Genomic DNA, 69,353 nt, shown 5'->3' on the forward strand with positions numbered 1-69,353 from the left:
ACCATCCTAAGTTTTTGGGTTGTTCTTAACTTTTTGAGTTTTAAGTTTAAAACTGTTCTTAAAAACTGTTGAAAATGTCCTTAATTTCATTACTTTGTGAGTATTATTGCGCAAACCCTGAGAAATTGGGTGTTTTAGAGTCCATAAAGCCAGTAACGTGGTGGCAGCCGACTTTTTTTCGGTGGGGGGGGGGAGGCGAAATAAAAGGGCGCAAAAAAGACGCATCTGATTACTAATTTCAGCGCCCCTTTGCTCTCTTACACCTTAGATATGTCAGTTTGCGGACATAAAGAGAGAAAATACCCCAAAATTTTCGTGCTCACTCCCTGGCGTAATTTTTCAGATATTTACTTTTCAAGGGGCGCTAAAATCAAAATTTTCTAAAATTGCATCCCCAGTTTGCCAAATTTTTTGTCACCACGCTACTGCATGAAGCCTAAATGTTCTAACTACTTGTTCTTAATATTTTGGCCATCGAAGCCTTAGATTCTTATAGTTTGTTTGTTCTTGTATACTTGCACTCACTTTTTTAAGGACAAATTATTCAAAGTAGACCAGAACCTTTAAACACATTAATAATACAGACGTAATTAATGGAACCAATCAAACTATATTTTTAATCGAACTTAATCGAATTTTGTTGTCCGATTGATGTTCGACTAAGTTCGGTCGTCGAACTTTAATTTAATACTCACAAATTCTTCAAAATGTAAAGTTCCATTAAAGAACATTTCCTGTTGTCGAACTTGATCGAATACTCACAATTTTAGCAAGCGATTTGTGAAAAGTTCGATCAAGTTCGACAAAGTTTGATCCTCATCAGTAATCGAACTGTTCTATTTTTTATTTGATTCTGTTTAATCATGTCTGGCATCTGTCTGTTAAGTTCAGTGTAGAGGTTTTCGAATAGTTGTTGGGTTATTATTTGTACAAACAAAGCATACTGATTGGCGCAAAATGGAGATTATAATATACATAAGTTAAAAACTGATATGATATATACCCCTGCACAATATTCAAACTTCTGTATCCTGCAAAAAATCAATATAACTATCACAAGCAAAAATTTAACTAAACTAAAAAAGAACTAACTGACTTAGTCAGCTTTTTCAAAAACAGACAAAAACACACCCATTACAGCTGCAACTTCGAATTATCAATATCCAAGGCCTTTTTATTTGTTGTTTCTGAATATCTTCTTTTTAACACCTCACTTTTTATAAAAAAAGAATTTATCATTAATATTATATTATCAAGTTTTTCATGTAAGAATGGTCTTTCTTAATTCAAAATTAAATTTCGGTAAGAACTGATTCTATGGAGGCTAAAAACTTTTTAAAGGTCTAGAATACCCCAGTGGAGCATACCAGCCCAGTGTTTAGGACATTTGCTGCTCGCAGAGGAATCTTTAAAAAAATCTAAAAAATTCTGGGCCAAATAAAAAACATTGAGATGAGGATGATATTCATATTACATCCAGGATATTCCTATAAAAGATATTCTTGTTGAAAATAAAATTACTGTATTCTTTAAAAACAACAGAATAACATTTTCACACGATACAAAATCAACCAAATCCTTTTTAAAATTATTTTTCATAGATATTAATCTATTTTATCTTTCTTTATTTTTATAAAGTCTCGAGTCTAGTGGTGAAAAGACAAGAATACAGTCAAATAAAATCTGAAACAGAAAGAAATACCTTTATCAACTAGCTCATTAAGTGTTAAAAACCCCAGAAAAAAGGCTTCCAGTATGATAATAATCTTAAAAGAAAAGGTTCAAGAAATTTACATAGTATACTTTTAAACTAAAATAGGCATGCTTGCATTTAGAAAGCATTCTTAAAATTTCAAGGACCATAATAATAAAGCAACAAGGTACAATATTCTATTACAAGTTGAATTGGACTAAAACTTTCAATATTGGATATATCTAGTTTTTTTTAAACAGCGGATTTCAAAAAATCATGCTCTTAACCCAATCATTTCCACATCAAATGGCTTTCATTGAACAAGTATTGACAAAAATTTGTCACAACCAAAGCAAATTTCTAAACCTATAAACAGTTTCACAGAAAAAGAAACTAATGATGATAATGAAAGCATCATTTCAAAGTACTGGAAACAAAACCAGTTAATAAAATATTTACCAAAATATTAAAACACATAGAAGAAAGAAAAATTTTAACAGTAGATATGTCAATGTTATTCAAATCCAAAACAGTACTTTTCCATAATAGTTTTTACAGGACATTTATTACATATCAAAAGTTGTTTTTTTACAATAAAATACCATTAAAAATGACATTCCAAAAAAGACACATAAAAATGACACACAGAGTTCATAGTGATGCATCACCATGTGAATGTTGTTCGATGTCAATTACTAATACACTGTTATCTCATCTAATTAAAAATGATAATAGATAGAAACTAATGATAGGATTAATTACAAAATCTCTGCTGACAACCTTTTTTATTAAAGTTGATTGGCTAGGTTATAAAACATTGAAACAGTTAGATACATTCCCACCCACTTCTCTATTTTGCCAAACTTGAATATAGACAAGGGCTATAGTTTCAACTTGGCCATTCCCACCAATAATTCATCATTCTTAGCCCTTCAAACCCGAGTGACATGTCAACACGTTCTAAATTTGCCAATATACTGAGTACCAGACTTGAAAGGCTATAACTCCTGACCACTTGATTTAAAAGGGTATAAACCGAATGCTTTTAGAAACAAAGCAATACTTTTATGGACCTACCTGGTTATCAAACTAATCAAATGAACATTGAAACAATGAAACACATAAGACATAACTGGTCAAAATGCAAAAAAATAAAGAAAATTAAAGCATATCTATTGAGAGAAACTATCAACACTATTGAAAAAGATTTTTGAAAAAGAAATAAAAAAGCTATTAAGCGCTTTTCTTTATAAAAACCACTATCAGAAAAATGCACAGCTTAATAAATAAGGTTTCCAGAAAACTCAAACTGTCGCACTCTACCGTGACATTTTCTTCTGTTAGAAAAAATAATAATACAAAAACAATTTGGCTAATAACATTGATCTATGCTCATAAATAGTGATTCTTATAGATAAAGATTACGTTTTTCAGCCAAAAAAATAATAAGTGTTTACAGAAAACTCAAATCATTACCCTCCACCGTGACATTTTCATCGTAAAAAAAACTAATAAAAAAATAATAATAATATATGGCTAAGAACATTGATGTATTCTTATTAAAAGTGGTTCTTATAGATAAAAATGCGATTTTTGAGCCAAAACAATTTTTTTGCAAAAATCTGCTTGAGCCATCCTTTAACTATGATTGTACCCTACTTTCATGCTAAAAATCAGAAAAAATTAATGATCCAATTTTTCACAAAGTCCAAAAAACCTGTTTTTAAGCCGTTTTTTGGCCCAAATTTGCCCAAAAAATATTTTTTTGAAAATCGGGCTCCGTCACATTCGAGGGTTTATGGTCATGCACCTTTGTGCCAAAAATCAGAAAAAACTAATGAGCCAATCTCGAGAAAAGCTGGTAACTAACACACTAACTAACGAACATGGGTTAATTTATAGGACCTCCACCCAACCGGGGTAGGTCCAAAAAGTATGACGATACCTTTCTAATGGTACAAAAACCATTGTCTAACTTTCAGGTTGTTACAAGCTTTTGTGCTAGTTGGAAATATTGAATTTCAAAAATAAGTCTCACATTTTTCAGAAAAACGGTGCACGGTGGAAAGGTTGTCCATAACCAGCCTAGGTTTTCATATATAAATCGCTTGCTTATGAATATATAACATAATTTAATTGATTCCGAAATAGAAATCAAAACTCTCCAACCAGTCATAGATAGACAAGGTTTTTGGATAAAAATTTGGTGTTATGAAGAAAAATAATAGAAGAAATAGTCAGCCCCAAGCAGGTCCCCCAAAATATTTGGCTGCGTGTTTTAGCTCCCAGTTATCGTTTGCAATTTTTTGGGTTTAATCCCCCCCCCCAAATGTCAGGCTATGGCGATTACATGTTAATAATAATGGCTTTTTCAAGATTTCTACCAACCAATCAAAAATTCGACCACAGAAAACTACAGAAAACTGTGTTTGGTATGCCCTAAATGACTTAACCTGTTGCTGAAGCCATTACTTATCATACAAATCAAAAATTAGATTTTACATAGCAAACAAGTTTTCATCACCAGGCTCCCAGGTTACACTGGGTTGACAGTAAGCAGTGCTGCAAATAACGGCCGGTGACCGGTAATTACCGGTCATTTCGTAGTTTCTACCCCGGCCATTCTGAAGCTCAATCTTTCATTTTGTCCGGTTAAAATTTAAAGACATAAATACTTAATAACGTTTCCAATTAAAAGAGGAATACATTTTGAATTAATACAGGTGTTTAGCCAATCTAAAGGTCATTTCAGACTTTTCTAATGGGGCTCTGCCAGACCCCCTGCTCAAATTATTTTCGTTGCGCTCAAAAAATTACCGGCCAACTGAAATTTCCTTATTTGCAGCACTGCAGTAAGACAGAAAATTATAAAGATCCGTCAAATCTAATTCATTGTTCTACTGGCAGGGTATTTTTTAATCACCTTTTTTTAACCATTTTCAAATTTCAAATTTGAAATCGAGTTTTCAAACTCAATTTTGTGAAGAAAAAATATCAAAGTTTAATAATGCAAAGCAGTAGAGATATGAAACTACAAAAACCTTAAGAAGAATCAACTTGATGTTTATGTACACAAGAAAGTCTAACAAGTAATTCTTGGAGGTAAAAATTGAGTTTTAGAGATAGGTTGATTGAATTTTAAAATTCTTTGTTTCTCCTTTTATTCACTTGAATGTGTGATCAATTTTTTCTTGTTTATCACTTTTCCCTGTTTTTCCCTGTTGTTCGCATAACTTTTATTACAAGATTGTTTGTCTGATGAAGGAAGAAATCACGGAGACCCTGAGCAAAAAGATTTCCTCCATGGAGAATCATCTTCAACACCTTCAGCACCAGCAGACACTACCCACTCAAACATCCCAATTTCCGATGTAAACTGTACCATTGACCAGGCACTATCTAATCTCTAAACAAACAATTCAATAGACGATATCGGCTTTCGATAAATGCAATGCATTCTGGTTTCTAGGGACTCTCAAAGGAATTATAATAGATCAATTATAATAGATTATAGTCAGTTGGGGTAAAAACGGACCATTTTTAACAAACCTTTGGATTAAAAGCTCCCCGATCTTGTTTTCGCTTCCATGTTTTGGCTTTATTTGTTGCTGGCAAGATTAATTACCTAAAACAGCACTTCTCCCCACTATATCGTTAGCGCTTCCATCAAAATAAGAGAAAAACTGTGGTCCGTTTTTAACCAGTGAATTGGGGTAAATCGGACCCCGTCGTGAGGTAAACCGGACCGCCCTCGGAAAAAAACGGACCGAATAACCCCGCCAGGTTTTAGCTGAGATGGGGTAAGAAGGACCTGGAACAAATGGACATCATATTTTGACCTCTGGGTTTGTTCGTTTGTTTTGTATCATATCAAATGTTACAAGTTAAGTTTAAAAAGCTAGTTAACAATTTCCTTTGCAAGTTCGTTATAAATTTCTAACCTATTGACACGTTCTGCAAGTTTGAAATAACGGGTTAAATCTTCATAATTTTTTTCACTACCCATTTTTTTTTTGCCAATAAAAGTAACATCGAGACCGGTGGCGATTATGTCGTAGGCATCCACAGTCCCAATGTCAGGAGATTGCTTTGGGTGCTCCTCTAGTGTCGAGGCGAAACACGTGGTCGGAGGCTTTAAGCAGCTCACCTCAAGTGATGCAACGATCCCACCCTTATCAGAATCAAATCGCTTTGTCGCCTTCCCGATGTAAACCTTCCCATGCTTTCGAGTTGCGCCGTAAAATACAGCAGCAAACCACTTTCCAATCACATCTTTCTTGCTGGCTTCAGGTGAGGAAATCCTTAGCCACTGGCTTTTTAGGAAGTTCTTAACGCGGCTTTCAGTCAACGGGAAGGGGGATGTGGTGTCATCATCTTGGTCACTGCTGTCGTAGTAGTCAGAAAGGACAATTTCTTCTTCAGTCTCATATTCTACTGCCTCTAGATCTTTGTTGGATGGCTTCTTCGATTTACCATTCATTTTCGCCTTCTTTTCTTTTGCTGCTGATGCCTTTTCCGCCTTTTCCGCCTTTTTCTTTTCCGCGGCCTCCATTTCGTCAATTACGCGTTGGAAGGTTTTCATCCGAAGTCACGATTTCCGCTTGTGTATTTATTCCTCTCCTCTTTACTTGTGGTTTTTCATACGGTTTTCTTTTAAACTTTTGCAAAATCGCTCCCTGTAATAGATAAAAGAATGGAAGATTTAAGAGAACTGCCAAGCTATCTATCATGATTAAAGAGTAGGATAAGGTACTTTGCTAAGAATCGATTCATTACCCTTGATTACATTCATTAAAAAATGTCTTCTGTTTTTAGATGGAGGTGAAAGTTATCAATACCTGAAATCCTTGCCGCGCAACTTCTGCAACCAATCTGGCCCCTCTTCCGCGTATGGAGGTTGATGATGAAGATCCTTCTGTTGATGTTGTTGTAATTGGCGTAGGGGACGATGGTTGGACGCTGCCCGATGGTTGGACGCTGCCCGATGGCGTAGAGGACGATGGTTGAATGCTGCCAGATGGCGTAACGGAAGATGGTTGGACGCTGCCCGATGGCGTAATGGACGATGGTTGGACGCTGCCCGATGGTTGAACACTGCCCGATGGCGTAGTGGACGATGGTTGAACGCTGTCAGATGGCGTAACGGACGATGGTTGGACGCTGCCCGATGGCGTAACGGACGATGCTTGGACGCTGCCCGAAAACATAGCGGGCGATGGTTGGACGCTGCCCGATGGTGTATTTTGTCCAGATGACGGCGTTGTGAGGCAACTGGAAATTGGGACCAACTCGTCTGGGTTTTCATCAGGCATGAAAAACGATACAATTCGACCAGAACGACCTGAAAATAAATGCAATTGATTTACATTATCTAGCGATAACTTTATAAGGTTTTTAGTATAAAATTAATAACCACAGCGAAAGGAATTTGTAATCCATGTCTCTATTAAAAAAACTTACCTTCGTAGGTTGTGGCTGAAGAAAGATCGGGAACTGGTCTATCACTTTGGGGCTTACTCTGGGAAAGTTCAAACAGACGGTCAAGCTCTTCACTCGATAGTGGTTTTTTCCCTTCTGCAACCCAAGTGTCATAGCGATTTTTCAGGAGTGTGTTGAAGCGGTTGGTTGGATACTGCGAGCGATCGACTGGAGAAATACCGCACCTAAGAAACAAGGGGATCTTATATTGATTCTTCGTATTATTCATGCATAGAAAAGAAGCCACTTAAAATTAACTAGGACTTGTCATCAGTTTTACTTGTTAAAATCCAAACCCGAACCTTTTCGGTTGTTTCCGTATAAAAGATTGCGTCATAAATATCAATTACATCAAGAATAGTGAGAAGCTGTTGAAACCAAAAGCAAAAATAAATTCGAAAGTATATAAAATTTCCTACAAACGGTTTATAAAACCAAAATGTTACCGTCGAAAACCATTTTTGATCGATGCAATACTGAGTGAAGCTGCCCAGACTTCATCACTTGACAAGATTGTCGCAAACTCTGGCTTAGATAGTTGGTCGTTTGTCATTCGCAAACGTGAGAATAGGATTCGTCCCCAGTGCTCCTTCAACGACTTGAAGACCGATACGTCTAACGGTTGCAATAAATCTGTTGTGTGAGGTGGAAGTTTTAGGATAGTGATCTTATTCTCGCGCGAAAATTTGATCGTGTTGTAATTAACGTGAGATAAATGGCCATCGTAGATCATTAGACGTGGTTCGACCAATCCATCTTCGTCAGTGGTTCTAGTTACCTTCTCCCACTGGATGAACCATTTATGGAACGTGTCTCCAGTCATCCAACCTCTGTTGTTCGCGTAGATCCAGGGGAAGTACTCGCGATCTTGTCTAGAAGGCCGCCAAGTAGTTTGCACCTGCTGACCCTTGAAAAGGATGAGTGGTGGGAGTGCTTTTCCAGAGGCGGATACTGCAGCCAAGACGGTTGTGTTCTGCCTGTCAGAGCCGGTTACAATCTGGCATGTTTTTTGCCCCTTCAAGGAAACTACTTTGCATTTTCCTGGCTCACTAGGTAGGCCACTTTCATCGCAATTCCAAATAAGATCTGGACGTTCGGTGAGACCCATCTGCGTGATAGTTTGAGAAAGCACATCATAAAAGTTGTTTATGATGAAAGGATTCTCAGTTGCGTTTCTTCTTGCCCTAGACATCTTTGTTGCATTTTTTAGGCTCAGCTCTTGTCTCTCCATAAAGCCAGAAAGCCAATCTGGTCCCGGGTAACCTTTAACACCTTTGAACTTGAATGATTTGAGAGCTCGCGCATGTGCAGTACTTGTTACATAATTATACACGATGTCTTTGATGTCAGTAAGCGTTGGGGCGAATCCAATCTCAGCCATGTCAATTATGCAGTTTCGTAGTTCTCTCTCTTCTTCATCCAAGAATACTGTCTTCGTACCCCTTTTCCCAATCAGCTTGCCTTTTGTCTTGGCCTCATTATGTCTAAGTAGAACCGTTTTCGGTACATTGAACTTCTTTGCAAGCTTCCCCCAAGCCGTCCCTGAAATAAATAGACAAAAAAGCTAAATAAGTTTCAATGTAATACACCCCTGTCTTGCTGAAAGAAATGTTAGCATGTTTCCAGTCAGAAGCGAAAATATTGCGATGTTGTTCATACTTGTACATACCTTTTTCTTGGCGTTCAGCTAATGCCAAAACGATTGCATATTTTGTATAAGCAACTTTAGATTTGGATATATACGTACGACCCATGATTATTTATCTTATAACACGTGTTGCTTTCTTAACTCTCACAACGTAAAGACAGTTCATTTGGATTCTTTCAAATTACAATTTTAAGCTCTGCCCTTAAAAACCACTCATGCGTGAGCTTCTCTACCACGAGGCAGAACACTCGTGGTGAATTTTAGCATGGTCCGTTTCACCCGATGCAGTCAAAACTCGCTGGGGTAAAAACGGACCAATGGTCCGTATTACCCCAAGCCCGCTATTTTTTTAGGGGGTAAATCGGACCATCGATTTTCTGATAAACGACTCAATGAGGGTACAAAAACTTTCCGACAATGGGAAAGGCCGTTTTTTATGGTCTTGATAACCCAAACAAAAGTATTGAGTCGATTACTGAAATAATTTAATTAACAAGTCAATTTTCAATTTTTACAATGAACTTCTCCGTAGCGGTCACTAGGTTATTATCTTGTGTTATTGCTTGGCGCGTAGTGGTCGTATGATGCTGAAATTTGGAAGAGAGGAAGGTAAAACATTATTAAAGGTATTGAAACAAGTTTTGATACATTTCATTCTATATTTTTGGCATAATTGCCAGTGGTCCTCTTTACCCCAGATTTGTTGACGGTCCGTTTTTACCCCAACTGACTATACACACATTTAATGAGAGAAACTTTTAAAATTATCTGCCATTATGACTTTCTTGAAGCCGTTCTGAAATGAACCAATCGGGTTATGAATCGGAATTCCTATGGGAGTTCTTTTCCGAAATTTGTAAAATAGCTAAGTCGGCAAAAAAACTTTTCCCGGGGGTTTGAGGGAAAAACAGAACTGCTGTCATTTGTTTTTTATTTAACCAGATATTTAAATTTGGGCTCAAAAATATTTAAATAAATAAGTTAATAGTATTCAATTTACTATTTGTATCTATCAGAAAATAAAACACTTACCGAACGACATCGTTTATCATTTGGAATACCCCCGTATTTGGACCATTCTATGGTGGGCGCAAAATAGGGCGGAAACTAAGTAGCACCCTCAGTGCAAGATTGCCGCCTCATCTTTATTCGCCCGCGCGAGAATGCGAGCTAATCATTTTTTTCTCGCGCGCTCAAGGGGAAAAGGAAAGTGATCGATATTCTTTGAAGAAAAAACGTCAGAAACAAACCCAAAGACCAAAAGATGTATTTTGTTGTTGACAATCGATCCTGTGAAGATGAAAAAAATTCTGCTTTGCATTTTTTTCGGAACGCTGAAAAACTCTAATTTCGATCATGGTTTAAGATAAAGAGGTTGCGAGATTTGGGTTAGCGAGGCAAAAATCGCTAAAAAGCTGGTAAAATCATAATCCTCAAAAATCGATGTTCCAGCCTCACTGAAACAGACAAATCTTATTTTGTACTATTTTGTTTGACTGGACATGCTGAATCAATTTAAATATGGAATCTTCTGAACATGGCCGGAACATGGCTCGAATGACTCGGGTCATGTTCGGGCCATGTCCAGGGTCGTATCAAAGCAGCAAAATGAACTATGCAGCTCCGCACGCAGCTCTACTCTACCATTTTTGTTTTTATTTAACTTTGTATATATTTTAATAGACCTTTTCGCCTTTCCATCCGCCATTTATTGAATTATCCAGACGGTGTCAATCGAACAACTTTGAACAAAAATCGCAATCGAACGTAATCGAACGTGATCGAATAATTGCGATTTGATTGTCAGACGTAATCGAATCTCAATCGAACGGCCGATTCCTGGGTAATATTCGATTGTGTTCGATTGCGTTGGAGTAAGGTTAGATTGGTTTGATTGATAGGTTTGACTATGTTCGATTGGTTCGATTGATTGTCAATTACATTGGATTAATCTTCGATTTCGTTCGATTACGATTATGTTTGATTGCGATTAAATTAAATTGGATCACTCTGTTAGAGCTTTTTAGTGTGGGCGGCTGAGTGGTTGAAGTACCATACCAAAGCGAATGAAATCTAATACATACAATTGAATCAATCAAACGTAAACGAACAATCGAACGTAATCGAATACAATCGAACGTAATTAAAGCAATCGAACAGCAGATCCTGGGTAATATTCGATTGCAATTCAATTGCATTCGACAATCAAATTGCAATTATTCGATTGAGTTATTCGGCGTATTCGGCTTTCGATTCGTTCGATTGACACCGTCTGGAATTATATATATTAAAAAATTATGGTGGCCAAATTGCTGTGGGGAAATTCCCTTATAGAAAATATATGTAAAACATATGCAAAAAGCAAGTATTAATATAAAACTTACATGCATGATTGGCATTATATTACGGTGTAATCTTGTAGAAGAAAGATTAAATTTGCTTCTTTTGAAAACTAGAAATAATCTAATTCGCTCATCTCTTAGAACAAGCACTTCAAAAAACCATAACATTAGACGATTTGCGCTAAATCTATACTGTCCCGTCCGAAATCATTTTTCGCATATATCTCATTAAGGTTTTTAAGTGTTAATAATTTTTTCTTTTTTCATCAGATACAGGTTGGTAATGGTACACTTTCTGCAAAATTTCATGTTTTAACTGTCTATCATTAGTCTGCAATCATAAATTTTGTGTCAATTTTTCCTCGTTTTGGCAATTTTTAGCAAAAAAGTGATTCAGTTTTTGGTGGGTGGATGGAAAGGCGAAAAGGTCTATGACCAGCCAGGTCATTCATTTGAGGGCTATGCATGTTAGCCTCCCAGGACACTGTCAACAAGAAGGTACAAATCATGCACCATGCCAAAAATGGCTTAAAATAAGGTTTTTGTAATAACTTGCCCAAATTACATAAAAAATTAGGGAAAATCTCAGAAAACCTCTATATTAACATTAGAAAGGATAAGAGATGGTTTAAAATCACTCCAGGGGGTTAAATGCCCCAAATATGGCTTATTTGTCGTCCAGAAAAAAAGATTTTCCTAAAACGGGCCATTTAAGCTTAGTCTCTACCGAACCTTTAAACTAAAGCTGAATGGTTTTTTAACTCTCAAATAGTATAGTAAAATGGCACACTCTTTACGTTTTTGGGTGCTAAAATAGGACAATAAAGTCCTTAATTTTAACCTTGATATTTTACAAAAAGGACAATTTAGTGTCAAATCAAAGAAATATGGTTTCTATCCATAGGTGATTTTGACCCTAATATGATATAGAATTTTATTTCTATACTGCCAGGCTAGCTCTAAAGCTCTAAAACAGCATAATAACATGAAAACCAGAATATGATTCTTCAAAACGATTGAATGTGCTTTGTTTGATTTATGGTTTAGGTCTAAACACTCCACTAACCTACACACATCCCCTCTGTTATGTTTTGATATAGAGGATGCATATTGTGTATACGATTTTATTAATAGCAGTGAACGAAGGTATAAATTGACCATCATCACTGAGACCATCAACACAATGTAAACGATGCTCTCATTGAACAGCTCATCCTTCCTGAATCTCTGGTGACATAGATCTTACCCTTTGAAGTGATTCTTCACGTGACCCTCAAGACGACACGAGAAAACTTTGGGACATTTCTCACATTTGAAAACCTTTGGTGTATTTTGTTTGATACCAGGGCAAGTTTTTACATGACGTGCAATGTTTGATTGGTGATTGAATGTTTTATTGCATTTACGACATACAAATACACCATCTTTCAAAAAATAGCTTTTTAGTTCTTGGACAGCTGGCTTAAGGCATTTTTTTGTGTGTCTCGCAAGTTGCATTGGCCATTTGAAAATACTTCTGCACCCTATATTTTTACATTTGAATTGTTTGATTTCTTCTATTTCATTCATTATTTATATCTAAAGACAAAAAATAATTAACTAAATACAAGTCTGGTCAATATACAGGGATCGAATTAGCGTATCGCATTTCGCAATTCGCGATGCGTTTTTGGATTACTTACAAGCTAAAAATTGAAAATTGATCTATTTTAGGATACAAAATCATGCTTATCAAAAAATTGCAATGCACTTTCTATCCCTTATTTCGATGCCTGATATATCTTACACGGTGAACAACTTTCTTTGAGCTCATGGTTTTCTCAAAAACTTCTGACATATTTGAAATCTCAGTACGACCAGTACAGAAAATCCATATAAATGGGCCCTGAATCGCAGACCTGTACAAAACCGTTGGTAGTATATATTATCTACACAAAGCACAAATCCGTTAGAAGCCTAAAGACGGGGGTAACTCTCGGGCGGGAATTTTATACACAATATGCATCCTCTATATCAAAACATAACAGAGGGGACGTGTGCAGGCTAGTGTAGTTTTTAGACTTAAACCAAAGATCAAACAAAGCACATTCAAAACTCAAAGATAAGTAATTCTTCTCTCTGTAGTTCTACAATCGTTGTTTATGAAAACATGCAAGTGACTTTTTTTTTCAAGCTGGCTTCAAGCCAAAATCATGAGCTTCTGAAAAATCTACCACTACAAGTAGTTTTTCTTCGCTAAAATAGTAGATCAAACAAAGCATATTTTCAATTCGAAATTTGCTTGCAGACAAAAGTATCCAGAAGTATCCGGTGATTAGTGGAGTGCTTTTTATCTGATTTTACCTTCTCATTATATGCTATTTTACCTCCGTGCTCTGTGCTGGACATTATTATCGTTCTTTTCTAGTTCTATTTTCATCTGACTATCATCATCAGGTAGGTCCATTCAGCATGTGACTTGTTTCATGGCAATTTAGACCTCACTTTCTATACTGTCAATCTGGCTAAATTAAGTGATGCTGATTCAAAATCTTTAATCAATTTCTAGTTGGAAGAATAATCTTGGAATTGTTTGCTGATATTTGCCCAAAGACATGTGAAAATTTCCGCGCTTTATGCACAGGTATGCTGTTTACTTGTATTCAATATGAAGAAATCTGATTCGTAATAATAAAAGATTTTCAGATTTGAGTGTTCTTCTCAATCGATTCTTAGGAATTTCGTTTGTGACTTCACAATGTTCCCATACCCACACACCCCATCTTAACCAATACCTTTTAATCAAAAGCTCAAAATTGGTCTCTTGCTTACTGTATTTGAATTCTATCAAAAGTTCAAAACTCTTATGTTATGTATTCTTTAGGACAGCCTTAATCAAATTATATTGAATTAAAAAAAGAAAGAATAAATCAAATCTACTAATATTAATTCCAGGTGAAAAGGGTGATGGTAAGACAACATTGAAACCTCTGCATTATAAAAGAACAGTCTTTCATCGTATCGTAGCTGGCTTCATTATTCAAGGTGGAGACTTCAGTGCAGGTAAGTCTTTCATATTTTTCTGAAACAATCGTAAATTTGTTACTTTTTCCTAGCTTATGAAATCTATTGACTATTTTATCTGATATAACCAAATAAATTGTCCAACACTATATTATCTTATGCTAAATTAACAGAACTAGAGATGAAATAGCCCACTCGACATTTTTCCATAATGAAATTCTGTCTCTCATTCTAGTTTGAAAATGTGAACCAGTGAAATTCAGTTTTTATAATTCTAAAGTCTGTCTACAGTAAAAGTTTTTGTAATAGTAATGATATGAAATTTGGAACTAATACCCCAAGTTTCATTTTGAAATAGAATTTTGATTATCGCAAAGTGTCGTAAAATTCGAAGTTATTCAAAATTTTATCAAAAATCTCTTCAAAAAATCAAGTTTCTCGGACCTACAGATTACACAAATGAATTTAAGGTCATAAAACCTATACTTTTCATACATACATCGTACATACATACATCCACATTGTGGTAACATACATCAAAAATGAAGTAAATAAAAGTTTTGACCCTTAAAAGCTGTTTTTGACAAATAAACAAGGCGCAATTGCATTATGGGTATGAAATCCTGAAAAATACAAATATTGTTTTGGGAATGGATTTCTAGCAAGTATTTGATCAATTGAATCACGGTTCAGCACCTGAATTGCAATTTTACAGTTTCAGTAAGTTGTAAGCAAAGGGGTCAATATTTGTAGGTTTTAAGGTGTATTAGTGTAGGTTTTAAGTTGTAATTTGATTTTAACGTACAGTTTTGAAAATGTTTAGGTACCAATGTAAGGCTCGAAATAACGATTTCAAGTGGGTCGGACAAAATGTCCTACATATCAGGGTTGCTTTAGCTTGAAAATTATGATTTTTGGGTCGGACATGAAGCTATTTGGGTCGGCCAATGTCCGAAGTCCGACCGTTATTTCGAGCCCTGTAATGATCTAATTTTAGCATTAGTAACTTTGCAGTGAATCACTATTCAAAATTTGAGACCAAAAGGACTATTTTATAAAAAGTTATTCAAGAAAACTATTTTGTAGGTTTTACTGGGTTTTAAGAAGTAAATCGCTAAAATTGCATTTTTTCATCAAGCAATAAAAAATTTCTTAGCAGCTTTTACAAAATACAATACCCAGGGAAGAAATTCATAGGTAGCCTAGACTCACCAGAAAAAGTTTCAGCCCTTACTGTTTTCTCTGTCGTAGGTTTTAAGGGGTATCCACTGGTAGTAACTTTTGTATTTTATCCTTTGTCATGAGTGACGACTTAATTTTTTCAATCCACAAAGCCTCAAAGGCATTAAATTAAACATTAAACATGTTCTATTATTATATACCTGTAAGCAAAGAAAGCCATTGAATAATTCCGGATATACCAAGGCTATCATAGGGGCACCCCCAGGGACTGGCGTAACATGTGAATTAGTCTTTTTTCTGCCGTGAATATGTAAATTGGATTTTTGCCGCGTGTGAATACGTGAATTGCGATATCAGCGTGAACGTGAAAATAAGATTTTTCCCTGCGTGAATTTGTGAATCCAGAATTTTAGCGTGAAAGGTGAAAAGTAATTTATCTTCTAGAACACAAGAAAATTTGATAAACATACATTCTAAATCTTTTAAATTTTTAAGGTGTAGTATTGTCATTTAATATTTTTGTGCGAACACTGCATCCAATGAGAGCGTTTTTAGTCCAAACAAATGAGAAAATCTTAATTCTAAGTGATCTTAGAATGCTACCAGATTTATGCAGGACTCACGCCACCCTTGGAGGGGGGCAAAGGGCCATTGAACCTCACTTTTTCCAAAGAAAAAAGTATTTCTATTTCCCATGATTCATTTCTGAATATTGCCTCAAAGTCTATCAAATTTAAGCAATTTAAAATCGAAAAATTTTCCCGTCGGCGCAAACCATGGTTGCGCCTCTAAGTCACTATATGTATTAATTTGGAGGCAGCAGGGGTTTCGTATTTTTTTATAATTTGCAAAGCAGTAAGTAGTTTTGTAATTTATCTTCAATGTGAAAGAGTGCTAAGGCTTATTTGGAGTTTCATTTGCTTCCCCCTTAACTGACAAACAGTGCCATTGTTTACACCAGCATACACGCCCGAGGGATGGTAGTAGCTTTGACGTGATGTCAGGACCAAAATTTCGCTCAATGAAAACCAAAATAGTTAAACTGCCTTAAAAGGTCGAAAATGGCGAGAATAATAAAGTCATAAAACTGTAATGCAACTTCACGCTGGTGAAAATGATAGGTATAAGAATTGGTATAACGGTTAATAGAGGTCATAAAATGTCAAGTCACAAAAGTTTAACCAAAGAATTTAAAGCAAAATTAGCGTGTGAACGTGAAAACGGGTTTTTTCGTACGTGAATACGTGACTTGGCAAAAATTTGTGCATGAATACGTGTTAATTGAGGGTTAACTGGGGAAGGCTCATCATACCACGGTAGAATTTTTCTTTTTTATTTTGCTTTCAAATTTAGATTTTTTTGTCGCTCTTGAATAAATCTATTGTCAATTTCATGAATAAATTTCATGACTCAGAGTAATTAAGAAAATCATTAAAAAAGAAAAACATTCGAACGTTCTATTATGAGAGTGTTTTATGTGAATCGTTCGACTATTTACATAATTTATTTTTTGTCTTTGCCTCTAAATGTATAATAAAACATATATTCAATAGGTTTTCGTAGGTTATGGGATTTATGTATTAACCAACTTTTACCTATTGAATATCTGCTTGTTGTTAAATGAAATTCTACTTTGATCAAGATGTTAAAACCAACCACCGAACGCCCGTGCTCTTTGAATCGGGCAACTAAATGCTAACTAGATTGGCCTGCATAGCTTTACTACCCAACTCTTCAGAGACTTTTTGATCAGCGGTTTTAGGGATAGAAGTTAGACATGTTTTGATCTTACAAAGCTTAAAATTTTTTTATCATATTGGCAAATTTCTGAAAAGGACAATTTCCAACTAAATCAATAAAATCATGTTTTATTACCCACCCTTATATTCATACAACGAAAAGTGTTGTCTGATATCATGTCAGCATGACCATTCCTTGTGACATGTTGTGATAGTAAGCTTTGACATTCTTATAAGATATTTTAAATTTTACTTTAAAAACTGGAAAATTTGATCTGGTGATGTGATGGGAGAGAGAAAATAAAGAAGATGAGAAGGCGAATGATCCAAGTATTATATTCTAATTACAGGTGATGGAACTGGAGGGGAATCTATCTACGGAGGAACTTTCAAAGGTTTGTTAATCCATTTCTTATTTGGCAATAGCGATATCTTCTCATGAATCGTTTTAGTCAATTATATTTTTATCCATGCAGAATCTCCCTAAACTGTTTAACGATTTGAAATCTAAATGATAATATGCTTACCTTTCACAAAACTCTACCCTTTGGTGGTACATTGAAAAAAGAACCACAACCTGACCCTTTTATATATGACAGTTTATATAATCATCGATGAAGCAGAAAAAGTTTATATTCAACGTGAAAAATCGAATATCAAAAATATTTATTCTCGCTTGTTGATATTCGACGAATATCATCAAGCTCGACTGAATATTTTCCGAGATCCGATTTTTTTTTCTCGAATATCTGCTTATCATACCATAATATAATAAATGACAGAGTGACTTTCAGAAAGTTCTTTTATGATGAGAATTTGACCAATTACAAAAATTTTAATTAAATAAGCATATAAGTTTTAAAGCTTTAGTCTTAAAGAGGTTAAAATCTTCATTAAAACTATAATATTCTAAAATTTTGTTTTTAACGAATATCTTCTCTACTCCAGACTGGTAAAGTCAATGTAAAGCTGAATTATAATGTATAAAACAGTTTGTTAAATTTCCAAGTCTATATCTCCAGATATTTTGTTTTAAATTGAAGATTATTGATATTTTTTGCTGAGTCAGCAGTTTTTTTAGCATACTTACCCACCTTTAAATGAGATCTAGACACTGAAACTTAACAAAACATACCATATTTGGATACTACAAACAAGACAAATCACTGTCTAAGAAATAAGCCCTAAGCCAAAGAAAATTTGCAAACGGTTTTTTTGCCTTAAAGAGTTTACACTCGGTAGAGTGTTTTTTGGCGCAAAATACAAAATCAGCCAAAATCGTATGACTTTGAGTTTCCGTATGCAAGGCCAACTGTGTTCGGTATTCGGAAAAATCAAGACAAAAGAAAACAGACAGGAGAGAGAAACTGAGATAAGAGAGGTTCCAAGAAATAATATCTTTCTATTTGGATACCCTCTCCTTTTTTTCCCTTTATATTTTCTTGGAACTAAACTTTCTTTTCTGAGAATAACAAATTTTTATGAACAGCCATTTTTTTAAGTTTGTACTTTCTTTGCAACAATAATATCTAGAAAAACTTTCACCTCAAAAGATTCTTAAAAACATCAAATCATATAAGTTTGTTGGTTTTTTTTTTTGCCTGAGGATTATTCTTATCCTTTTTATATAAAAAAGTCAATTTTAAGAAAATAAAAATTTCTAGTATCTTCTCCTCAAAGACAAAAGGATAAGAATAAAAATTATTAAAATTATAAATAAATGTTTGCCATTTGTGACTTTCCTGTTGATAACATAGAAAACATAGTGGATGAAAAATCTTATGATAATTTTTGCAAGGAAAGTAAAAAAGTTCTAGCTTGTAAAAAAGCTATTGCAGTATGTTGATCTTACTTTGATTGCAAATAATTTCAAATGATGAGAATATGTGTTTAATGTGAATATGTGGCAGTACATATTCTCATTATTTTCCCATGCATGGAATTTCTGATACTTACCTAAAAAATTTAGAATAATTTATAATTTATAATAATTTATATTGATATATTGATAACTTTTGCAGCTTTTAAAGTCCACTATAAACTTGGTTTGAAATTTTTCAAGATTGTCGAAGAAGTGCTAACGTCAGATGGAAATAACTTTTTAAGAGTGGAGATATGATGGTATTCACATTATCTAATGAAACACTGCCTGTGATTCATAGGATTCATAAGAAATGCACAAAGTGACTTACCTTATAGTTTCTCTGTGTCTTTTTGCTGTAGACTTCAGTTGAAAAATCATTTTAAAAACAGCCTCTACAAAAGCATACTTGAGGAAACTCCCTTAAACTAAGTTATCTTGTAGTCTCAATAAAACAAATGAACCAAGAAAAAAAATCCATAATGAACTGGATTTTGTTTCACTAAAAACAGCCATCTTGTCTTGTATTTTCTTCCACCAGCGTCTTTTTGATCGTTTGAACCAATCTGGGCCGTTTAACCTAAAGCGGTTTTCACCACGGAGCTACTAACCAGTCTCACTGGTTAGTCTAAGCAAAACCTGAAAACCTTTTTATGCCAAAGAGTTATCGTCCGTTTTCGTCTTCGAAACTCTCCCGCCGTTTTTTTTTTTTTTTGTATATCACCGTACCGCTGTCACTGTAACGGACAATAACATCATCTAAACAATTTGTAACTATTGCAACTATTTTTGTAACTTTTGATAGAATTTGAATGCGATTTTGTGCTCGGTAAAAAGATATTTGTGATTGGAATATTATCTAGTTAAAAATTGGAAAAAAAAGAAAAATTGAAATTAAAAATGAAGAAGAAAAAATCAACTTTTTGTAGAAATGTGGTATAATTACCATTTTAACAAGAATGGTTCTTCAATCTTAGATCATCGTCACTGTGAATTTTTTTTTTCAAAAATCTTCACTCAATCAAAAGATATCAAACAAAGTTTGTTATTGCGGTTGATCGACAAAAGGCTGTTTTTTTGTCGCTTTTTACTACTTTTATATATAGATTAAAAATCGATTCACTCGAAAACTGCAGGAGATTCGAAATGAAAATCTTTTCGTCAATTCAACACCCTAATAAGAGCATAATATCAAAACTTTGCCCTGATCTAAGGGGTGCCCTACAAAGTGACACAATTCGCTACCTCGGCCGCTGGTCTATATGTTCATGTTGTGTTTCATTAAATTTTCCAAATTTTTTTGCATTTCTTGAGAAATTTTATTCTTTACATTGAAATTAACTATCCTTTCTGGACCCAACTCGGAGGTTCTTTAAATGACCTTTGTTTGTTCGTTTGTTCATCTTTTACAAGCTTTTCTCGAAATTGGCTCATCAGTTTGTTGCCGATTTTTTGCATAGTGATGCAAAATGACAGTGTCCAAAAAGTGACAGAGCCAAATTCTCAAGAAAAAAATTTTACGGCAAATTTGGGCCAAAAAGTTTCTAAAATTGGGTTTTTTAATTTCATGTTAAATTGCTTCATTAGTTGTCACTGATTTTTTGCACAAAGATAGAGAGTAAAAGGATCTTTGAAAAGTGGCTAAAACCGTTTCTCCTATATGTATCTCATGATTGGAAAGTGCTATTAACTTTAAAGTTTTGACCAGTAATAGCTAATGATAATTGAAATCGATTATTATCGTTTTAGCAACTTGCTATATATGGTTTTTTCTATGTAGTCTGTAAAGGCTGGTCTCCACTTTCGCACGAAACGAGCAAAAGCTTTTTTACGTTTTTGTAAGGTCAGTTGAAAAATGAAGCAATTCCATTGGGCAAATCTGACGTAACGGTTTACAAAAGTTGAATTTCTTTCAGTTTTTTTATTTTTTCGCTCTTTAATAATGTAAATTTTGCAAATTTTACTTTACGTTAATTTTTTACCATTTTTCTCTATTTTTGCGGAACGACCGTTTTGAGGGCGCGAAGCGCCCGAATAGGGAGTGTAGCATCCTTTGGCAAGATCTGCGTACGCGGGGCGTAAATTTGTATATGTTCGAAAAAGTGTTTCCAAAACTGCTACCTCCGACAATAAATGTCGACTTTGCTCTGTATTGAAGAATGGCACCTGTTTAGCCACCGAAAAGAAGCATTTACCTCGTAAATTTTATTGAAAATTAATTTTTCAAAAATCATAGTTTATCTAAAATTATATCGAGTTTGAATATCCAATCAAGTGCGAGATGTCTGTTTTTGTGTCGTTGCTGCTAACTTTCACTTTTACACAATTGCGAAACATAAACAAAAATGGCGATTTTTGTCAGGGCAGGATCCTGCTGATTTTTTAAGCTACTGGAGACATCCTTTGCTTGTAAAATGACGTTGCTGCTGTTCACAGGAAATTTTACTCGAGTGTCATTCTAGGTTTTTTTACCACTTCCTCTGGGAGTGGTGAGATCTGTCCTATCCTCCACTTGCTGATGTGGTGGCTGTCAACTTAACTGCTGAATGGAATTTTCGATAAATGGTCAGAATGGTCAGATGGTTGTTTACCTTGTGGCATTCAAACTTCATGGTACATTTTTGTGATAATTTGATTGGAGTAACCGTTCCTACTACATCAATTGATCTCAGCGAAAACTATTTTTATGGCTTGATCAAAAGAAACCAAACAGCAGTCAAGTCAGATCTAAAACAAAATTTGGATTTCTAAATATTTTAACGTTTATAGACCTTATAATTTTATTGGAAATGTCATCGTTAAATTTTACATTCAGCAGGCATTGTTGCCAAACAATGATTTTTTTGTCACATTGTCGTTGTTTAACAAAATATTGGGTGATTGTGGTCAGTAATATTCGTTGAGGCGAGGAGGTACGATGTGAAGAACAGACACAATATTTTCAGGAGTTTTTAATCATTCTACATAAAATTAGAAGGACTTGTTGTTTTGAGATCAAGCAAACATTACACGATTCCCATCATCCAGATTCGATAAAATACAATTCGATACATTCGATACATCTAATAATGTTTCAAGAGGTTTATACAAGAGATGGGTAAAAGTGATCGCAAGATTTGATTTTTTCGATCGCATGAATCGGATGAATGTATGAAAACTAAAAAATGTACTGAATTATAAACTATTGATATTTTTGTGAAAATGGAATCCACTTTTTACTGTTAGTTTAGGACATTCTACTTATCAAAAGCTCTATTTTCTTTTCATGATTTCACCTTGAATATTCAAAAGCTACAACAGCAAAACAATGAAAAGAAAGACTACACTTTCAATAACACATCAGTGTATTGCTGAAGTTTTTCATTAATAATTCAACATGACCTCATGATTAAGAAAGGGGTCTTTTTTCACAGGATACGTATGTTGAGAATCTTGTTGAAGATGCTTTTCAAATTATTTTTAGTTCAAAAGCCTTGTATAGAATAGTCTCTGTAACAGCCCTAAGTCCAATATGAGCTATGATGCTAGTTTTTAGAGTTTTAGTTTTTATTTTTCATATTATTTTTTGTTCTTTTACCCTGTGGAAAGTTGTATTGAGCAGATATTTTGTAATTTTGATCAGCAAGATTTTTTAAAGCTGTTATAAAAGTATCACAAAATCGAGTACAAATGACTTTTCAAATACCCCCAGGTGCTTTTGGAACACCTCTGTCTTCATACATTTCTAATTTTTCAAACATTCTCACTGGCAATAAATTCAACGTAAATTGTAAGGTCCCATTAGTTTTTCTTATTTTTGTAATTCTGCATTAATAATGGAGTAGTACATTTTGAGATTTCTTCGCTTTGCGAAAACAGAACGCTCGTACCGCAAGCCCTTTTATGTTGATTGGTATATGATTCGTATCGAAGATAAAAAATTGTCCATTGTTTTACTCCATATCTTAAACTTTGCAAAAATCAGTGATTTTCAATGGAATTTTCAACAGTTTACTAATGAAAAATGATTTTAATGTAAATTGAAGCATAAATAGCCATTCTAACAAATTTTGGCGTTATTTACGCCCTAATTGGCATAAGCCAGAAATCAGGCTGTGGCGTATTAAGGGCCGGCGTTAAATTAGGGCCGGCGTAAAAAGAATAAGTTCTAAATTACATGTTTTTTAAAAGGAAAATGATCATTTATATGTAATGGTAAGTATTTTGAGGTCGCAAAAACATAAAAACATTACTCTCAATATTTTGAAAAACCTGTAAACTGATTTCTGGCGCACCTGACATGTTACTTGACATGTATTTTACATTGCGTGTACTTTGGAAGTATAATTTTACATTGAATGGAAAATCCAAGTTTGAAACCCCCTTTCTTTATGGAAGTTGGTACCCTTTGAAAGACCAAATATGAGGAATGATTAGAAATCTTACCCAAGGATGGGTAATAAGAAGAATAAGAAGCCTTCCTTTTCTAATCGGATTTGATTTTTTTCTGTACTTTTGTGTGGGGAAATCTTCCCTTAAGATTTTAACGTTTTTTTAGATTTAGAGTTCCGTAGTACTGCAATTTTATTTGATTGAATATTTCAATTTTGGAGGGGTTCAGTGGCTTCTAGGCTATATATTACAATTTTGAGTTTTTGAAGCCTGAGATCCTATGTCCCAAGTCTCAAGTCTCATGTTAAAACTCAGAGTTAGAACTCTACTTTCCAATCCGTAATAATGCTTGAAGAATAATTTGTCGTGTTTAAAATTTCGTATGGAAATCCCCTTGTCTCAAATACTTTGATTCAAGATTGTAGCTTCAATAATTTTTGCCTGTATTTTTAAAGAACCTGAATTCTACATTGACTGTATTTTAGGAATCACATTAATTCTAATTTGCCTGTATTTTGGAATGGAATTGAATTTTACATTGCCTGCATTTTGGAACGGTAATGAGTTCTAATTTGCCGGAGCAATTTTACACCCTTTCACCTTTGAAATGTGACACTTTCGCACATTAAACTTTTGCTAAGTCGTCTCTATAACTAGTGCAGTGTGTGTGTTCAAAATATTTTTAACATAGGTCCCCCAATACAAATGGGGGAGGGGGCTCAAACCTCTCTGCATACTAGGAGCCTAAACCATTCATGTCTTTAAAAACACATTGCTTACCTGGCTTGCAGAAAACATTTTTGAACACGAATGGTTCAGTTTTTAAAAAACACTGAATGTCCTGTTGAAGTCGACTGTTAAAAAAGTCCCGACTGGCTAAATTTCCCGATTTTTTCTCGACTTACTAACCCGATTTTTATCTGATTGGTTCTGACAGGACACTGCAAGAGATTCAAAATTGTCTTGAAAAACGTCTTGAAAAACACCTTGAACACCAGAGAGAACACTGAATGGTTCAGAAACTTGCCGGTGTTTCAGGTAATGTATTTTGGCTTGGATTTTATGGAGAAAATTGAGAGTTGATTTATTAAAATCCCAGGAACACAGGAAATGCTGAAAGGTACCTTACCTCCTCGAGAGATAAGGTGTTTCTGGGAAATGATTTTTGCCAAAAACACCCCAAAAAAAGCATGAAAGGTTCAGAAAAACTGTTTCAGACAAAGTGTTTTCAGGGTTTTCGGGACTTTTTTGACATGAAAGGTTTAGGCTCTAGGTTTTTAAAGTAAACGTGAACTGTTCTTTGCCTGTATTTTAAAAGGAAAATAATTCTATTTTTCCTTTGTTTAGGAAGGGGTGAGAAGGGAAACAAATTCTACAGTTTTTCAATTTTGGAAGGAAGATGAATTCCAAACGTTTTGTACTTTTGGAGCAAAATGAATTCTACTTTGAGGGAAAATGAATTCCAAACATTTGTATTTTTGGGGGGAAATAAATTCTAATTTGCCTGTATTTAAAAAAAAAGAGAAATTCTTGTTTGCCTTATTCTAAAAGAAAAAAGGATTTGCCCAGTCTTTTGGTAAAAAGAAATACTTTCAAGTTTTTATGTATTTTTGAAGGAAAATAAATTCTAAGTTGCCTGTATTTTAGAAGGAAAATTAATTCTACGTTATTGCTTGTATTTTGAAAGGTAAATGAATCCTACACATTACGTGTGTTTTTCAAGTGAAGCGAATAGTCGTTTAGGCAATCATTACGGTCTATTGACTAACTGATTACTACAGTACAATTTTTTTCAATGTTAACGTCACCTAATACATCTATCATCCCTTAGCAGCGCGGTCAGCTTTATAGAAAACTGGTGATGAATTCACAAACAACATTTCGGCTAGCTGCATTTTTAGGCTACAACGGGAGTCTTCTACTACTGCAGGAGCTTCGAAAGTTTAAAGTGACGTCAGAAAATCGAATGTTTGAAGCCCGAAAGCCTGGGCTCAAAACATTTGAAACAGTCGCAAAGTGGAAAAGACGTTGCTTCGTAGAGAAAAAGCCGTGACGTCTAGTATAGGCTAGACGGTGAGACAGGGCTCCCACAGCTCCTCAAATCTCCTCAATTCTCCTTAAATTTCAAAACTCTTCTCAATTCTCCTCAAATCTCCTACTTTTTCTCAAATTTCTCCTATATTTCCTTCAAATCTCCTCAATTAAATTTGACCAAAAATAAAAAAACATTCAAGGTAGTATCGCTGGCCCTCTAGATGTTTCGAAAATTGATTTTCAAGAATAAAATGCAAAATCTTTTGCTTGCTTCGCTCGCACATTTTTTTACTCTAATATCATGTTTCCATTTCCTCATTGTTTTTCAATATCTCGAAATCAGTGGCGTTCTGGCAAGGACAGGGGGCCACGACCCCCCCCCAACAAAGCTTTTTTAAGGGGCGCTAAAGGGCAAGGGGCGCTAAAGGGCAAGGGGCGCTAAAGGAGGTTTTTAAAACGCCCCAATCTTAAAAGTTATACTTCATGCCCCTTTAATTGCCGCCCAGGACCAATTTTCCTAAAATAATAAGTTACTCGCAATTTGTCTTGCTCGCCGCTTCCCTCGCAATCTAGTTATTTTTTGGTAATTTCTTTGATTTTAACGCTAGCTAATTTACAAGTTTTTTTGTGTGTAGAATGTAGCTTTATCGAATGAAAACCTAACTGCACCCCAAGAGCAATTTGCTATACAACAATGTTATTTAAAACATACAAAAACTCGATTTTTTCGCTCGTTTCGCTCGCATTACAAAAACAAAATTATTTGGGTTTCTTTTTGATCTAGCAAATCTCAAGTTTGTCTCTTTTTCTTTTATGATTTACGGTATCTTTCCAGTTCGATTTTAAAAGGTTTTCCAGTCGGCCCCAACCACGGTGGGCCTCTTTTTCCCTTTTCCATTCATCAAGGATATATCTACTCTTTATCCACTACATATTCTCCTCTTCATAAAATACCTGCGCAAATCAATTACGAAGTAAGAGTTTAGAAACTCTGGGGGTGCCACTTCAGAAAATTAAGGGCGTTATTTTAAAAATAGACTATTGCCGCTATTGGTTCATGCTGTTATAACATGTCTACATTTAAAAATCTTTTCGGGTTTTTGTAGTTTTACACTGCTCCCCTCTAAGGACAATTACCTAGCCCCCCCCCCCAAGAAGGAGGCTTTGGTAAACCTTTCCTTTGTTTAATTCGTAAAAAGCTCATTTTTACAATAAAGGAGACAATCTCAAAATATTTTTGTGCTTCTTTAAAGGTCATTTTCAGGAAGAGCTACCGCATGCTACCGCATGTGTGGATCATGCCGATGTAAAACATTACCCAATTTTTTTATTGAACAGTACAGTGTTTTTAACTTTTTTAACAACAAAAAGTATCATTTTAACTTGAAAAGAAAATCTCCTCAAAAAAGTGAAAAATCCTTAATTCTCCTCAATTCCCCTTAAATTTGAAATTTTGAAATCTGTGGGAACCCTGTGAGAATTTTGAATGATTTAATAATAACAAAAAAATAAAAATAACTCAAGGGAACTGAATTTGATGTCGCATCAACTTTGAAAGGAAAATAGATTTTATACGATGCTTGTAATATGGAAGGATGATGAATTCTGCTTTGAATTCCAAATTAATTAGAATTAGCGAGAAATGAACAATTTTTTGAACGAAAATTAATTCTGCGTTGTCCGCACTTTAGCAAGGAAAATCATTCTTTTTGGTAGATAAAACAGGAAGTATTTCTTTAAATTGTTTATGGGTCATTTTTTTGAATTTTCAAATAGAAAATGGATTATTCGTTGCTTGTAATTATAGGGGGGGGTGTTAGGACTAATTTTTTAAGCCCATTTGTCAAAAGTTGCCATTGGGTATAAAAAGAAGAAAAATTCATGTAAAAACCCTGTGGAACTTTTTTCAAGGTTGCCACGGGTAGGGTGCCACCGCCGCTCCGCCAGCAAAATCGAAATTTTTAAAACATAGCGAAGTGACCCCTCATTTGAAAGGTATTTTCATGCTGATTAAGAAAATCAATATTGTAAGGGTGAAAGACACTCTCACAAGAAGTAACTTAAGAAAAACGATCAAAAAATTGCGTTTTTAGCAAAATCCTCAAAATTTTGCCAACTGTTGGAAATTAATTTTTGTGACAGTGTTATTCAACCTCATTATATTGATTTTCTTAACCAGCATGAAAATACCTTTCAAATGAGGGGTCACTTCACTATGTTTTGAAAATTTTTGAAATTTCGATTTGCTGGCGGAGCCACGGGTACCAAAGGGTTTTAACATAATTTTTTCTTCTTTTTATACCCAAAGGCAACTTTTGACAAATGGGCTAAGAATTTATAGTTTAGTCTGTTAGACCAAAATATCATAACAATACTTCAGTTTGTGAAAAAAGCATGAAACTTGGCACAGACATGCACAATTGTATTCTGAACAAAAAAATTGACAGAGACACGTCTGAAAACCACGTGACTGCTGACGTCAGCACTTTTTTGCTGACGTCATGAAATTTTTTTTAAGGTATCCAAACCATCAAGTATTATATACCATTGGAAAGGAAATTCAATTCTGAACAACTCTTTTGCTTACAGTTTTTGCTGAAAAGGAAGTCAATAAAAGTTAGAAGCCTTTGAAGTGGACTTGTGACGTCATCAAAAATTTTCAAAAAATTTATAGTTACAAACTACAAAGTATTATATACGGTTGGAAAGGAAATTTCATCCTGAACAACTTTTTTGCTTACAGTTTTTTATGAAAATAAAGCCAATAAAAGCTATTCAGTGTGTTTTGTAACATGGTTTCAATCGCAAAGATTTAGGGTACAAAACTGATAGACGTCTAAAGGCGAAAGAGAATGCTTTTAAATGCATCTTACTTGCTTTATTGTTGCTAAAATGTTAGAAAACATTGCATTGCTGTAGAACAGAACAGATTAAAAGACATCGCATTGCCTCAAAAAGTGTTTGTTGTTGTTTGGAAGGAACCAATTTGCACACGTGAAGTATTATAGTATTGGAATGTAATCTTGCTAGCAGCTACGTATAAATTCTTTAGCGCTAACTTTTATTTCTGCTATTCATTTAGCTTTTTGAGATGGTAGAAAATAATGCAGAAGGTGGCGTGGTCCAAGTTAAATTGTACACCACATACACAAGTGGTTGGTAGACGACTGAGTTGATGACCATATCGTATCTTAATCAAGTCCAGAATGATTGTTTGTCGATCTGGAAACCTTCATCTCTGATCGGGAGTGTCGATAGCCAGAGGGATGCTCCAGGCTCTTGATTGATTTCGATCAGTTTCTTCAACTCGTCAGATGATTGGCTTTTGATGGTGTTTATTTGATTTCGTTGTTTCTTGAAAGATGACTTCAGTTTTTTGATCTCGTCATTGTCGATATCGTTCAGATGGTTTTGTGTTTTGATGTTTGGAGCTGTTGCGTGAGCGCTTGTGAGTTGGAGAACTCTTGTTTCGAAAGGTCGCTGAATTTCGGGATAACTAGACCACCGAGACTTGGTGGTAAGACGAATAGCTCACGTTCGAGTAGATTTGGTTGAATTCCTCCCGTTACGGCTGGGATGAATTTGGTGGTAACAATTTCGTCCAGTCTTTTGAGTTGTTCTTGGATGTTAGGAATCGTCCTCAGGGTGAAGCTTAGCTTGTGCTTGTACCCTGATGTGAAGCATGTGTAAGCCTCTTGTGGAGCAATCTTTGCAATCTCTGAAAGAGTCTCGATTGATTTGAATGTCGGTGCCTTTGAAGATATGTTCGGCTTTTTCGAGATGTTCTGGCTTGACAATGATCCAGGTCTTTTCTGCTCGTTGGAAGTAGCCGTATTTGGGTCCCCAATGAACGATGGTGTCCCACATTCGTTTGAGTCCTCGAAGGGTGCCTCCTCCGAAGACATCGTCGGCATACCCAGCTGCTTTCGTCTCGCTGTTGTGTCGCGAAGCTCTCCAACCGTATGTAGGATGAGTGGGATTGTTATAATCTAAAATGTACTGGAGATGACATGTAGGCGTTAACAATGTGCGCGCGCTCTTTTGTGAGCGTGCGAGATGCGTGAAGGAAGGCGGTCGTTTCAGTGTGGTTTAGATCCACACTGTGACCTAGTATGGTGGATCAGGAGGCTTTGGGTCTGGTTGTTCTGGTAGAGTCAAATCGACAAGTGAATGGATATCGGGGACAGTGTCTTCTGACAGGGTCCTGTTTCTACAGTTCTTTGATTGCATGTGTCTCTTCAGTCCCCCGGTAGTTTTGCATACTTGTCCACATCTTTGGCATGTGGAAGGTGTCGCGGAGTTTTGACTTTCCATCATTCTTTTTCAGTACTAGCTCCAGAGCCTAATTTCTCCTACCCCTTTACTAGACTGATGGAACAATTTGAGCACAAAACTTTCTTCTTCCAAAGTGAACAATCGGTTCGGTCAACACTTCTTTACAATTTTATGTGTGATTGACGGCTTTCCGCATCACTTCTTTCGTTTTCCGCTTAAATTCGGTTTTTTTTATGACGGTTTGACGTCCGCCATCTTTGTTGTTTGTTTGACCTTCAATTGCTACTCCAACCAGCTGAAGATATTTTATGATCGTGAAATAATTTTTAACGTCTAGTTTTTATTGAATAGTTTTCGTAATAAAATGTTAGCAAAAATGTATTCAGCATGTATTATCCTTTCCTACTTTATATACTGTAATACATAAAAAATTTTTCAAGACGTCGCAATTCTTCTTTAACTATTATTGACATTATTTTCATGAAAAACTGTAGGCAAAAAAGTTGTTCAGGATGAAATTTCCTTTCCAACCGTATATAATACTTCGTGGTTTGTAATTATAAATTTTTTGAAAACTTTTGTGATGACGTCACAAGTCAACTTAAGAGGCTTCTAACTTTTATTGACTTCATTTTCAGCAAAAACTGTAAGAAAAAAAGTTTTTCAGAATTGAATTTCCTTTCCAATGGTATATAATACTTGATGGTTTGGATACCTTCAAAATATTTTCATAACGTCAGCAAAAAAGTGCTGACGTCAGCAGTCACGTGGTTTTCAGACGTGTCTATGTCAATTTTTTTGTTCAGAATACAATTGTGCATGTCTGTGCCAAGTTTCATGCTTTTTTCACAAACTGAAGTATTATTATGATACGCCACTGGACTATTATGCCATTTTTGCAAAATAACATCCCCCCTAGTAATTAGGAAGTTAAAAAAACATTGATTGTATTTTTTAATAAGCGGGTGTGACAAGGTAGACTCAACATGAGTTATCTTTTATAAGGTGTGCTATTACCATGTTATTTACGCTTTCCTGACAAGTGGGAAAGGATGAATTTGACCAAGACAGTGTAGCGAATTTCAGTTTGCTCTTGCATTACTTCACTTTCAGCAACCCAATCCTGAGATTGAATCAAGTAGAAACAATAATATTGGTCTAGCCTGTACAATTCACTATTTTGTTGATTCTGCACCTCAAGAACGTTCATAAAGCTCCCGTCCAAAGTTTGAGCACAAAGTGCTCAAGCGCTCAAGCGCTCAAGCGCTCAAGCAACCCCATAGGCTTATTTCACAATCTTAGCATTACAATTCTTCCGAATGGTTTTATAGTCTGTCCGAACCTTGTAAAGTCTTCCAAATTATCACTAAGACAAGCATGCCTGAATAAAAAAAACAATTGGATGTTTGCAATTTCTAAGAGCGCGATGATTTCATTTGCTAAAAGATGGAGGGGAATACAAGATTAAAATAGCAAAAGAAGGAAGCAGACAAAATTCGATTCCACCATATTTATTATAATTTTCCCAATTCTTAATTGTCATTCTCAAGATATTTTGAGATTGTCGCGGAAACCTTTCTCTCAGATCATCAGCGACTTTGGCTGTATTACAAGGTATTTTTCAAGGTTGGGATACTTAGACAGTAGGATTTTTCATCTCTTTCCGAAAATCATAACCTGATCCTTTCAATATCAAAACATAGCTTGGAATCTGAGCTCAAAGAAGACTTTCTCAGGACGCTCCCTCGTACAGAGGTACGAACGCGTATACGCGTCCCTCGCGATCGCTGTTGTTTTACGACATCATTGTAGTAGTATAGGTTGGGATAATTTTGAAAATAGAAATGAATACCCGCCAATTTGCATTTATCCAACATGTAAAAATGTAACTAGTCAATTTAGACTTTGGAAGACATTTTAATATCAATCTTGTTGTTGTTTTTTTACCGACATAGCAATAATATCATTCGATTGGGTTCTAATGGCATTACTTCAATCTCCAGTCGTCAAGCTTTTTGCCATTTAAGGTAAGTAAGAGTTAGATAGTATACTAATACATTATCTGAATACATTTTTTTTAGATGAATCCTTTGAGGTCGAACACAACCAACCTTATCTTTTGTCAATGGCCAACCGTGGCCCAAACACTAATGGCTCTCAGTTTTTTATGTAAGTTTTATTTAAATAGTTTTACGCACATTGTGAAAATTTTTTGATGTTCCAATTCCAAATAGGATAGAGACATTAGAGCGACTATTTTATACTCTTGAGGTTAAGTTCTCTTTCTTTTGTATGCATTACTAAAGTAATTATTTCCAATTCATTCTCAAGGTAAAAGAACAACAGTTTTGCTATCTCACTTAAGTGTGAGTAACTAAATGTGTTGTGTCATCCGAAGGAAACAGTCCTCCCTGTCTTATCTATTTTCTCCATCTATAGAACTTTGGCACCAGCCCCTCATTTGGATAAGTAAGTCATTTCTATCAAACAGATTATCAGCATTCCGGCGGGGTCACGCAGCTACTGCGCTAGACGAAGACGACAACAAGGGGGAGGCTGCCGTGATCTGACAAAAAGAAGTAACCATCAATTTTTAAAAATTCATATTTTTGCAAAAATAAACTAAGAGTCCAGCATGTGTTTTCCAGTAGTTGATTTCTAGTAAAAGACTTCTTTTTATCATTTTTTTGGACTAAATTTCATTTTATTTTCTGACAAAAGGAAGTAAAGTCACTTACTTCTTTTTATAGCCTGAAAAATGAAAATTGCTTGCAATTTTTTGCGGTTTATATTCTGACAAAAAGAAGTAACTTGAAATTTTTTAGCTTGAAAGAGCTTGAGTAGAGTAAATCTTGTGTAGATTTTTCTAAAATCAAGATGTTAAACTACTTTTAACTCCTTCCTTTTAGATATTATACTACTCTAGGGTTTGGCCTTTCACAATCAGCAAAAGTTTTGATCTTAAAACGATACCATTAATCCGTCATTTATGCAATTATCTCAAAATAAGAAAAATGTAGTTACTTCCTTTTGTCAGATCACGGCAGGGGAGTGATCATCAAATTCAAGCTTAAACTTGCATCGTCACAAAGGAGAGTTTTTTTTGCATAGCTTTTTAATCTTTACAGCTTACTGAAACATTACTCTCAGGTACCTAATAATAAACAGGGGGTTGTAAATTTTTTCAAATTTAATAAACGGGGCTGGGGTGAATTACTGTGGGTTGGAAATTGCCAGGGGTAGGAAATTGTACATCTAAATACCCCAGAGGAAGGTATTTATCAAAAACTGGCTTTTTAGAACAAAATAGGGGATTCTCTTTTGATAGCTGAAAATATTTTCAAAAATTGATAAACTAATGAGGTCCTAATGAGGTCCAAAGGGTTTGGAAAAAAATGTTATCAAAATTGTTCGGTATTTCGGTAATAGCAAACCCCGTACGCGGGCCCTTCCCTTATTAGGCACCTGAGAGTACATCTGCTAAATATTTTTTTTACTGTGGGGAGAGAGTAAATGAAATTCAGTTTTTCTCAACGCCACTTTGTGAACTCCACACTGACCATGGCTTCTTTCCCTATACACCAGAGTGCACTGCGTGTTTGGACGTGTGCTGTCTGGTCAAGAAATCGTCCGTGATATGGAGAATCAAAAGGTGAATGACAACCACACTCCATACGCCGAAATACGTGTCACGCATTGTGGTGAACTAGTGAAGAAATCTAAACAGACCAATCAAGATCATGCAACAATATCGAAGAGAAAATGTAAGTACCCTCGTGATGCTCCACCCAGTGTTCAAAGCTCTTCCGCTCTTCCGTCTCACAGAAAAAAACTGCTTTGACTACTGTCAACCTATACCTAGAATCTTTTAAGGTAGATTTCACCTGCAAGTAGCATTAGGGTAGCTTACTTATGCGTGAGTTGAACAAAGATCGCCTTTTCAAAAGATTTTAGGGGACCCCTATAAGCTGTGAATGACTCCCCCAGGTCATATAGGGATTCCAGGCATGTTTTTCATTTGTCACTGCAATCTTGTTAGTGATTAGTTAATTTTCGACTCTAGAAACCACATCAAAACATAGAAAATCAAAGAAGGAGAGTATGTTATCTGTTCTGAGACTTCCTCTCGCCAAATGAAATCGCCATCACATTTAGAGTTCAATTTCCTAGCTTTTTCGCACATCTCTTTAATTCATCTTCTTTCATTGTTGGTGAAACCACATCAACTTGTTTAGTTTAGGTTGTTCATGATTCTTAGTTTTTCTTCTTCGCTTTGTAAAGTCACCTTTATCGGACGCTTTTTCATCGGCTTATTTTCATATTCGAACTCAATACGATGTTGATGCGTTGTGATGTTGCAGATGCCGATATCTTTGAGCAGATCCTCGATTTCCTTTTTGTCCTCTTCTTGATCGTTTTCTCTCGTATCTTCAATTTGTTCAGGGAGTCCATGAATTATGATGTTCCTTTTCCTTGATTCGATATCTCCTTTTTTCTCTCCTTCTTTTTGTTCCGCGACAACAGATTTAACATTTTTCTTGTGTGCTTTGGTTATTTCAGTGTAAGTTTTACGTGACGACTCTTTCATAAAATCTTTTGTCTGTTGTATCCCTTCTTTTATCATTTTCCTTATTTTGGCGTTCATCTTTTCTGTTAAGATTGTTTCGATTTTGTTGTTGACGACTTCGCGGTTTTTAATCAGTTCTTTTTTGAGTTTTTTTGATTTCGTCGTCTTTCTTAATCTCCTTTTGCATCATGTGGTACGTGTTTTCTCCGATTTTACTTTTTAAGGATCTCGTTATTCGCACACACTTTTGACATACATATCGATTATTATTATAAGTATTAGCGAAGATTTGCAGTTGGTAAGGTGGCAATTGTGTGCAATCGTAATGTACCATACGTTGACAGCTACGGCATTTGAGTCGATTTTGATCTTCATCATCAATAACAATACACGTAACGAGGGTGCATGTTAAAGTTGTGTTTTCTGCTTCAATTGGTGGATCTTGGGTGTTTTTGTCGCGATTTTTGTTCATTTTTAGCGAATTTCGATGCTCCTTTGAGTTTCCACCATCGCTACAAAACCTAGGAACACATAGAATGGTGCGAGCTGGGAATAATCAATTATCAAATTCCGAGACTAACTTTTTATGATTTTCTTGTCCTTATGATATTTAAAATATCATAAGCTTCTCTATCCCCTGGATTTCTGATCTGAATACCCATAATGGCAACTTTTCAGAAAGTGACCAAACATCCCAAACATCGGCTTGTCATATATCAATCATATATTTTTTTGCTCGCGAAATACTTTAAATCCGATTCAAGTAATTAAACTTCTAACTTTTCTAATTTTTCTCCTTGTAACAGCACGCAAAAGCTCATCATCGTCATCATCATCCTCGTCGTCGTCGTCCTCAGAAGAAGAAAGTGATGCTGAAGTAACCAAGAAAACGAGGAAGAAGGAAAAGAAGAAAGAAAAGAAGAAGAACAAAACCAAGAGGTTAGCAAAAATTCTCATTCATGACGGAGGGTAATTCCCCAAAATTGACATTTTAACCAATTTTATCCGTTTGACATTGAATTTTATGCTTAGGATATGATTCGAAAAACTTTTAAACTGATGCAGACTGGAATGTGTAGAAATTCCCACGACCAATCAAAGAAGTCCAAAAGGGCGCGTAACTCACATGGCTGAGGGAATTCTCCATTGTGAAGATGAAAATAATTTGAATTACTTAGCGATTTTAGGCTGATCTAAACTTGGGAAATGACTTTACAGAGCCTAAACCAAAAAAGATGCATTTTAACATGAAAATAAACAATGCTGAATAAGCCAAACGACTAAGCAGTGTGGTGTTTGCAGTGGCTGAAGCATGTTTTCGGAAATCTTGATTTTCGCCATTTTACCAATGCAACTTTGAATTATCCTGAATAATTCAAAGGATCCGAACCAAAAACTGATGCTAATCGCCTTTTAACCCTATTAGCCCCAGGGGGGGGGGTAGAATCTACCACGCTGGTAGATTTTCTTTGGGTTACAAAAATCAAAAAAGGTGGGGTTAAAAGGGTTAAATCAACTCAATTTTAAAGTAAATTTGAAACGTTCTCTAATGTGTAACTTTAAACGATACAAACTAACATGAAAAGACACAATGCTGTGCAGATAAGAGAACTTTAGCATGTATTGTATTTTGACTTGCTACAGAAAATTCCCTGAAATCTTGATTGTCACCATTTTTACCAGTGCAGCTTTGATTTTTTTGTACATTTAAAGATCATAAAATAACCAATGGGTAGTTTGCCTCAGGCAAGTGATGGCAATAAAATCCTCTACAAGAAAAACTGGGATTTCTTTTTGCTAATATCGTATTCTCTTACATTTATCATCAAAGTCTGCTCCAAAAAATATCAATCCGCACATCTGATACATTCCTAGATTGTAGTATACTTTTTAGCTCAAAATTTCATGTTTTATTCATGGTATCAATCATTTTCGTTTAGTTCGACTGTGAAAAATCGTAAATTTTCTACTAATTTCGGGGGTTGGGTGTTTTGCCTACGACGTCAGTTTTCTGGCCATAAAAACTTTTACAAGGCCTTAATCGCGGGTCCTCTCTCAAAAAAATCTCAGCAGTCTGGAAAAACAAGGAAAACGCAGTAGCTTTTTAGGAAAAGTCAGGAAAAATAAAGAAAAAGAGAAGAGGATCGGGGAAAAGTCAGGGAAAGCAAACATTTTAGAGGAGTTAATTGTCGCAAGAAAAGGAAATTATTGTGAAAGATAATTTGCTTGCACATTTATCGTTCTCCGTCATCTAAACTAGTTTTTTATGTAAATCAGCACAAGGGGGCTAAGACTACACTGAGCAATTTTTTCAGGCGTGTGCAATGCAATAATTGTTGCCAATTGTGCTTCACGCGCCTGAAAAAAGTTTAAGTCTTGCCACCAAAAATAAGTTGTGCAATTAGTTTTGAAATTAAAAATTTCCTTTTTACAGCTTATTCCATCCAGCCAAAAAAATAATATTTTATTAAAAATTATACCGGGTGACCCACGAAAAAGTTCAGACGTTTCCCAACGTCTTGAGGCTGAAGAAATGTCCCAAAGTGCTTGGAGTTTTGATATTTAGAAAGTAGATATCCTTAAAGTAGATAAATTAAAATTTGAGCTATCACTTTTTAAATTTGACCAACTTGTTCTCTGCTTATGAGCTTTTAAAGTCAAAATTCACTTTACGGAATGTGTAAAAAACACGTAAAAAAGGGGTATCAAATTTGGTATTTTTTAGACGTTTTTGATATACAGTTTTTGAAAAAAATCTATGAAAGCGCCAATTTTTATTAAAACTAGTCTTGTTTTAAACAAAAATTACTTTCAAAGGTGTTTTTATTAATTATTAATGTTATAAAACTCGTTAAATAAGTCAATTTGTAATGATTTTCTAATTGATTGCATGAATTTAATACCTCTTTTTTACGTGTTTTTTACACTTTTAGAAAAGTGAATGTTGACTTTAAAAGCTCATAAGTAGAGCACAAGATGGTCAAATTTAAAAAGTGATGGCTCAAATTTTAAGTTAGGATATTTACTTTCTAAATATCAAAACTCCAAGCACTTTGGGACATTTGTTCGGCTTCAAGACGTCGGGAAACGTCTGAACTTTTTCGTGGGTCACCCGGTATTCCATACATCAAGGTGCTCTTCGAGTGTTTTAAACAATGGGACAAACATGAAGAAAATTTCTCCTCTTTTTTTGCAGAAAGAATTGCAGAAGGCTGCAACAAAATAGATCTTTGCAATTTTTTTTGCGTTTTTATTGCGTTGCAGAAAAGATTGCAGAGAATTTGACCTGGCTACACTCATTTTTTTTCGGGTGCTTGCAACACCTTAGCTTAAACCCTTCAAAAAATTTCTTGATTGCCATGTTGAATAATTAAAAACTCCAGCATCAAAATAATTATAAGAAAAAATTAATGCACACTTAAAATAATCATGCATTATAAATGTGTTCTTGTTTTAATTTTTAATTTGTTTTTGTTTTGAGTTTTTAATTATTCAACATGACACTCTAACTAACTAGCAAGAGGTTTGTATTATGTCTTTGCAAGTGCTATTCTTTACACTTTAGCCTTTTTAAAGCTAGAAATTAAAAACTGTTGTAATATGATATTTTTTGACTATGCACAGAACGGCAAACGAAGCCAGCACACCTACTCCACATAACTTCAAATTTGACTGTTTTCATTAAATTTTCATTTTCATAGAAAAAGCTGGTTTATGATTGTAGCATTGTTTATGCTAACTTTAATTTGCCTCTACGTCTTTTGTAGATTCAACAGGACTAAACGGTTATAGTTTATATCTGTTAATACTTTAATCTTTATAATAGGCTAACCTCACAATTAGTATTTTTCACCATTTGTAAAAAGGTGACGTTGCATCTTTAAGCAGCACAGATTTGACTTTCAATTTTTTTACGCTTTAAATAATGACTCGTTTCCAAACAAAGATTGTCACGGCTTAACGACGTAACTAAAGTGTCAGCAAGGTTTGGTACAAAACTGTCTAAATGACCAAAAAGGCACCTTGACAAATCTTAAAGTTATGGAAAAAGGCCCTACTTTTAGGGAGAAGATCAGGGAAAATAATTTTTCCCAAGTAGGGAACCCTTTTTCTAAACGAATCCCACTAAAGATGCTACGGATCCTAAGGTTTGAACTCTTTCTATGAATAAGGTAATTATGGACTAAAACCATAAAAAGCAAAAAAAATTGAAAGAATAAGCCGGGGCCTTTCATTCCACAACAACAAGTTTATACCGTCGATTAACTCCAAAAGACTACAAAACTTTCTGGTCCTTGATCAAGCAAACGAAAACGTTACGTTATGACAATTATTACCGAGTTTATGTATCAAGGATATCGAGGGCGACGGTAAGTGAAATGATGCAAAACCCCCGGGGGGGGGTACTTAGGCAAATGGAGGGTACGGTATGTGCCGCCCTTAAGGGTACCTTTTTTGGACTTCCAAAGTCCCGCTAAGGGTCGGAAAAATCAGAAAATCAAATTTTAGTCCCACTAAGGGTCGGAAAAATGAGAAAATTTCAACTTTTTACCCCCTGAAAGATCGAAATTTGGTCAAAATTGGTCAAATTTGTCCCGCTAAGGGTCGTGAAATTCCCAAAATTTTCCTTTGTTTTCTCTTTTTTAGTCCCGGTAAGGGTCAAGAGTTCAAAAGTCGGGCGGCATCCCCCCCGTCAGCTCGCAACCCTAGTACCCCCCCCCCCCCCGGGTGCAAAACAAAGTCGATAGTTGATATACGGCTCTATATCGCCTTTGCTCACCTAAACAGACGACGGTATTTCAGTGTTTTTACCGTTGTCGAGCAAAGTGGACGGTGATTTTGGAGACATGTCAACTTTGCTTTATACCGTCCCCTCGATTTATTCCGAATACATAAACTCGCTATTACAAAATCTTAGCGACCAATAATGACTAAGCGCGATTCAAAATGATATCGTGTCTTATAAGCGGTCTATTGACGTTTTGTGTTCATCAAAACAACCAATACCAAATTATGATAGCTTATATCTTCACTTGAGAATTTTCAAACTACTCCGGCTTTTGTATGTATTAGTTAATAAGAACAAGATAATTTTGCCATGGATCTATGTGGAGTTAGATCACAAACAACAAAATTTTCATTGTTTTTGAAAAAGTAATATTTCGCTTCACATTAAAGCATCGTCAGAGTGATATCATAGTAATACTGTAAATGTTGAACAAATTTCTAGAGAAATCAAAAATTTACTAGCGAAACAAATTCAAATCGCTAGATACTTTCAAACCCGAGTCGTTATCCTTAAACCAAATAAAGGTAATAATGGTGTTTTATTCTCGTTAATAATGATGACTGTGTTGAATAGCAAAATTCGCTTTTCTCTGATCGAATACAACATCGAGTACAACCTGACCCTTTGTCACCAGAATAACAACGTCACTGCAGAGATATCTCCTCAAGCTAACGAAAAGAAATGAAATCACTGCCTCTGACTACGTTGATATGCGTCCACAAAATTCAAAACCGGCTCGTGCACATGATCTTCCGAAAATTCATGAAAACACTCCGAAATTTCGACATATTGTTGACACGACAGGCACTTCCCACTACAAAGTTGATGAATATTTAACCAATCTTCTCCATCCACTTACTGTAAACGAATTCACTTTCAAAGATTCCTACGACGCTGTTTCGAAAATTCAGAACATACTTTAGGCGTAAAAAGTTTCGCCAGCACGATTTTTGCCCTTTTTCGCTAAAGCAAATGTCTTTAAAAATTCTTATCAGGGCAATTCGCGAAGTAAATGCTCGCGAAAAATTCTCAAAAAAGTGCAAATCTACAAAATCTCGAAATCGTAATAAATATAAAATTTTACGGCATATTTTTATCCTTTAATGCCTTTTTAATGTCGAAGAGCTACCGTCTTTATCGGATTCAAGGAATATTTTCTCTTTTAAGTTAATATATTTTTTCTTCAAAAATTTGCGAAAGTAAATATCGTAAATTTCGGGATTTTTCGACCTCGCAAAAGTTTCTGCTCACAAAAGTTTGTACGCCTAAAGTACCTCCTGAACTTTTTCAAAATGACTACCGATTTGTTTCATTTGATGTTGAGACTATTCACTAATGTACCTCTCAAACGAACACTGAATATCATTTGTCGACGAGTTTTCAAAGAGAAGCGTATTGGTACTACCCTACAAGAAAGAACTCAAAAATTTGATCCGGGACACCTGCATGAAAATAGCTTTTGGTTGTAATAATTTCCTTAATGAACAATTTGACAGAGTTAGTATGGGTTCATCCCTCGATCCAGTACTAGCTAACTTGATTATGACAGAACGTTCGTCCTCTTATAACAAAAGGGATTTTGAAATTTTATGATCGTTATGTGGATGGCACGTTTTTGGCAATCAAACCGTAAGATGTTAAAAAAGTCCATAAAGCCTTTGAGATTTGATAAAAATCTTAAGTTCACTGTTGATGAATTTATAAACGAGACTCCTCATTTTCTTGACATTGACATGACCACTGACGTATAGTGTGTATAGAAAATCAACAAATGCAGGACTTTGTGTCAACTTTGATAGTTCCGTGCCATGGCAACATCACATTTCTTGGTTTCGTAGTTTAATTGTTCAAGCTACTCGTATTTGTTCACCGAATAGGATACCTGCTGAAATAAAAAAAATGGCATCTTGGAATGTTTTTTCTAAATACCTCGTCAACTCGTTAACTAAACATTTTATTCAGAATTTATCGACCCCTCGGTCATCGGCTGTAAATGAAGACCCTGTTGAAGAATCTGTCGTAATTTGGTTTAACATGCCTTGGAAGTAGAAGTCTTTGTAATTTCCTGGCTTGTGTTAATTAATTTGAATCTTGCAGGAACAAAAATTATCTTTAAGCAAAGATTTAATTAAGACCACCAAAATCAGCTATTATTGTAATACCAAAGATCGTTCGCCCTTGCTTACCTCTTCCAACATTGTTTACGAGTTTAAATGTCCGGGATGTTCTTCCATAGTATTAAGAAAGCCGTGGCTGGAATATGTACTGCATTGTCTTTTCAGTTAATTGCTGTTCCATCTCTGTCTCCAAGCTTTATAAGGGAGCGTCTCCAAATATTGTTTCATTTTTAAACGAAAATGAACGAAATCTTCGTTTATGTTTCGTTTAGCTTTCGGTTCGACTTCGTTTCGACTTCGTTTCGAATATATTCAAATAATGATGTCTGATTAACTTTAATTACTTAAGAAAAGAAGATAATTGAACTCAAAAAAGATAATATTTTGAAACGAATGGTGAAACGAAATAATTTTTTTCTCTGGATTTCATGTCATCCATAACTTTTTATAATTCTTAGCAATAGTCTCATTTTGTTACTACAACGATAGATAGTTCTTACTTCCTCAAAATGCGTAATATTTTTTTCAATGTTTAAAGGGATTCAGTTTCTGATGTTTCTTGCTTTCAAGCTTGACAAGTTTTCTAATATCTTTTGCCCTCGATTTATGAATTCTTTTAAACCTGGTTCTGATAAAAATTAAAAATTATGGTATAAGGCTGCGAAGGTACTTTCCGACATAACAACCCGAAACACTTTGCAAATTACTTCAATATAATTCATATGGGAATACCGTAATTAATTACAACTGAGTTGGTAATTAATTACAAATTGAGTCGGTAATCGTCAGCCGTGCAAAATTACTCGAATCTGATTGGTTTAGAGGAGTGCGATTAATCGTTAATTGCACTATTACCACTTTTTGCACTCTCCGGCGGGGGGACACTTTTGTCCCCTTATTCTTTTCTCTCCCAAGTCCCAGTCAGAGACTTTTTTTACTAATAAATAAAAAACAAAGACATTTTTTTTTCTTCAATATAAAAAAGGACAAAGAAATTTTACGTTACAATAGCTTCTTTTAATTGAAAACAAAGAAATTACACCGCAATGTTTTCTTTTTAAACAAAAGAAAAAAAGGAGGTTTTCGAATGTTTACAAAAAGAAACTATGATTTACTAATGATTATTTACTGACGATTACTAGTACTAACACCTTTAAGATCTGTTAAAATTGTTGCACTAATTATATCCCTGTTAGCTGATAGCCCCGAACAGTAAGAAAAACATATTTCTGAAAAAGTCTACATCATAAAATACGAAAGCAGACTTCAATTTGGATTGATCTCCAACCAAAACATTCTGTTGAAAATAAAATTCATATGTGAAATTAAACATGAACTCCCTATCCTATCCGTTTCACAAATTTTTAAGTGAGAAGTTTCTCTAAACGAAATGAAACGAAATAGAAAAAACTTAGATAATTATCTCTAAATTAAAACTAATTATGCATTTCGTTTGAGCTTCGTTTGAACTTCGTTTTAAATCGTTTCATGAAACAATTTGAAACGAAAAAATTGAAACGAAAAAATTGAAACAACATTTGGAGACGCTCCCTAAGAACATCAAGATTTTTAGTTTATTTTTGGTAGATAGTTTTTGAAATTTTTCTCTTATGTTCCTTCACAAGTGAATCTGTATCCAATATAACACTTGAACTGATTTCGGACATATTTTAGGGGTATTTTGTGGTAACGATAGTTTTTCGCCAAAATTAAAATCATAAGAACTATATTCAAGATGACAACTTTCCTCTCAGTTTAAATGTACATTTTGAAGGTGCTGGCTTGAAATTTTCACAGAATTATCTTGATTTACTATTTCATTGATTTCTAAAAATATTTCACTGAAATATTGTGAAGGCATTTCGAGGCACTTTATTAATTTTTGAGTTCTTTCAGGTAAGCCATTTTGTGTAAATTTCTTATTATTGATCTTTCCTTTACAAAGGTTTTATAATGCAAGTGTATTATCAAGAGCATATCATCATTAATGCCTAAAACGCACTGAGAAGTAAGTATCAGCGAGAAACCAATAAAATTTACCATTAAAGATGCTACATTACTTATTTCTTGATCAACAAATAGTCATCAAACACGACAGAGATATAATAACAGAAATTCAGATGTTATCATTCCAGCCGCGGCTTTCTTATACTATGGTTCTTCTAAATACATGGGGAAAAGTGATCTTAACCTATCTGAGAGGACCAAAGAACATGCCGTTTACCGTCACTTCACTAAGTGCGAAGGCATTAACTATCTTGATTCCCTCTTGTTGATTGGTGTCATAGAATCTCTCGCTGTTGACGAAATACGTGATAAACGGATTTATCACGTTCGCAATAACATTCGAATTGTTGATAAAAGAAATAATTGGTCTGTTCTTTTGTTTAAAGAGGCATTGGCAATTAAAGATAAAAATCCAGAAATGACCTCGGGTTTGAAAGCCTAGAAATTTGTTCAACATTTACAGTATTCCTGTCACTCTGACGATGTTTTATCTTGTTTTTACTGAAGCTGTCATATGGTCAAAGTTTTTAGTTAATAAGAAGAAGCACTTTTATTGTACTTCTTCATCTTCATTTTCCTAAAGCTAGAATCTGGCAGTAGGAATTTAAGTGCAAAGTTTTTGCTTTAGAAACAATAAATACTGGATTATTTTTACAGTAAGACATCTGGCACAGAATCAGGAGAGAAAGCAGAGGACAGCGAGAACGTCCATAACCCTCACATTGTACCTGATGTTCCACGTCAGTCATGGTTACTTCGAAGGAGCCGCACACCCTCCCCCATACGCGAGCGCAGAGGGTGAGTAATAATCTTCTTTCTTGATCTGTCGTTTGTTTTTTTATGACGTAATTATCACTTGATGACTTCCTCTAATTCTCGGTTTGCATCGATGAGCTCCATGAGGCAAATTGATCAAACTTATAAAACAGAAAAATGAAGCGACTGCTTAAGTGTGTTCTATAAGACTAAAAGCCTGTTGTTTGAGATGGATATCTGAATTTTTGTGTTATTTGTTGCAAAAAAAAGGTTCGACAACTTTCACTTTTTTAATCTTTCAAGCAGAAATTTGTCAACTTTTTATCAACTAGGCAATGTTTATTTTCCCGTGTTGGAGTAATTGCTTAGATACCAAATCAGATCCCCGTCACAATTCCTTTGAGGTATGAACTAAATAAACTTTTAGTTTATTTCATTTGTAGAAGACGAAATCGACAGGAGCCAATCCTTGAGTCAAGAGTTAACATGGTAAGTAGTTTATCTCCAATACCAAGGTTGGTTCTCCCCAGAAAATCTTTTGCACTATTAATAGGAAAAAGTCATCAGTTCCCACGGGTGGGAAAGTCAAATTAAAAGGGTGGGAAAGTACATGTTTCCCACGCGCTAGACCCTGCAATGTTTTACTCTGGTGGGAAGTGCCAAATACCACTCTATAAAATCCCACGTTGAAAAAACAAATTCCAGCGGTTTAAAACTAAATTAACATGCAAGAGGTGGTTGCTCTCGACATTGTGTGGAGAATAGTGAAAATGAAAATCACACGCCTAAATTTGAACTTCACACCCAGCTTATCAAAAGGTCCAATCGAAAATCAGACGCCGAAATTTCAATTCCCCACCTAGCTATTACCAATTATTTGATAAATTGTTAAATGTATTCGATCATTCGTGAGCATTGGCTCGATAGCTCCCATTCGTTCTGTCATGTACTTGCGCTACTTTGAGAATCCCGGCACTTTGTCACAACAGCGGAACAACTACGTGATACCGATTGAACGGCCGCACGGCGGATGACGATTCCACTGAGCCCTCCTGACGCAAGTCCATTGCGAACGAACGAGGCCGCCCTTGCGGGACGCCTCACCTTTAGCGTTGTGTTACACACTGATCGAATACACTCTTATAATGTTAATGATTTGCATACAATCTGAACAGTTTTGACCCAATTTTCACTTGTGCTTTTTTTTTACGCATGATTAGTACAAGTATGGGTATTTAATTGTACTTTCCCACCCTTTATATTGTACTTTCCCACCCTATTAATTGTACTTTCCCACCCTATTAATGCACTTCCCACTTAATTGACTTCCCCCCCTATTAATGACTTTCCACCCATTAATTTGACTTTCACCCCTATAATCGCACACACCGTGGAACTAATGTTTTTTTTTCCTTTGTCTGTCTTGACATTCTGTGTTTTTAGAGTTTTGTAGTGTAAGTTTTCGTCGACTATATAGTTGCTAAGTGTTTATTTGAAATTCAAATCTAAGATATATCAAAAAGACTCTAAAGGGGTTTCCGCAGTGTGATACCGATGTATCGATGTATCAAAATATTTTAGATAAAGTCCAGGGTGTGAAATCGGAAATCCTAAAGATTCAAATTTGTACCCGAATTTTATTGCAGGGAAATTCCGATGGGGGGAAATTACGTTTCACACTAGCGTGATGTGCTTCTTCTCTTAAGAAGGGTTTATTTCAATATTACACGTCTAAATCTTCAGACTAAAATATTTTTTGAAAAAAGTCCGCAGTGGGATTTTGCGAATCCTCCGGCTTAAAAAATTCCACTTTGCAGCTTGAGAAAAATTACGCGGAACAAATAATTTTTAAAATTTCCAGCGCTGGAAATGGGGTTTTCCCACCCGTAGGATCTGATGACTTTTTCCTGTGATTATCGTTGTGAATTTTTGATTGAAATATAGAATTTGGGTCGAGATTTATTTCATCCATAACCACCAGAATGGCAAGATGATCTCTAGGTGGCAGGTGGCAAAAACTCACCCAGTACACCTGCATACTTTGTTCGCAAATTTTCAGCCCAAGTTTTAAAACGTTTCTAAACACAAACCCAACCGTTCATTATGGGGGGGGATTTCACGGGGGAATTTAACGAAAATTTGGACGCTCAGTTTTGTTTTGTTTAACTTTAACACCCTCTGATTTATCAAGGAATGATAAAAGTTACTGTGGAGCGTTTGCTAGTTTATTTCCAGAATCTGCTCCTGTGTCCTTATATATTGGAATTACTTCCAGTCCTCCGGTAGGGAACCTTTCACCTATGTCTCTTTTATCAACAACGGCAGTGATAGGTTTATGTACCGCAGAATACAACAGTACCGCAGCATAATGCATGTTTTTTAATTTTGGCTGTTATTTTTGAAGAAAATTACTTACATATACTAATTTGTTTCTAAATTTGCTGAAATGAATCATATTTTTCAATTGTAAACAATGCAGGTATTACTAAAGTATTTAACTCCCTCTAAATTTTAAAATTCTGAGAAAAAACTCAATTTTGAGAATAAGTTCGCACTTAAGCTAGAACAATGATGGTCAGGGGTCATGTTTGCCAAAATAAGTTGTTTTGAGGGAGTAAACTAACTTGAAAACTCCGAATATAGGCGTAAATTGACCTGAATAAATTGATAGAATAACACGTATTATGGGGTACTTATCATCAACATGAAAAATATAAGCAATCTGATTGGCTAAAAATACGTACATAAATGCTGTATTTCATATTGTACCGTATAAATACAAGACCGCGTTCAAAAAAGGGGTCTGGTAAGTGGGGATCGTATTATGAACTTTCTTGTTGTATGTTTTACCGAAATTATTCCCAGAAATGTTTTCTTTTCCCTCGCTAATCACAAAAAGTTGTGGAGAGAGAAAGTTTGTCAATATTTTTCAAGTTGACGATAAAACAGCTGTCACACTTTCACTCGTACAATACATATTGGATATATTTTTCTCGTTCAGAGTTCTGTTTTTTCCTTGAACTCAAAAATACCCCATATTGTACTCTGTACCGTGTGATAACTATTGCATAATATCTAACACTTTGAGAACGAAGTCTACATTGAACAAACTTTAAAATATAAACTTTTTAAATATAAATTATACAAGTCTGCTTAATTGCGTGGGTTGCGTGGGTGCGTGCGTCATTTTTTTGCGTGGGTCAAAATATTTTTTGCGTGGGTCAAAAATTTTGCGAGGGTCAAATTTTTTGCGTAGGTCAATTTTTTTGCGTGGGTCATTATTACCAGCAAACCATTTCCCAAAAAAGGTCATCCTCTTTGACAAGCCAACTGAATGACGACCAGACTTTGCTCACTGTAATTACTTCCTTTCGTCTTCATCGTTCTCATCTCCATCTTCATCATCTTCAAGGAAATCATCATCACTTTCACCATCATTCTCACTCGAATCACTCGAATCATCGTGAATTAGTTTACTTTTAGTCTCCTTGTTATCGGCTGAATGATTTTGCAGCTCCAAGAATCATCTATACAGAGCATAGGATATCGCAGCAGTTTGAACATTTTTTCAAGCTGGCAGCTTCCCACTTTGATTGCATGCACACACATATCTCCTTACATTTACAAAAACACTCTCTTTGCTGCCTCTTCCTTTCACTTTTCGGTTAAAGCTTTCTCCTCCCTTTTCTTCTTTAAACTTTCCACAACCTACAATCATTGAACCACAAATTTGTGTCACTCTCAAGTTCTCCACATTTCTTTTTGGGCTTCACCTTTGCAATAGGTAAAAGACCGGGAATTTCTTCAAGCTTAAAGGATTTCTCGCTGGCTTCTCGAATGATTTCCTGTGCCATCTCATATTTCTTTTGCCAATATTGTGCGGACCCCTTTCTTAATTATATCCTTTGTGAAGCAACAAAAACATCATGTGCAATCACACTTGATTGTGGTTCTTGGTCATTCACTTCCATGATACCTTTAGCTTGCTCAATTTTTTTTTTTTGCATTTTTTTCACCCACACGAATGGCAGCGCCCAATAGTGACTCCTTTGAGACCCAGCCGCTCCAAAGATTGCCAAGTATAGTCATCTAGGGTAATTACGGGACACCCTCGGGGAAAGTATGGGACAGGCATAATATGTTATTGAAAAATCCAGATACCTTTCCAAAAGATCATGATATTTGAGGTTTTGCATCTTGATGACTTCAAACCCAAGTACTATCATTTAAGGTATGTGTTCACCTTTCTTGACACATTCTCTTTAATTGATCATATCTTTAGAACAACAAATTTTTATATATCAAAAGTATATATTTTCTGAAAGCCAATAATATTCTCTTTCTAATGGTAAAAGTTTCAGCTGAATTTAAAAAACTGGGTAGCATATAATTAAAATCTGAAGAATTTTAACCTTACCTACTTCAAAGAAGTTAAAGTCACCTATAGCTTTTGAATTTTGAAAAAATAATTTCGATACTACGTTCCCAAAAGATTGAACTAAAAAAGCGTCTTGGGATTTTTTTTGAATTGACTTTAGCTCTTTAAATCCTAAATTCTGTAAAAATATCGATAAAAAAGTAAATTTTAATGTGATTTTTTCAGTTATCTGTAAATTGAGGAAAAACAACTCGGTTAGAAATAAAATCCTAAGACACTTTTTAGTTTGATCTTTTGGGAATCTCGTAAAAAAAGAATGAAGTCGATATCTAAATGCTATGGGTGACTTTAACTTCGTTAAAAGTAGTATGGTGTGGTAAAATTTCGTTTTTTTCTACATCAATTTGAAATTTTTAACGAGATGATTGTTGTTTATTTGAGTAATCAGTGAAATGTGTCAAAAATATTACTATCAATAGAGGTGAGAATAAACATCAGCTGAATTCTCTCTTTTGTCTTTGTTGTTTCCGAAAGAGACAATTATTTGAGTAAATAATCCATCATAAGACGAACTTTGTTTTGAAATTTAAATGGTTTATAACTCTGGATCAAAAAAAGATTTTAAGATCGCGATTTTACCAAAATGAAATCCAGTAACTTTTCTTCCACTTTGACTGAAATAAATTTTTTGACAAAAAATCGGAAAAAGGTGTACACATACCTTAAAGGACTTTCAACAAAATTAGTGACAGTGTCCCATTTTTACCCCAGCATTTTTCCCATTTGGGGGTAATAACGGGACACTTCAATCAGTAATATTTGTACAAAGCAATCTAGGTCAACTGAAGTATATTTAGATGCAAACCTTTGCAGGTTTCGAAAGACTTAGAGTGTAGTTGTGATTCCATTAAACTAAAAAATCAAGATTATAGTTTTCTTATAAAAAATAAACACTTCGAACCCGGGGGGGGGGCAGCCAAGCAAAATGACTGATGGGTATGTACGGGCACTAAGGGTGTGTTTTTCAAGGCATCCGAAATGCACTGTAAGGGTGGGTTTTTTGCCACCTTCACTGTAAGGGTACGAATTTTTAAAAATGAAACTGTCCAGTCAAAGTTTTTTAAGGGATTCAATCCCCTTTACCTAATTCTTTTCAAATATTGGATCAAGTACGTATTGGATCCCTTTCAAACCTAAATTCACAAACGAAATCTTTGTTTGACCCGTTTCAATCACTTCAGGGAAAAAAGCTAGACTACACTGTAAGAGTATTCAACTTGGCAAAAAATGCACTGTAAGGGTGTATTTTTCGCGAAAAACCACTGGCACTGCACTGTAAGGGTGCGATTTTGAACGCCAATTTTTAGCCCGCACATACCGTCAGTCCAAAATCCGACTCCGACTTTGTACAAAAAACAGGCAAGCTGCAAACCAAAAGACTATGCAGGAAGAAAATATTTCACGAGGGAGTTATACAAACTCTTCAAAGCTCACGAGAAAATTACAGACATCGTGAAAAACACCTGTATTTTGCGCAGGGTTTCTACGGGACCTTGAAACCTTGAAACTTGAAAACTATCAATTTTCTGGGAAAAACCTTGAAAACCTTGAAAAATCGTTGAAAAACCTTGAAAAGCACTTCTTCCTATTCATCCTTTTTGTCATACAATTTTTCAATAGGGCAGTGGCTGAAGTAACTCTTACTTATAGGTTTAGATTAGTTTTGAGTTTGAGTGCTAGATTTTTTCATTCATTACCGTATACTATATTATGTTGGTTATTATCATGAAAATATAAAGTGCCTGTATCGCTTCGTTGCCTCCTCTTAAAAACATAAAATGAGCAATAAATTTTGATGATATACCTCTTGGGAATACTTTGCTAACGACATCAAAACTTGGACAAAAGTCTCTGTTGTTCTACTCTTCACAAGTCTTTTACCTATATCAGCCGACTAATATTTCTAAATTTTGTCTCAAAAGTATGGAATAATAGACGATATCGGCTTTCGAATTCTCCCCGTAATGATTACCCATGATGCATTGCGCAAAATAATCCACGGACGATATTGACTTTCAATGCAATGCATCATGGGTAATCATTCGGGGAGGATTCGGAAAGCCGATATCGTCTATTCAGATAGTTTTTTGGGTTCAAATTATGATATTCGTAAGACACAGGCTCTCAACTTTGGCTCACTATTTTTCAAGTCATAAAAAAAAGTGATACAAAAGTAAACACTCAGTTGAAATTCTGAATTTTAGCGTTGAAAATGTTTATAAGATATATAGCAAACTTATGAAAAAATTCGTCAAATTTTGCCGGTGCAATACTCTTTACTCTTAAAAAATGAATTTGCCGGTCTCGAAAATTTATCCAGACATTCAAAAAGTAAGAATAAGTAAGTGCGTTCCTAAACTGTTTGTCATGAGGAAATTTCCAAAAAACCGCCCGCGGCGCTAAACCTTTATAACATTTAGAGAATTCCATATTCACCTCTTCCATATTCAGTCGCAACGAATGCAACATATTCTTTTATCATTAGCTGAGTTTTTATCGCTTATTTTCAGTTTGCCTGAGCCCTAAGAAATCCACTCTTCCCCAATTTTCAAATCGCTTCAGGGCCGTTCATCAATAAATAATTTTCTTAAAATAGCTCTTTTGCCAATTGATTTTTGTAGAAAAAAACAATCAAAAACAAGACATTTTTTAGCCATTTGAAAGAGTCAAAATCAAAATTTTCTGTCGTCAGCGCCTCATCGGTCACTGTAAACATTTGGTTTTTGCTTCTATTTCGTACTTTTCTACAGTTGAAAGACTAGAGAGCTGGAGTCAAAAACTCTTTTTGTGGTATTGTTCTCGAGAGGGAGATAAGAATTTAACTGTGGAAATGATTTCCCGCCCACCAAAAGCGAATAAATTTTATTGCCGTCCTCTATTTTTCTTTCGCCTGCCACTCTGAAAAAAAAAAAAAACCACTGTAGGGAGCCATGTCAACTGAGTATCAAAAAAACTAAAAAGCGCCAAAATTTTTGCCAAAAAACCTAAAATCCCGAGAAAAAAATCCGTAGACACCCTGTTGCGGTACATACACCTGTAGTCATTAATTCTTTCAGCGTTTTTAATTGCATTTCATTTCATTGAACCAAAGGATTTATTGCCATCCAGTTCGTTTATTATGGACAATTATACTTTCGGTGCAAGGTTGGAAATCAGGCAGTTCTCCTGACGGCTCTTTGTGAAGACGCTACAAAACTGATTTTAAAGGATGTTTTTAGGATGTCTTTTTATGATCCCCATGCCCTAAAGATGATTTATCAACAGACGATTCGAGTAGAGAGGAGACCCACTTGCAGATTTTGGCTTACTTCGGACGTGTGACCAGAATACCCTAGCATCTTTTGTGTTTGAGTTATTATGTTGGTTGGTTCGATCCCTAACTTTCTCTTCAGGACTTTTCGATCTTAACCAGAGTATGAAGTTGTCGTTTGTGGTCTATTTCAATACTAAGCTCTTTTTGAGAAGTATCTCGCCTTGTCTTTCCAGCTCTGAGAATCCTTTTTTTTAATGGAATGAAAAGGTTTATAGTGCAAGTAGTTTAGATTTAAAAATTTGCCACATCTCCTCTACTGGTTTAAGGCTCATTTCGTTGATCGTGTTTGTAGACCATTCCTTATCATCAAGATGGCGTCTCATCCTTTTGTAATCAGCCGTTTCGTACATATCGTAAAGGTGAATATACTGTGATTACTTTTCCCAATGGGGCATACTTGAAATACACCATTCTCTATCCCTTTGGGAGCAATCCTGAAGTGATGGTCCATGATGGGATATTTTATAAAACATGAAATACTTAAGATCGCTAATTTGATTGCTAATGTGAGTATGAGGTCTATCAATAATGGGTAATCAATACCCCAACATCCTGGTGGTTTCATCAACATTGTCATATTGGTAGAACAATGATTCCCTGAATGCGCCTTCTTTACTTTCCTCCCAGTTTACCGTTGGAAAGTTCATATCTCCCACCAGGCATTTGTGGGTGTATCTTTTTTCGGAAGCAATAGACTTAACGAAGTTGTTGAGTTTTTTGGACCTACCCCGGAGATCCTTTAAATTAACCTGTGTCCTTTTGTCTGTCCGTCTGATACAAGCTTTTCTCAGGATTGGCTTGTTCGATTTACAGATTTTTTTCCTGATATTTCTTTGTTTTTTCATTCAATAACATTATTGATAGCAATGCCCACCATCAAGCATGTTTCAATTTTCAATAAAATTGATTTTTGAAGCCGGAACTATATAAAAATCGCCGGAAGACCTTATTTCTTGAATTTCTCGTGCTGTACTTTATATTTTTTTATGAAATTTTGCACACTGATGCAAAATGACAATACCTAAAATGTGGCAGAGCCTGATTTTCGAAAAATATTTTTTTCCGGCCGAAAATGCCGGAAATATGCCGGAAGAACCTGTAATTTGGCATTTTCTCGAGATTTCATCATTAGTTGTTTCTGATTTTTTGCACAATAAAACTGATTTCTGAAGCCCAAACTTTCCGAACCCGATTTTTGTAACTGGAACTCGCCGGAGCAGCCGAGAACACTGCACACTGATGCAAAATGGCAATACCTAAAATGTGACGGAGCCTGATTTTTGAAGAAAAACAATTTCGGTCAAAAATGCCGGAAATATGCCGTCAAAACCGGTTTGTTGCCATTATATCGAGATTTCATTATTCGTTTTTCCCGATTTTTGCACAAAGATGTGTATAAGCAATGCCCTAAGTGTGGCCGATTCGGATTTTTGAGAATTATGTTTTTCGGGCTGAAAATGCCGGAAGTATGCCGGAAATGCCGTTTTTGCAGATTTGAATTGGGCTATTTCATTATATATTTCTTTGTTTTTTGGACCTACCCCGGTGGGGTGAAGGTCCTATAAATTCACCTCTGTCCGTTCGTCCGTCCGTCTGTCCGTTCGTTACCAGCTTTTCTCGAGATTGAATCATAGGAATGATTTGATTTTTGGTACAAAGGTGCAAAACAGTGGTGGCCAAAATGTGACGGAGCCCGATTTTCGAAAAAAAAATTTTTTGGGCAAATTTGGGCCAAAAAACGGCTAAAAAACGGGTTTTTTGGACTTTGAAAAATTGGATCATTAATTTTTTTTGATTTTTTGCATGAAAGTAGGGTACCATCATAGGTAAAAGATAGCTCAAGCAGATTTTTGCAAAAAAATTTATTTGGCTTAAAAAACGCATGTTTATCTATAAGAATCACTATTAATAAGCATACATCAATGTTCTTAGTCTAATTACTCAATTTCTTAATTAGCTTTTCTCGAGATTGGCTCTTTCATTCTTTATGATTTTTTGCACAAAGATGCATAACTACTTTAATGGGATAAATTTTCGCGGGGATTAATTTTCGCGGATTTCGCGGATTTGGGTGTCATCCGCGAAAATAAGTCCCATTGTAAATTTGAAAAAGGCCCATCCGCGAAATATTTCTAAACAAAACTCAAAATATATTAAATAAATACTTTTCGAATGGTTACTTGCATCAAAGAGGCGCAAATAATGTGTATTTTAACAACCAACATGTATGATTTGACAGTGAAAGTCACAAAATCGTGAAAATATTGACACCCAATAGTGCCATCCGCGAAAATTATTCCCCGCGAAATCTTAAAATTTCGCGGATGAGCTCAACCGCGAAATTTAATCCCCGCGAAAATTTATCCCATTAAAGTATAAACCCTCGAATGTGACTGAGCCCGATTTTCGAAAAAAAATGTTTTTGGGCAAATTTGGGCCAAAAAACGGCTAAAAAATGGGTTTTTTGGACTTTGTGAAAAATTGGATCATTAAATTTTTTTGATTTTTTGCATGAAAGTAGAGTACCATCATAGGTAAAAGATGGCTCAAGCAGATTTTTGTAAAAAAAATTTTATTGGCTTAAAAAACGCATGTTTATCTATAAGAATCACTATTAATAAGCATACATCAATGTTCTTAGTCTAATTACTCAATTTCTTTATGAGATAGAAGTTTTTTTTGCTCATGAGGGCTTAGTTTTGAAGAATATGTGTGTTTAGACATGAAATTTTGGTTGCTTGTCGTGTTTTTATAGGAAAACTAGCCAAATTCGATATTTTTTATAAGCACATTATATTAGGTATTAGCTTTTCTCGAGATTGGCTCTTTCATTCTTTATGATTTTTTGCGCAAAGATGCATAACTATAAACCCTCGAATGTGACTGAGCCCGATTTTCGAAAAAAAATGTTTTTGGGCAAATTTGGGCCAAAAAACGGCTAAAAAAAGGGTTTTTTGGACTTTGTGAAATATTGGATCGTTGTTTTTTTTCTGATTTTTTGCATGAAAGTAGGTAAAAGATGGGTCAAGCAGATTTTTGTAAAAAAACTTTTCAGCTCAAAGAACGCATCTTTATCTATAAGAATCACTATTAATAAGCATACATCAATGTTCTTAGCCAAATTACTCAATTTTTTGATGAGATAGATGTCTTTTTATGCTCACGAAGTCTTGAATATGAAAGAATATTTCAACAGCATGAAATTTTGGTTTCTAAACGTTTTTTTTATAAGCAACAAACGACTAATTTTAATTAATCGTCACTATTTTTGTTCTGAATGATTGTTTAACGTTCATGCTCACGTAGATAACAATTATATATGTGTTAAATGCATAACCAGGTAGGTCCATAAAAGTATCACTTGTTCATTAAAAAATTTATTGATAACAAGGCCACCATCAAGCATGATTCAATTGTCAATAAAACTTTTGCAATTTTGCAACCGGAACTTTCTATTTGTTTTTTCCCTACTAAAAGTTCGTGTAAAAAACAAACAAGGATAATGCCAGAAAAAATACAGTTAATAATGTCGATAAACATGTGATACTTTTATGGACCTACCTGGCTGTTCAAATGAAAAGAAGATTAATTTCCAAATAAACAAAACGTCAGAAAACTGATGAGAAAATCTCGAGGAATTCCCGAAGATCACTTTTTCGGGACATTTCTTTGTAACCAGAAATAACTTTTTAATAAGATTATTGGACTGCATTACATTTGGGAAATAACTATTTTGCTCAACTGAGCAAAAAAAAATCTTGAGAATCTGTCGAGTGTAATCTAAAAAGAAATTAAGAAAACCCGTTTTACGCTGGTTCCGGTTGTTCCGGCGATTTTTAAGAGTTCTGGCAGGGTTTAAATAATGATTTTTTGGCAATCAAACTATGCAAAGTTTTGAGCATCACCATGAAATACCTTTTTCCGTGAAGAAGTCACATGAAAAAATGTCACGGAATAACTTAAAATCGGCTATTTTACTTGTTACTTACTTAATACTGGATTCTGGGTTGCATGGTTGAAGTTCTTCAGGTAATTCCTGGTTCTCTTTTCATTTCAATGATTGATCATCTGTTGCTAGCAGGGAATTCTTCTCCGGAGACATCTGTTAGTGAGGTCTGTTAGCACAAAAATACTTCAGATGGTGATTAAAGCATGAAATTTGGCACAGATGATCCTTAGAGGGTCTAAAACTTAATTTTAAACAGTAACACCAAATTTTGCCACCTGGCCACCTGGCCAAATCGAGGTATAAAACATGCCTTCAAAATCTTCCTATCAAAAGTTATGAAGGTTTAAAGTTTTGCGATGGCGTCATCGTAAAGCCTTTCCAGGCAAAACCTAAAATCCCGTAATAACGGAACTAGTTGACCAAATTTAGTGTTTTATACATGAATCCATGTCAAAATTTGAAGTTCCATCTGATGCTTGGGTCTAAAAAACGTAGGAAGGCTTAAAACATCCAAAAAAATTAGTTGGTTGTACACTGTGCTCCCGAAGGGAGAACGCTGCGTTGATTTGCCTTGTAAAGCTCAAAATCTAAGCTTTAGTATTCTGTAGGATTTAAAGCTTTTAATTCAATTTGAACATCGGAATCGGAAAAAGCAATGAATTTTGTTATGAACTCATGTATAAAACACGAAATTTGGTCAATTTATAATTTTAACCTCCATAACTTTTGATAGGAAGATTTTCCAGGCATGTTTTATACCTCAATTTTTATCAACATTTCATGCTCTTTCCGCTGGAACCATCAGATTTTGAAAATGTACGTACGTAGAGAAATTTTTTCATAGCCCTTTTTTGCTTGTTTTTTTTTTGTTGACTTCTACGATTGTTATACGCATCAAGGAAAAGAAAAAGTTTCTTGGTAAACATTGAGTTTGATGTATGAAATAAAGGTCCGAACCAAACGGTTAGGGGTATAGTAGTAGCGACCGTAGTACAGTGGTAGAGCATCCGGCTACGGTTCGCAAGGTTGTGGGTTCAACCCCCAGCCGGGTCATACCAAAGATTTCCCAAAATGGTACTTGATGCCTCTCTGCTTGATGCTCAGCAGCTAAGAGAAGGATCAAGGGTAAGTGGAGAAATCCAGGGAGAAAGAGTGGCGCCCTCCCCTACCTTCGGGTAGATAGCTATCGAAAGAGGAGCCTTCGGGTCGCCTCCGACTGCTTTCGCAGACTTAATCTTGAATTTAGCAAAATTTACCAAGGGATAAGGCATTTAAGCTTCACGATGGGGGGGAAAAACTTTCAAGAACAAAAAGATAATAAAGTAAAATAAATGGAATCTTGATGTTCTTAAAAAATAACAACTTTACCAACCTGTATTGGTTGTGTAACTTGTGGAAGATATTTTAAATTTCCATTGGCGTGGATGGACACCCAATTCCGCGAAATACGAAAAAATCTGCAAGATTTATAATGACATCCTCATCACACCTTGCCTCTAAATGGCTTGTTGATAGGACGCTTACGAAATACTTTGACATCTTAGATGTCAGATTCAGAGTTATTGAGCAATTATTTTTACAGTTTGCTTATGATATAAATTAACACCTTGCTTCTACAGTTTGACAAATTTTCATTAAAGTCAATCCTCTATACTTTTTGTTCACTTTAATAGCTTGATCTCAAGTTTCACACACCAAGTTCCTTTAAAAAAGTATGCAGAGGGGGTTAGGAAATTTTACAACCTGAAGGGCTCGTGCAATTTACAGACCATTTTGTCATTCTGGTGGATGGGGATGAAAATTTTGAATAAATCTATACCCCAATTCTAAAAGGAATGATAGCGCCCAGAATATGGCAATTTGAGAGCTTCCCCTCTCAAATTGAGTAATGATACGCGACCAATCGTTCTACAGCTCCGGAATGGCAAAGTTTCAACTTAATACACCTTTCTACGGTTAGCTGCTTCGTATAAAAAGTCACCAAAATGTCGAGTAAACAAACCATCTCATTGGCTAAAAGCAAAAACATAAAAAAAAATGTCCAGAGTAAGAGCACAGAAAGCACACTTTTCTCATACTCTGCACATTTTTTTGTTTATGTTTTTGCTTTTAGCCAATGGGATGGCGGTTTGTTTGCTCGAAATTTTGGTGACTGTTTATACGAAACGGCTAACCGGAAAAAGGTGTATTCGACAATTGATGTCACATAATTGACTATTTTGTCGTAGACTAGTGTACGGGACAGGTCTGTAAAATATCAGCCATGAAGATGGCGAATTTGAATTATTCTGTTTAAATTCTAACTATGTTTATATCTCAGATCACTTGGTGAAAGGCTGATAAGACTATACAAATGGCTTATAATTGTGATATAAACCACTCTCTCCGTTCCCCAAAAAGTTTGGTGTTCTTTTCAACCCTTAATTGGATCCGTTCGATGTTTCGTTAGTTTAGCAAAGCATCGTTAATTTTAACTAATTCTCTTTGCAGGTTTCAAAGTCTGGAAAGAAGCTTCGTGGTCGTGGAATTATGGTAACATATCTTCCCTTTGTCTTTCGACAAAGTCTGCTCATCCTAAAAAGCTAATTCTAATTTAGTAAAACTTTTTTTTACCAATTTTGACAAAGCATATGTATTCAAAGATCACTGGAAATCATTAGGTAAGTCTAAACGATCTTCAAACATTCTATTCTTAGAGATATCGAACTCCAACGCCAGAAAGGGAAGAAGAACCAGAAAAAGAAGAAGGTCGGAGATTCCATAACAGCGTAAACCGTTTGCGTCGCTCTCGTTCAAGGGACCGAACAAGACGTCGCTCACCGCGCGGTGCAAGATATTCAAGATCTCCCATAAGAAGAAGAAAATATTCAATTTCACCTATTCGTAAACCCTCAACCTCCACTGTGAAAACGACAGATAAAGCTGAACCTTGCGAGGGAAAAGTTGTAAAAGTCATGAAGGAAAAGAAGGACGACAAAACTGATGAGCCCAAAGAAGACGGACAACCTGTAAAATCTCAAGATGAGAAAGTATCACCTTCCGCTAAAATAAAGTCTTCTCGTAGCAAGTCGCGCGATCGAAGTAGGCGATCTCATTCCCGCGAAAGAAAAAGATCACGATCGCGTGATCGTAGAAGAAGATCACGGTCAAGGTCGAGAGGGCGTTATCGAAGATCTGGGTCACGCTCTCGCTGTCACAGGAGAAGATCGCGGTCGCGAGACAGGTACCGTCGTAGTCGAAGTCGATCGAAGCGTCGCTCACCAAGGCGCTCATCACGAGACCGTGCAGGAAAATTCGAACGCCATCGAGATAAGAGTAGTTCAGACGAATCGATCGAAAGGAAAACGAACGAATCGAAAGTGGCCGACCAAAAGCCATCTTACAAAGAGAGGATCAACATGCTATTGGAAAAGAAAAATGCAGAAGCACGTTTGGCCGAAGAACAAGGCACTATTACTTCAAAAGAACAAGAAGCATCTGAGTCCAATCGTGTTGCTTACTCACCACGTGAAAACGAGGCAGATGAAAACTTTGCAACAGGGATATTAGGCCAACCAGAACTGTACGACGATCTGATACCGAAAGACAGCTGTGCCAATGTCAAAGAAAGTGTTCAAGAGGAAGAGGAAGTAGATTTTTATGCAGAGTTGGACAAGCCCTTCGTCGATGGTCAACAAAACAAACCATCGGAAAAAGAAGGATCACTTCTAGTGGTGGAAGAAGAGAAATCCGCCTATGCAGAGGCGGCTGCTGAAGAGGCGGCTGAACAACGTATCAAACTTCTGCAACAAGAAATTGATGACCACAAACGCGCCAAGTTGGACACCGCTCACATCCATTCTGAAAACACATCTAGAAAAATTCGGAAGAAAAAGTCCAGTAGAGTGGATAATGAGATGGATAGCGAAGACGAGGCTGCTCATAACAGGAAAGCCTCAAGGAAGAAGAAAAATAAGAGACGCAAGCGCCAGCTTTCCGAACAGTTAGTACTGAGTGATGAAATGAGTGGTTCCGAGGATGGGTCGCAATCGGTTGATAGTTTGACAGAAGCCGACCGAGATGGAAAGTCTCATAAAAAGAAGAAATTTCTGACTGCAACAAATGGCCGTAAGAAAAAGAAATCACGCAAAGACCGACCACTCTCTGACAGTGATGATGCTGGTGCCCACAGTGAACAAGATGAGCTGCCTTTGCCGCCGAGCAAAAACCGTAAGAAACATCGCAAGGAAGCTCATTCCGATCAATGCCATAGCGAAAGTCAGTCGGACGAAGCTCCTGTCAAAAAGAAAAAATCGAAAAGCAAAAAGTGCGGGAAAATATGAAACTCTAAACAAAGGTCGGTGTAAATATTGGTGGAGTCTTCTTCCTTCCAAAAAAGTTACGTACCATTTTTCATTCAACAGGGAGCTTTCCAAGTGTTGGACTTTTTCATCATAATATTTTGTTGATAATAAAGCAACATGTTCTTATCTAGAATTTTTTTAATTTTTAAAACATTATTTTGAAACAAGTTTTAGGTTTTATATTGTGCTCTCTTGTGCTCTTTGTGTGCCTTTTGATTTCGATAACGATTTCGAGATCTTTTTTTCGCTTTAGATCTGTTTAGATCTCTAATATTACACTTATTCTTATCATGAACATATAAACGACTGGACGTCTATCTTTTATTGTCTCTTTGAAGCGAGCTTCGTTGCCGCCTGTATTTCAAAATTGGTATGAAAAATCCGACAATATTCCGTCATAATTTTATTTCTTTGAATTATTTAGGTAAAAGGATTGATAGAGCTTGAACATTACTCCTAATGCACAAAAAAATTATTTGCAAATTTTTTCACAAGTTTGCAATATATTCTATCGACATTTTCAACTCTAAAATGCAGAATTTCAACTGCGTGTATACTTTTGAATCCCTTTTGTCACTCCAATAATTTTTTTTATGACTTAAAAAAAATAGCTTGCCAAAGTTGAGAGCCTGTTTCATAAGAATATCGAAATTAGAATGTGACACTCTCTAAAATTATTAGACACTTTTAAGTCAAAATTTAGAAATATTAGTCGGAGTTTTGACAAGCTGACGATGATTTTGCCTCTGTTATCTTTGTTATGATATAGATAAACGACTTGAGAAGAGTAGAACAACAGAGACTTTTGTCGAAGTTTTGACGTTGTTAGCAAGGTATTCCCAAGTGGTATATCATCAAAATCTATTGTTTCATTTTATGCTTTTAACGAGGCGGCAACGAAGCTAGCAGCCTTTTCTACAAAAAGACAAAGGAGATGGATGTCCAGTCGTTTACTGTATATGTTCATGTTTTTATTTAAGAAATTCGGAAGCAATTTTTTAACGAGGCAAGTGTTGGTTATAGGCTAAAATTCCATATTCTGGCCCATCGTCCAACAAGTAAATACCGAAGAGTGTACGCTGTGGTTTGCGAGTGAATTTTCACATGTAAAAACTAATTTTTCGTATTTTATTAGATTTCGAGACTGCATGTTTAACTTATAAAGAAGTTTCAAGGAACTTATTTTTTTGTGGATTATTAAGGTGCGGTCAAGTTTAAGTTGATTTCTACAGAGTGTCTAAGGTCTCTAACCTTTTAGAGTCCCTTCCCGTCGTGTACTCTTAGGTTCCAAATAAACGGCCCCCCCCCCCCGCTTGTTAATTTTTCGAAAATTTTCCAACCCCCCCCCCCCGGACCTTATTAGGACCCCCCCCCCCCCCCCCGCTTGTTAATCTCGAAGAATATTTTCAGCTGTCAAAGAGAAGGTCCCTTATTTTGCTCTAAATAGCGTGATTTTAGCCTGTTTTTACCTTATTTTTGGGTTACAGAAGTACAATTTCCAACCCCCCCCCGGCAATTAGGTCCCCCCCGTTTATTAAAATCTAGAAAATTTTCCAAGCTTGGCCCGTAAAACAACAAATTAAATTTGACTCGCCTTAGAACAGAGAAACGCCACTAAACTGTAATTTAAACCAGTGATATCTATTATATTAAAGAAGCGTACTGCCAAGGTCGATGAAAACTTCAAATACTAGCTAGTTATTGCTTTTACTTGACAAATGGACTCAGATTAAACAAAAAACATCCTGCCGGTCTCAAATTTCAGCCATTTTGACATAATGGTATGCAACTGTTTCCGATCAATCAGGATCAATCAGTTTTGCAACTCATCTTCCCATAGCAATACCTTTCACTGTACTTGTCAATCTTGAAACGAACAGGAGGCATTTTTAGTTCCCTCGGTATGCTCAGAAGATTAACAATGAACCGAAAATTTATCATGTTTGCGGAACGTGCGTTTGAGCGCGCGCAGCGCGCTCAAACGCGCGTTCCGCATCCTTTGGCAAGATCTGCTTACGCGGAACGTAAATTTGTATATGTTCGAGAAATGCTGCCGATTTGGCTCACGAAAAAACACCGAGCAAAGTAGACTTTTCTTTATTTTATAAAATAAAAGTGTTTTTAAAATTATATCGAGTTTGACTATCCAATCAAGTGCGAGATGTTTGTTTTTGTGTCGTTGCTGCTACTTTCACTTTTGCACACTTGCGAAACAAAGATGGCGATTTTTGTCAAGGCAGGATCCTGCTGATTTTTTAAGCTGGAAGGCATCTTTTGCTTCTAAAATAACGTTGCTGCTGTTCACACTTATTGTAAATTTTACTCGAGTATCATTCTTGAGGTATTTTACCACTTCCTCTGGGAGAGGAGAGCTGTCCTACCAACGTGACAATGTGTGTGGCTGTTTTTTTTTTGTGTTGTCAACTGAAATTTTCGATAAATGGTTTGACAGATGGTTGTTTACCTTGTGGCATCCATACTGCATGGCACATTTTTGTGAAGATTGATTGGAGTAACCATTCCTATTACATCAATTGATCACATTGAAAACTATTTTTATGGCTTGAGATGAAGATCACGACGATCAAAAAACAACCAAATAACTGTCAGATTTAGATTTAAAGCAACATTTGGATTTCGAAATTATAATTTAACATTTAGACTTAATATATATTGGAAAGTGTCATGTCATGGTTAAACTTTACATTCAGCCGAACAATGATTTTTTTGTCATGTTGTCAATAGACCTTTTTTCAAAAAAGACGTCCTGTTGAATAATTATGTAGTCCAGCCATAAAAACAATGATAGAGCCATGCATGATTACTGTATCATGCATATTGTAGTAATTATGCATGGTTTTATCATTGTTTTTCTGCCGGACTACATAATTATTCAACAGGGTGGCCTCTTTGAAAAAAGGTCTATACCTACACTGGCTACACGGTTCAACGTATATTTGAGTAAACGCTTTTACGAAAAAGATCATACATACGCTATCGCATATTGGGTGATTGTGGTCAGTAACATTTGTTGAGGAGGTATTCTGCGAAGAACAGACACGTTATTTTTTAATGGACCTTATCAGAGATTTTGACTTTTCTGAAAAAGCGATGCATCGCGGGATTGTTTCGAGTGTCTTCCATTTTATTTTTAATCTTTTTTAAAGTCATTAGTAGAAAATTTCAAATTCACTGCTGCTGGTGGTCATTATTCAGTTCAAATTATTTCCAAATAAAATAAGCTCTTTCACAGCATTTTCCTCAAAATTCTTGAACATGTATACTGGCAAAATGAAATGCATCCGGAGAGGTTCGTGATCGCTGCCTTATAATATTGGAATGTTTCGAGGGGTTTGAAGTCATTGCATGATTTGCTTTTTTGATTGCATGAATGTATGAAAACTAGTAGTGAATTATAAATTAGTGATATTTTTGTAAAAATGGATTTTATTCTTTACCACTTTTAGTTATGACATCCATCCTAAACTATCAAAAAGTCCATATTACAATGTCACACTTACTGTAATATTTTAAAACTACAGAATCAAAACAATGACGAGAAAGACTACATTATAGACCTTTTTTCAAAGAGGACGTCCTGTTGAATAATTATGTAGTCCAGCCATAAAAACAATGATACAGCCATGCATAATTACTGCATCATGCATATTGTAATAATTATGCATGGTTTTATCATTGTTTTTCTGCTGGACTACATAATTATTCAACAGGTTGGCCTCTTTGAAAAAAGGTATATTACTAAAACTACACATCAATGTGTTATTGTTTTTATGACTTCATGATTGAAATAGGGTCTTTTTTTCACAGGATACGTTTGTTGAAAAATTCTAGAAGGATCTTTTAAAACCCATTAAATTATTTTCAGTTTAAAAGCCCTGTATGAAATACTCTGTGTTACCCTTAAGATTTTTTGAAACTACTACAAAAGTATTACAAAATCGAGTACAAATGACACTTTTTTATCTGTCTTTTAATTTTTCCAACATCCTCTTCTTTGACATTATTGTTATGAATCACTGGCAATAAATTCTTGGTGAAATGTAAAGGTCTTATTAGTTTGTTTTTTAAATTCTCTATTAATAATGGAGTCGTTGATTTCTTATACATTTTGAAATTTCTTCGCTTTGCGAAAACAGAACGCTCGTTCCGCAAGCCCTTTTATGTTGATTCTTTCCTTTCTTACAACCTTAAACTAAGGAAATACTATGGACTGTAACTTCTGGACCGGTTAGTGTAAAACACAGGTCGCAGGTCACAGGTCACAGGTCAACAAAGTGCAGACCGGAAAAAAAGATAATAAGATTATAACATATACATAACATATTAATTATACAAAATGTGATGTTGATAGTGTGAATGGATATATAAAAACGGCACCAATCAGAAGCTTGTTAGGTCCCTAAGATCTGCGTACGCGGGACGTAAATTTGTATATGTTCGAGAAATGCTGCCGATTTGGCTCACGAAAAAACCCCGAGCAAAGTAGACTTTTCTTTTTTTTTTATAAAATAAAAGTGTTTTTAAAATTATATCGAGTTTGACTATCCAATCAAGTGCGAGATGTTTGTTTTTGTGTCGTTGCTGCTTCTTTCACTTTTGCACACTTGCGAAACAAAGATGGCGATTTTTGTCAAGGCATGATCCTGCTGATTTTTTAAGCTGGAAGGCATCATTTGCTTGGAAAATAGCGTTGCTACTGTTCACACTTATTGTAAATTTTACTCGAGTATCATTCTTGAGGTTCTTTACCACTTCCTCTGGGAGAGGAGAGCTGTCCTACCATCCACTTGCTAATGTGACAATAATGTGTGTGGCTGTTTTTTTTGTTGTCAACTGAAATTTTCGATAAATGGTCTGACAGATGGTTGTTTACCTTGGGGCATCCATACTGCATGGCACATTTTTGTGACAATTGATTGGAGTAACCATTCCTATTACATCAATTGATCTCATTGAAAACTATTTTTATGGCTTGAGATCAAACCAAATATCTGCAACAGTCAAGTCAGATTTAAAGCAACATTTGGATTTCGAAATAATTTAACATTTAGACTTTATAATTTTATTGGAAATGTCATGTCATGGTTAAACTTTACATTCAGCCGAACAATGATTTTTTTGTCATGTTGTCAATACACGGTTCAACGTATTTGATTTGAGTAAACGCTTTAACTGGGAAAAAGATCATAATACGCTATCGAATATTGGGTGATTGTGGTCAGTAACATTTGTTGAGGAGGTATGCTGCAAAGAACAGACACGTTATTTTTTAATGGACCTTATCAGAGTATTTTACTTTTCTAAAAAAGCGAAGCATTGTGGGATTGTTTCGAGTGTATTACAAATAATATCTCTTAGGAACTCCTCGAGGGAATTCTACTGTAATACACATCGCTTTTCATAAGAAAGACTTTGTTGTAGTTTGAGATCAAGCAAACGCAAACATTACCAGATTCCCATCAAGATTCAATATTAATATTATGTAGCTACGTATAATATAATGCAACACAAGAAGGGGGACAAATTGTGAACTTCATGGGATGTTTTGTGTGTGACATGTGATGCTTAATGACATTAACTTTTACATTAAGGCAGCAATCAGAAAATACACTTCCATTTTATTTTTAATCTTTTTAAGTCAGCAGTAGTAGAAAATTTCAAATTCACTGCTGCTGGTGGTCATTATTCATTTTAAAACACTTTAAATAATTTCCAAATAAAGTAAGCTCTTTCACAGCATTTTGCTCAAAATTCTTGGACATGTATACTGGCAAAATGAAATGCATCCGAAGAAGTTTGTGATCGCTGCCTTATAATATTGGAATGTTTCAAGGGGTTTGAAGTCATTGCATGATTTGCTTTTTTGATTGCATGAATGTATGAAAACTAGTAGTGAATTATATTAGTGATATTTTTGTAAAAATGGATTTTATTATTTACCACTTTTAGTTATGACATCCTAAACTATCAAAAAGTCCATATTACAATGTCACATTTACTGTAATATTTTAAAACTACAGAATCAAAACAATGACGAGAAAGACTACATTATTACTAAAACTACATATCAATGTGTTATTGTTTTTATTACTTCATGATTGAAATAGAGTCTTTTTTCACAGGATATGTTTGTTGAAAAATTCTAGAAGGATCTTTTAAAACTCATTAAATTATTTTCAGTTTAAAAGCCCTGTATGAAATACTCTGTGTTACCCTTTTTAATACCATTGTAACCCCTTATGATTATGTCCATGCGAAAAGTTGTATTGAGCAGATATCTTTATACTTTTTCCAGGAAGATTTTTTGAAACTGCTACAAAAGTATTACAAAATCGAGTATATACAAATGACTTTTTATCTGTCTTTTAATTTTTCCAACATCCTCTTCTTTGACATTATTGTTATGACTCACTGGCAATAAATTCTTGGTGAATTGTAAAGTTCTTATTAGTTTGTTTTTTAAATTCTCTATTAATAATGGAGTCGTTGATTTCTTATACATTTTGAAATTTCTTCGCTTTGCGAAAACAGAACGCTCGTTCCGCAAGCCCTTTTATGTTGATAATTTTTTATAGGTTGCTTAAATGATATAAATATGATGAAGAAATTTGATCAAGAAACTTGCCCGGAAACCTGAAGACGAATTGATTATTCGTTTCTTTTAAAACGCCACTCACTTTTGTATGTCTTTTAAACGAGACCTTTTGCTTACGTCACAGAGGTTGTTTAAAAAACTGTAGCTGTGTTTATTGAAGTGAATTATAAACCTTTTTCTGGGTAGAAAACCCGGGGGTGTACTTAGGCAAATGGAGGGTACGGTATGTGCCGCCCTTAAGGGTACCTTTTTTGGACTTCCAAAGTTCTGCTAAGGGCGTGGTAAAAATCAGGAAATAGAAACAAATAGGAAAATTTCAACTCTTTACCCCCTGATAGATCGAAATTGGTCAAATTTGTCCCGCAAAGGGTCGTAAAATTCCCAAAACTTTCCTTTTGTTTTCTCCTTTTTAGTCCCCCCCCCCCGGGTAGAAAAGTGGTTATTTCTGCTAGAAACTGATGAAGTAAAGAGTGGTTAATTATGATAAATTGTACTATAATCTTTTTGAATACGAGGGGTAAATCACTCGAAAAATTATCGTGAAACTCTACAAAAAGTCAAAAAAGTCAAAAAGTTTTTTGAATAGGCGGATGGGTAGAGCAAAATTAATGGGCGGTTGGCGATTTTGGACAGATTTGGGTGGAATATGTTGGGCGCCCAAAGGCGGTGGGCGTTTTTGTCGGAAAAAGTCAAAATGAAAGTTAGACTGGAGTCGTTTATAATGCATGTAATACTAATAATAAACACAAACTAGCCGGTACCCGGCGTCGCACGCCGGTTTAGCTGTTTGCTGAACGCATTTAAAGACCTTTGGATGTTGGGAAGGTGGCTTAAACACGATGAAATCAAAATTAATAGGAAGAATTCTCTTCAAAGTTTGACTCTATCCCTCCCGGGTGCAGTATCTTTTAACCATATTTTGAAAAAGATTTTTGTGGTAAAAATGATCAGAAAGCAGAAAGGGCGTCATTCCCAAATTACACCATGCCGGCGACCAGCGACCAGCGACGTCCGAGACGGCTTTGCAATTACTCGTTGAAATTAAGGTGTTATTTCCCTATTTCAAAATAATTTTGAGATTGATTTCAAACTTTTCGTTTCCATAGTGATGCTATTGTTTAAGGCCGGTCTTGAGTTTATCAAATGTTCTAATTCGTAAAAGACCTATTGATTAGGAGTCTAATAAAAGAAAAACAAACAAGTCTCATAATAGCTTTTGATTCTATTGATTTGTTGATATAATGGAAATTCTAACCTATAGACAGCCTACAGCAAATAAAACGTAAAACATATGGGAAATAAAATATTTTTCCTTTTTCCTATCAAATTAGTAAACTATCGAATAAAGAACTGTACAGACAAAAGTAGTAAAAAAGCTCTTGGATTTGGCGGTAAAAGAGCGAAAATTAAAATTTTTGCTAATTTGCTAAAAGGCTTGGAGACACGAGAAGTTTTCTATTCGCGGTACAATGCAACATGCCCCATCCCACGCAACCTAAAACACTTTCGTGGAGGCACCCCATTTTCCTTCTATCTATAAAAGGCAAAACTCACTTTTGTCCCTGGGTCAAAATCAGTATGTCTTTTGGGTATTTCCCTCACTTTTTGTCTCATGAAACAAAAAAAGAAACCATGGGACTTTTTATTTGTGTTGGTAGGTGGGCTGGAAAATTGTACCAACGCGGAAAAACGTCCCATGTCACCAAGCTTTACGAGGACATAAGAGCTACTGAAGAAATTCTTTTTACCCTGTATCTATCTCTCATAGATACACGTTTTTTTTATTAGAACCCAGTTTATGAGAAGGAATTTTACCAATTTTAAGTGCTCTTTATTTAAGAACGCAATTAAGAACATCTTAGGCTGAAAATTGCTGAAAAAATAAGCACATCTAAGCTTACGCTTTTTTCTATTTGAACAACTTCATAAGAACATGAGGCTGAAATTTACCAAATACAAGAACAATCCGACCCTGAAACTTAGAAACACCAATTTTTTTTCCAAACAAATTTTTTGCCAATGATATTCGAATTATTGACGTTATTGCAGCAAAAAAGTTACTTTTCAGGTTATTTCTTTAAAGTTTTGAAACTGATCAGGCTTATGAAGTAATAAAAACTTAAGAAATTAATCATGAAAAAAAAGAAGGATTGAAATGAGCCACAGCCAAATTTACTGGCTCTTATAAAAGAAGCGTGTCTACCGTCGTTTTTAATAGATAAAATAAAAAATGAATTGTGGTTAACAAAATTCTGAAAAAATTAGCTAAAAATATGAACTATCGTTTTTAAGATTCCAAGTTTACGTGAAACCATTTCATAATAATTTTTGTTAGAGCCTTTCAGTGCACAGGATTTAAAGTCACACTTTTTCAGTTCCTCGTGTTCGATTTTCTTCTTTCGTTCTTGAAGTCTAGATATTTCATTCTTCACCATTACCTCAAGTTTAGCACAAATACCCTGAAACTTTTCTTTGGTTAATGAACTGATTCTTTTACTTTTCATTGTAAACCGTAATGTATCATATTGATTTATGATGTCCATTTTTCCGAATACTGACTGTAGGAGCTTAGCGCTTTTACTTTTATATTCACTTCTATCGGTTGGCCTTTGAACAAAGGTTTTAACTGTAAAATTAATATCATCGACTTTTTGTAGTTTACTGACTGGCTTTGGTGATTTTTGTTTTGGGATAAGTGGTTTTTGAGGTTTTACGTTTTTTGCTTAAAAAAGCCTTAAAATCGCTTAAATAGAGCTTTTTAAGCGTTTTAAAGCTATTTTAGTGAAAATTCGTCGGTTCTGCCCCCTTCGCTGGACTTCAATGGGTCTAATC

At 35.2% G+C, this 69,353-nt stretch overlaps 2 protein-coding genes across 3 annotated transcripts; one reads left to right on the plus strand and one right to left on the minus strand.

The window, feature by feature from the left end:
• Nucleotides 1-5,525: 5,525 nt before the first annotated feature.
• Nucleotides 5,526-9,555, minus strand: LOC136815189 (uncharacterized). Its single transcript, XM_067071640.1, has 4 exons — nt 7,618-9,555; nt 7,154-7,356; nt 6,532-7,034; nt 5,526-6,369 (listed from the first exon to the last, which is right to left on the minus strand). The coding sequence occupies exons 1-4, from the start codon at nt 8,550-8,552 to the stop codon at nt 6,250-6,252; spliced, it is 1,761 nt and encodes a 586-aa protein (XP_066927741.1). The 5' UTR covers nt 8,553-9,555; the 3' UTR covers nt 5,526-6,249.
• Nucleotides 9,556-13,702: 4,147 nt separating this feature from the next.
• LOC136815188 (peptidyl-prolyl cis-trans isomerase G-like) lies at nt 13,703-60,085 on the plus strand. Of its 2 annotated transcripts, none has more exons than XM_067071638.1 (11): nt 13,703-13,784; nt 14,096-14,203; nt 17,436-17,480; nt 31,708-31,795; nt 31,958-32,095; nt 33,212-33,390; nt 35,000-35,132; nt 43,764-43,904; nt 44,306-44,351; nt 58,053-58,094; nt 58,259-60,085. In XM_067071638.1, the coding sequence occupies exons 6-11, from the start codon at nt 33,264-33,266 to the stop codon at nt 59,882-59,884; spliced, it is 2,115 nt and encodes a 704-aa protein (XP_066927739.1). In that variant the 5' UTR covers nt 13,703-13,784; nt 14,096-14,203; nt 17,436-17,480; nt 31,708-31,795; nt 31,958-32,095; nt 33,212-33,263; the 3' UTR covers nt 59,885-60,085. The 2 variants fall into 2 exon arrangements, with proteins under 2 accessions (XP_066927739.1, XP_066927738.1); XM_067071637.1 differs by having other exon boundaries at nt 13,709-13,784; nt 32,066-32,095.
• Nucleotides 60,086-69,353: the final 9,268 nt, after the last annotated feature.

Source organism: Clytia hemisphaerica, unplaced genomic scaffold (genome assembly GCF_902728285.1).
Source record: "Clytia hemisphaerica strain Z4C2 unplaced genomic scaffold, Clytia hemisphaerica genome assembly, whole genome shotgun sequence".
NCBI classification, from domain to species: domain Eukaryota; kingdom Metazoa; phylum Cnidaria; class Hydrozoa; order Leptothecata; family Clytiidae; genus Clytia; species Clytia hemisphaerica.

Bases quoted from the DNA above. Each gene is read 5' to 3' on its own strand.
- LOC136815188 (XM_067071637.1), top strand. From the start codon at position 31,752: ATGGCCAACCGTGGCCCAAACACTAATGGCTCTCAGTTTTTTAT. The intron at 33,391-34,999 runs GTAAGTACCCTC...TCCTTGTAACAG, and splicing joins AACAATATCGAAGAGAAAAT to CACGCAAAAGCTCATCATCG. The intron at 43,905-44,305 runs GTGAGTAATAAT...TTTCATTTGTAG, and splicing joins CCCATACGCGAGCGCAGAGG to AAGACGAAATCGACAGGAGC.
- LOC136815189 (XM_067071640.1), bottom strand. From the start codon at position 8,552: ATGGCTGAGATTGGATTCGCCCCAACGCTTACTGACATCAAAGACATC. The intron at 7,357-7,617 runs GTAACATTTTGG...CTTGTTTCTTAG, and splicing joins ATCAAAAATGGTTTTCGACG to GTGCGGTATTTCTCCAGTCG. The intron at 6,370-6,531 runs GTATTGATAACT...TATCTATTACAG, and splicing joins TTGCGCGGCAAGGATTTCAG to GGAGCGATTTTGCAAAAGTT.